The sequence below is a fragment of the Tiliqua scincoides genome, chromosome 10 (assembly GCF_035046505.1).
Source record: "Tiliqua scincoides isolate rTilSci1 chromosome 10, rTilSci1.hap2, whole genome shotgun sequence".
NCBI lineage: Eukaryota > Metazoa > Chordata > Lepidosauria > Squamata > Scincidae > Tiliqua > Tiliqua scincoides.
This window is the reverse complement of record NC_089830.1, coordinates 13022578-13094666: the sequence shown is the minus strand read 5'-3', so window position 1 is coordinate 13094666 and position 72089 is coordinate 13022578. Positions and strand designations below refer to the sequence as shown.

The 72089-nt window shown below is 46.3% G+C and overlaps 1 protein-coding gene and 1 pseudogene across 1 annotated transcript; both read left to right on the top strand.

Annotated features, from left to right (window-relative positions):
- Positions 1-30863: 30863 nt before the first annotated feature.
- On the top strand, positions 30864-54390 carry LOC136661492 (kin of IRRE-like protein 1; the record flags this gene model as incomplete). Its single annotated transcript, XM_066638773.1, has 7 exons — positions 30864-30961; positions 31094-31230; positions 31997-32133; positions 32544-32664; positions 32769-32869; positions 34282-34480; positions 54203-54390. Coding segments are annotated over 7 exons (981 nt in total), but the record flags the coding sequence as incomplete, so codon positions are not given.
- LOC136661960 (5S ribosomal RNA) lies at positions 32986-33102 on the top strand (annotated as a pseudogene).
- Positions 54391-72089: the final 17699 nt, after the last annotated feature.

The window sequence follows — 72089 nt, the reverse complement described above, 5'->3', positions numbered from 1 at the left end:
TTGTAATATTGCACTGTTCTGATTGTTTTATTGAATCTTTGGGAATTTCAGCCAGAAGCCATCATAGGTGTTTGATAAATAGTCAGTGTGCCTGGGTTGTGAGATGTAAAGATGCAAAATATCTCTGCAATAGGACGTCTCCTTCCTGCCATCAGGGTGAGCTGCTTATCCCAGCATTGGCTAATCCTCATTTCTCTCCAGCCTTCCGTAGAGTTGCCTTTGCTTCCCCGCCTGGTCACGATCCTCGGTCTCTGCTCGTTGGATACAGATGCCAGGTGCGATGAGAATGCGGTAGAGGTTCTCTGGGAGCTGCTGCCCATCCTGCGCCATCGGGCGGGTAAGTCTGGAAGGAGCTTGAGCTGTTGCCTGCAAAGGTCGCTGAACCTTTTGCCAAGTCGAACAGAATACATCCAGGGACAGATAGAGTGTTTGTGTTTGTTGGGCTGGTCACAAGCACTACCTTAACTCCAGAGCCCAGGTCAGCCAGGGGGATAGACTTGGGCTGCTGTTGTGCTTTGGCCTCTGTGGCTGAGGTTTGCTGAGTAGGTAGACCTGGGCTCTCCACCCAGACTTGGAGCCCAGGTTTACCGGCCTCCCTGGATGAGGTTAGCTGAGTGGATAGACCTGAGCTTCTGCCTGGCCTTGGAACCCAAATCTACTGGCTTACATGGATGAGGTTTGCTGAGCAGGTAGACCTGGGCTCCCACCCAGACTTGGAGCCCAGATCTACCTGCTGGGTAGACCTGTGTTCTTGGCTGTGCTTGGGCTGCTTCCCGTGGACAATTTGAGGCTTGCCATGGATCCTTGTTCCCCCCTTGAATCTGCCCCGGAATGCATCACATTTGAAGACTGCCAGTTGAAAGCCTTTTCGTTGTCTGGCCCCTTGGCAAGGCTAATGAAGGCCGGCAGCTTTCTTTTTCAGGCAGCATCTCTCTCTCTTTTCTAGGTGTAGAATCAGTTGCAAGGGGAGCTGGAAGAAACCCAGGGGCCTCCCTCTTGCCCTCCATGCAGTAGCCCTTGCTGCAGCGTTGGAGCATCCAGTGCTCAGTGTGGGTTGCTCCTACTCTGTTGGCTGCCTTGAGCTGAGGGCACTTGGAGTCTAGACAGCATGAGGGTGTTCAAATGGCGCACGGAGGAATTTTCCCAGAGATGACTAAGTTTCTTTTGGGCCCCTTCCCAAAGAGGATGGGGCGAAACAGAGTGAGGGGAGGGTGGCGACGGGAGCAGGCAGAATGGGGGCAGGGAGGGGGTGAAACAGGGTGGGAGGAGAGTGGTAGCAGCCAGAATAGTCTTTGGAGCCTGGGTCTACCAGGCTTCCCCATGTGGGGAAAATGTAGAAAATCATTGCAGAAAGTTAGCAACATTGTCTTTGGGCTCCCAGGAGCATGGGAAATGTCCTGCCTGCAGAAAATGTACTTCTGCAGTAGCTGTAATCCCACCGCTGTGTCCCTGAGCTCTTATACACTCCTTCCTGGAAAGTGGATCCACAAACTAAAGAGCTACTGCAGCAGGCCAGTTGCCTCCTGGATTTGACACCAGGAGTTAAGTGTTAAGGAGTGTCATGTATGCATTCCCTGGCCCGGTGCATATGGCTTGCAGCAGCCAATGCCGCAGCAACCTCAGCATCCCAAGTCCAGGTGAGAAATTTCTGCGGCCCCTCCTTTGGCTGCTGGGCCCCCTTTTTCACTCTGTGCCTGGGTACAAATTACCCCCTCTCATGGGCACTGTTGCCTTGACAGGCACCCGCTAGTCATTGCCACAGGACTGCCTCCTCCTCCCTGCCACCCTCTTGCAGTGGCTGCAGTGACTGTCCTAACTCTGTCGCTGTTTCACCATGTTCCTCTGAGCTTCACCAAGATCTTTCCAGACTAGAGGACCACATATTTTGGCAGTCAATAGTAAGCAACCTTCAGCTGATCTAATGGAGGGTCAAGCAACTGTTCAATACGGGATTCTCTGATCTCATTCCGATGGAGGCCAGGGAGGAGCTGCAATGAAGGGGCATCCGTTGTATGGTGGAATGAGTCGAAGCTGTTTCTTTCCCTTGCAGACATGCTGATAAATTCCTCCTTGAACCAAGACTCTATCAAGAATGCACTCCGCATCCTGAATGCAACTGATGTAGCACTACCAACCATCTTCAGGAACAACAGCTTCATCCTGGTCAGAGTAAGTTAGCATCACAAGGGACAGAGTACTCCTGACCCCATATGAGAGTGAGTGACAGCACAATCCTATCCTTGGGCTGCTCTGCTGGAACTTGTGTTCCAGCAGCACAACCTGACTTATCACACTGCGAAATATAACACTTGAGCACACTGCTGGGTGGCTGCCAGAAACAGTTAGTGGTGCTGACCAGGCAGCAGTGGGTTTCCTATATCCCCCAACAACAGGTCAGCGGGGAAGGCAGGTGTGTGCACGGAAGGGGAGGACTGGGGCATTCCGTGGGAGAGACAGAGGCAGGAGGGGATGGATCCAGCAGCAATGGTGCATGCTGAATCTAATCCCCCCTTTCAGAAACCTCCCTGCCCCTTTTCCCACCTTGGACATACACCACCAACACAGGTGGTGTATGTCCAAAGAGTCCCATCGCTAGCCCCAGGGCTTATGTGGGGTTAGTTAAAAAAATGCTTTTTACTTGCCTCCCATAAGAAGATAAGAACAGCCCCACTGAATCAGGCCATAGGCCCATCTAGCGCAGCTTCCTGCAGTGGTGTAGCTAATGAATGTGTAGCCCAGTGCGGAGCTCAAAATGATGCCCTGGAAGTGATTTCACAGCAGGAAGTGATATCAAGCCCAGGCTTTTTTAAAAGTGCAAATTGGGGGGAAACTTGCCTCCTCCCCCAAGGAGCTCATCACCCACTTGATCTGCCATCTCCCCCCAGCCAGTGGCATAGCTAAGGCATCTGTCTGCTACCTGGAATCAAAGATTTTGTGGCCACCCCCATGACAAAATCAAACTTAATTAAGTAAATACATAAAAAGTTTGCCCCTTATTGGTTTGAGACACTGTGCTGGGGTGATGAGGGACGGTTGTTCTCCCCCTGCTAAATAGAAGAGGAGCACCACGTGAAAAAGTGCCTCTTTACCAGTTAGCAGGAGTAGCTGTATTATGATACATGGAAATGAGAGCTGACTCATATTCACATCTTACTGGTTCCCTGCTGTATCATAAGAACATCTCTTTGGCTCTCAGAAAAATCAGTCTCATAAGTCAGCTTTGAGTTAAAGTCGGTTTTTGTTCTTTAAGGCAGTTGTATTTTCGTTTTCTGGTTAATTGGCCATAACTTTTGATAAAATACAGTTATTCTAATGTGGTTTGTTTCATTGAATTCTGCATTAAATAACCTTTCTAATGATATATAACGTGATGGTATTATTTGTATATACCAAGATTTGCTCAATTTTGGCCACTAGTGTCAAGCTCAGCTTGTTGCCCCCCTAAAGCTTGTTGCCCGGTGTGACTGCTACCCCCTGCACTGCTACCCCACTGGCTTCCTGTATGTCACAGTGGCCCACCAAATGTCTCAGGGAGTACACAAGACAACAAGAGATCTGCATCCCGGTGCCATCCCTTGCATATGGTGTTCTAAGGTAACCCACTTCTAAAATCAGGAGGTTGCACATACACTTCATGGCTTGTAACCCGTGATGGACTTTTCCTCCAGAAATTTGTCCAATCTCCTTTTAAAGGCACCTAGGCCAGATGCCATCACCACATCCCATTTGTCTTCAGGTAGTTCCCACCTACCATAGGATGCAGTGTGAGGAGCACCTGCATTGCTGCTGTTGGTGGGTGAAAGGATTGGGGCCTGAGTGTGTGTGTATATGGGGGACATCTAATTCATTCCTAATTCATTCCTCCCTTTGACTCACCATTCATTTTTTTGGCTTTCTGCCCCTTTGTTTCTTGTGTCTGGCTCTATAGTTTCTGTCTATTAACCTTTCCACCCCTCCCTGGCTATGCAACATTTTACTAGTAATAATTTAGACCCATCTCTTGGTCCAAAGGAAAACATATGAGAAAAGCAAGGAGGAAAGGGTGTGAAGCCTTCCATGGTCTGAGGCCTCACTGCGTCCTAAACTTCAAGGTTCTTCCAACCTGGAAAGGAAGAGGAATGGGGCTGAAAGACTGGGGGAAAATGTAGGTGCTTGGAGGTTAAGCCAGTAGTTCTCAACCATTTTAGCCCCATGACCCACCTTCAGCATGGAGCTCAGCAACCCAGATGTTTTGGCGTTGGCGTAATGATGCCATCACATCGCTGCCCAAACATCTGGGTTGCTGAGCTTTTGCATTTTTTTAAACACAAAAAGCTCACCTGTGGAACATGTCTTTGTCAGCAACAACACAATGCATCTCAGCCCAGAGGGGGCCAAGCATTCTGCTTTCCGGTCTACAGCCCACTCTGGTCCTTGTCGCGTTGTGTTCTTGTTCATGAAAACATGTTCAATGAGAAAAACACACTCCAGAAGGTGTGCTTTACAAGTAATAAAAAAAAAAACCCGCAACAGCTCAGCAAGCTCATGCCATGTTATGCAACCTGCCAAAAATCAGTTTGTGACCCACTTGTAGTTGTGACCCACAGTTTGAGAGCCACTGGTTAAGCCTGGCGCAAACACAAGATGTTCAGTTGTGTTCAATACAAGATGTTCAATACAATAATGTGTATTATTGCTAACATGGCAATAATGAAGTGAAGGCAAATAACCTTAACTAACCATTTCGGTGCTTTTTTTGGTGCACATAAGCACCTTCATTGTTGGCTTAAACCAGTAGTGCGCAATCTTTAGGAGCCTGCAGACCACTGAGGCAAAAATTAGAATTGTCGTGGACAATGTGGAACCCCCCCTCGTTCCCACCTCACCCCTACACACAAAAAATGCACAGCCTATCAGAGAGAATGGACCACCCACAACCACAGCCAACACTTCAGTGCTGGCTGTGGGCGGTCTGATCTCCACCCTCTATGGTGGTCCATGTGGAAATGCTCACTTGGCAACATGGAAGTGATTAAAGGCATGTTGTTGTTTTTTTCCTGAGACTGTGTGGACCACTTCTCAGGGTCTCACGGACCACCTGTGGACCACAGGTTGGGAACCAGAGGTTTAAACTAAAGGTGGTGGTGTTTTATTTTCATCTTAATCATTGTTAAATATTTACAGTCACATGAAAGCGTAAGACCCAGTAGTTGAGAGACAGGTTGGAAATAAGAATAAGGGCCCAATCCTCTCCAACTTTCCAGTGCTGATGGAGGCACAATGCAGCCCTGAGGTATGGGAACAAATGTTCCCTTACCTTGAGGTGGCTTCCTTGACTGCTTCCCCACTGCAGGATGTGGCACACACCCCTTTGGTATGCTGCATCAGCACTGGAAAGTTGGATAGGATTGGGCCCTAAGGCAAATTCATGGCTCCTGACAAATGTGACTCAAATGGAACCTTCTCAGATGATGAAAAGGCTTTTGAACTGATTAACACAGTGGTCCCCAAAATGTGGTTTGGGACCCACTGGTGGGTCATGCCCTGATTTTTGGTGGGTAGCATAAGGATGATGGAAAGATCAGATAACTAATTGCCTCAAGCCCTGAAGCTATTCAAAAATGAATGAGTGAATGAATAAACCTTGATTGGGCATAGATAGAGAAATCATAAAAGCAAACATAATTAGTCCTAATCCCGTTGATCAAAAACGGAGTTAAGATACTAAATTACTAATAAAACATTTACAGTTCAACATAAAATATCAACATTTTTGACAAATTACATTAAGAAAGCTTAGAAATCACCATAAGTAAAAATTTAGAAACTCCCTCTAGCACATCTGGTGAGCAGTCATTAGGAGACACTTCAGTTTTGCCTCATCCGAAAGCCCATTCATTTTGCCAAGAAGTGATATAAGTGTGGCGGGATCTAGTGTGCCGAGGACAATAAAAAAGAATGTGTATGATTGAGTCAACATTTCCCAAATTTCAAGGGCAGAGGCGTTCTTTATAGGGTATTTGCGTATATCTGCCTTCTGTGACCTTGGATGAAAACACATTGAATCTTGCCAAGGAGATTGCACGACGTTCAGAAGGGTTGATCAGAATACTCAGATAAGGAGCCATTTGCCCATACTTTAGCGGGATAGAGAAATTAAGAGGGGAGCAAATTCTAGAAGCAAGTTCAAAGAGGTTTTGTGCCTCAATGTCTAGCATTCTTTGCTTCACGCTTTGATAAACTGCAGGGAATGGATAGAAACTTAAAAAATCCAAAGAAAAACCAATGGATTCGATTTTTGATTTAATTGGGCTCTACTCAGATAGCATTCTGGATAGGAGACTGCCTGGTTTCATGTTATAATGGAATTGGAACCAATAGCGTATGGTTAAAAGCCATGCTCTTGATACTAAGAGCGATTGTCTGGTCTCCAAACATAATGCAGAGTATGGTACAGATTTAGGTAAACCCAGGATAGCCCTCAAAAATTTAGCTTGGATACTCTCAAGGGTGTGATTTATAGCACTAATCCAGATAGGGCACCTGTACAGGAGCTGTGCCGCTACTTTGGCATTAAATACCTTGAGAGCAGCTGGTATATAACGATTGCCCTGACTAAAAAAGAATCGATTGGTGCTCTGCAAAGTGACACGGGCCAAGTTGGTAAGCAATTTTCGATGAGTACCCCAGCAAAGATTGTAGTGGAAGTGAATTCCAAGATATTGAAAGCTTTTGACCTGTTCCAGTTTCTCCCCTCCAATAGACCAAGTGCCTGGGCTCCATGATTTTGAAAAAACCATAACTTTGGTTTTCTGAGAGTTCAATTCGAGTTTGTTGCACTTCAGATAGTCAGAAGTTCTATTTAAAAGTCGCTTAAGTCCACTAGGTGTACAGGAAACTAGCACTGCATCATCTGCCTAAAGCAATGCTGGAATATGCATTGAACCTAGTTTGGAAAAATGTCCATCTATCTGAAGCAAAAAGGGGGTAAAATTGTGTAGAAAAAGATGAAAAAGAGTGGGTGCTAAAATGCACCCCTGTTTCACTCCCCTTTTGACCTGAATTTGGGGGGTCAATTTCCCCAGATGTCAATTTAATTTGGCAGGTGGTGCCTGTATAAAGTTTCTGAATAAGAGATAGAAGTCCAGGGTCTATATTGAGTTGAACTAGTTTGTCCCATAGCAGCGATCTATTAACAGAGTCAACATATAAGTTTTGATTTTTTAAGCCTTGTGTACTTGTCAATCAAATGAGCTAAAACAGCACAGTGATCAATTGGTGAAGATCCTTTTCCAAATCCTATCTGATCCCACCCTGGAAGGCCCAGATCTTCCATCCAGGATAGCAGCTTGTTTAAAAGATGTTTTGCATCAAGTTTTGTCCCCACTGCTAAAAGGCTTATAGGTCTAAAATGGGAGGGATCAGGATGGTCGCCTTTTTTGTAAATAGGCACTATAATAGCATTTGTCCATTCAGCTGGTATTATACCTGTTTGGTCCACCACTGTGAATAATGAGGATAGAATAGGGGCCCACCATTCGGGGTCCACTTTCAGGATCTCTGACAATACCAAATCTGGCCCAGGAGCTTTCCCTTGTTTACTTTGAGAGACTAGCTCTCTCATTTCTTCAGGGGATACAGGAGGCCATGGGGTGGTTGCTGAAGGATTTAAAGTCAAAGATGCTAAGCCACTTTCACCCTCTTGGCAATAGAAGGTGGGGAACAAGCGGCACCACTCGTGTGGGGAGATGACCATCTGAGAGCGAGGTGCAGTTTTCTGAGCAGAATTGGTGATTATACCCCAAAATGGCTTAGAATTTTTATGTTCTATGGCGGCTAGTAGTTTATACCACAAGCGGGAAGCATCATTATGTGGCTTTTCTTGGATCAGTTGTTGCAGCTGCTTCTTTAGAATAAAAGATGTATCGGGAATTTGAATATCCCCTGAATAGCGGTACTGCTGGTAAACGGATCTAATCTGATTTTGGAGATCCATACAATCCCTATCAAACCAAGGGGATATTGTTTGGGATCCCTCCCCTGTAGCACCTTTAGCAGAGGGTATAGTGTACACCTTTAGTGTAGGAGACTAAAGTGGATGAAACCCTAGAGATTAATAACTCATCTATCTGAATTAGTTCTATCGGATCTGACTCGTTTAAAAGTGGGATTCTATAGCTCTTGTATGGCTCCGTGTAGAGCAGTTTGCTCATTTTCTGATTAATTGTAGTATTCCACATGATTTTAGGCCTAATTTCATATTCATTTTCAAGCTCTACATCAGGGGTAGAGTACTGGAAAGAACCTCAATCTAGCTTGAGTATGAAAGGAAAATGGTCACTCATTGCTAGATCATCAAGCAAAAAATCAATAACATTGACCTTGAGGTGAAGTGGAACCAAGAAATAATCTATAACACTGGAACCAATGGCTGAAGCAGAAGTGAATTCACTTGAATTGGGGAAATCTACAAGGCCATTTAACCATATTGTATTAAAATTGAGACAGAATCTGGCCAAATAGAGGCCAGCTGCATTCGTTTTATTATCTTTGGAAAATCTCTCTAAAGAAAATAAATCAAGGAGAGATGAATCAGGATCGAAGTTTGCGGCAGTACTGAGCAACGGCTCTGAATTTCCAAGCCTGGCGTTGAAATCCGCACCAATAAGCCAATGGCATGAAGGAAATTCCATGTCTAACTCCTTGACAATTTTAGAGAAGGTGCTCCAATTCTGGGATAATAATTGGCTGTTCAAGCCAGGAGGAAGATAAACCTTTCCAATTATTAATTGGAGATGGTTAAGAATAAGCTTGACTGCATGACATAATTTGCTAGTTGTCTTGGTGACCACCAGTTCTGAATTGAGCTGGGAAGAGACAAAAATTGTCATCCCCGCTTGCAAACGTCCCTTGGAGCTTATTCTATAAACTGGAATGTTGTAGGAATTAAAACCTTGAAGGTGTAAAGGAATTTGAGACCAGGTTTCCTGCAAAAGGATTATGTGAAAATCACATAAATATCTCTGGAAAGTCTCATCGTTAACCTTGCTACGCCATCCCGCAATATTCCAAGAAAGAAGTTTTAAATATGTCCTTGATGTGAGATCATGTATTGCAGATGTAAGTCAATCTCCCATCAGATTGACTTACATCTGCAATACCTATTCAAAAATCAAATAGCTGCTAATTGACCTGCAAAGAGCTCAGCTTCTGCAGTCTGCAAGGTAGCTGCTAGCTCTTTTTTTCTGGGCATTATTGCTTGTAAATAAATCAATATTTTTTTCTAGATGGCCTTTCATTTAAAGTCTGTTAAAGCTAGGTGGGTCCCAATAGAGTGTTGTATTAAGAAGTGGGTCATGGTGCTGAAATGTTTGGGAATCTTCTGGATTTGATTTTGTTTATCATTGTTGTACATTGGACTGTTTATGTTTTACGTTCGGTTGTATGTTCTGAACTTGTAAGCTGCTTTGGACATTTTCTTTCACTAAAAGCCCAAGACCATTTTCCATGGAAAAGTGGAGTATAAATAGTTGAATAAACCAAGCAAGATTTGACGCTCAGAGATGTTGCATTGTTTCAGGTCTTTGGTGCATTCCTGACTCCTGAAGAACTCTTGGAAGCCGTGGCCTTCCTATCTGGAGCTGCCCAGAACTCCTTTGAGGTGTTTGATATATATTGCTTGCTCCGTCAACTCCTCAAGCAGTTTGGCGGCAAGGTAGTGAAGGTAAGGAACTGCAAAGATATTATTATTATAGAAATTTATACCCCACCTTTCCCATGCTGAAGCAATTACCCAAGAGGACTTACAAAGCTCCATAATAAAATACAAAGTATCATAACAGGTCAGAAGGAAAAACATCCAACAAAGCATTAAAAACATGTTAACAGTAAGCAGTGAAACACAAAACGAAGAAACAAAGTAAGACCTGACACATATTATTGAGCCGTTGGGAGAACAAATAAATCCAGAGAGACAGTCTGGATAGCAAAGAAGGATCTTGGTTTTGAACTGGATCTCTTGGAGTTGTAAATCAATCCCATGCCATTGGGATCCTTGCGCCAGATCCTTAGCATGTTTTGAAGGATATATTTTTGAGCATATCATGCCAGTACTAACCAAAGGACTTTGAAAGACCATATGTCAGGTGAGTGGCCTTAGAGGTGAAAATATAAACCCCCCTCCCCCCCTCAAGTTTAGCTCGGTGTTCCTGAATTCTAAGTTCTGCAATAACCCCAAGTTTCAGCATGGAACAGATGTCAGGTACCAATCCTAATATATCTGTCATCTCCCAAAAGATACGTATGCAAGAGAGGCAAACCATAAGATGCTAAGGGTTTGTGTGAAATCCATGGCTGAAATCAGTGGTTCTCAGACTTTTTTAGAACTGGGATCTGCTTTTTAGAATGGCAATCTGTCAGGGCTCATCAGAATTGATGTCATTGACCAGGAAGTAATGTCATGGCTGGAAGTGAGATCATCAGACAGGACAATTTAACACCCCTCACATGACAAAGTCAAATCAAATTAATTAAGGGTGCAATCCTAAGCCACTTTCCAGCAGTGACATAAGGGCAATGCAGCTGTGAGGTAAGGGAACAAACATTGCCTTACTTTGAGGAGGCCTCAGTGATTGCCACCCAACTGCAGGATGCAGCACTTGACCTGTTGGCAAAGCTATGCCAGTGCTGGACAGTTGGTTAGGATTTGAGCCTAAGTATATTAAAATGTTACAATAAGTATAAGTTTAAAAAGTTATTTAAACTAAAGAAGAACCCTCCTAACTTTCCCCAGCAATTGATGATCTGTTTCAAGAAAATTCCCCAAATATCCCAAAGGCTGCAATTCTGTCTGCGCTTACCCAGGAGTAAGCCCTATTGACTATCAGTGTGAAAAGCATTTACATAGTATCCTGTTGAAAGTACAGATCCATAACATTTCCCTAAATGTTTCCCTAAATGCAGTCACACACTCTTCTCTCATAGGGAAGAGCGAGATGGAGAGGGAGTTTGGCATGAAGGAGAGAGGACTGCTCTTCTTGTTCCTCTTCTCACTCCATCTCCTTCTTTGTTTTCAAATCCAGGCATTGGGAGGAGAAAAAAGGTTTAGTAAAGGTTTTTTTAGCAATTGCCTTGGGCAGCAAATCGGTGGGCAGAAACCAACAAATGGAGTTGGGTTCCCCCCCCCCCCCCACAGGGTGACCAGGTATCTTCTTTTTCCAGGACATATCCTCTTTTTAACCTCGTGTCCTGGAAAAGAACTTTAATGTCCTCCTTTTCCCTGTGAGTGGGCCCCTACAGGCAGCACAGAACTGTCTTGTAATTAATGTTATATATAATAAATTATAAGTAATATAGTTTTGAATTTAAGAAGTAATATTGTTTTATGATTGTGCCCTAAGTGTTTAAATTAACCACATGAAATCAATATATGAATGTTCATAGCTTTTATTGTGTCATGTCCTACATTTTTCTTGGAATTCCTACATTTGGGGGTGCCTGATCCTCTTTTTGCCGTTATGACATCTGGTCACCCTCCCCCGTCCACCAGTCTGCTACCTGAGGAATTCATCTCACCTGGCCTCATGGATGTTGCCCTGCCTAGGACGGCAACAGCCTCTGAGACATTTTGCTTCTGGGTACCTTAGCAGTGGCCCTTTGCTTTCCTGACAGGTTGAGACATTGCTGGAACACTTCTTTGAAAAGTGTAAAACGGAAAGGAGGGGTGAAAGCAACATGCCCTTCTTAGGTTTTGGCGTGCTTGCAAGTGAGAACCTGGTCCAAGTGGTGAACTTTCTCCTCCAGCATCCTTTCAGGTATCTATTTATTTAAAGCATTTCTCCCTCTCTGTTAGCATTTATAAAAAAACCACCCATAGCAGCTATAGGGGATTTCAGCTTGTACTGCCTTGGATGGCCCATTGGGGATCTATGGGGCTTACAGTAGTGCCTAAGGGCCCAATCCTATTCAACTTTCCAGCACTGGTGTAGCCACAATGCAGCCCCAAGGTAAGGGAACAAATGTTCCCATACCTTGAGGAGGCCTTTGTGACTGCGTCCTCACCACAGCATGCAGCGCATGCCCTGTTTGCACGGCTGCACCAGTACTGGAAAGTTGGATAGGATTGGGCCCTAAGTATCATGTCTCTGCACCCAGGACAAACTTAAAGCAGGGTTCCCCACCACCCTCTCTGCCTGCCTACCAGAATGAAGAATACTCTGTTCTGGAGCATCTCTACGGGTGTCCGGTCACATCTAGTTCATGGTTTAGTTTCCTAATATTTCAAACTTGATTTGTATTAGGAGCCAGGAATTGTAGCCTTGTATGCACATAGACCAGCGTTTCTCAATGTTCATCCCACACTGTACCACTTTGCATGATCCACCTATTGGAAGTACCAGCAGAAGTGATTGCCAGTTACTTCTGGGTTGAGAGGCCAGATGCCACATGACAAACACCAATCAGGAAGAGGCTCAGGGTGAACAGGAGGGCTTTTTAGAGTAGGTGAAAAGCCTGCTGCTCACGGAGCCAAGCCTCCTACTGAAGTTGGTCACATTAGTTCATTTGTCTTGCTGCCAGAAGCAGATGCCTGGGGGTCCCACAAGTACCATCAGACACAACCTCAAGTATAGCTGGTGGTACACATAGCATTGGTTGAGAAACACGGACATAGGGCGCAATCCTCACCTCTTATGTCAGTACTTTCCAGCACTGGCATAGCGGTGCCAATGGAACATGTGCTGCAACCTGCAGTTGGGTGTCACTCATGGAGGCCTCCTCAAAGTAAGGGAATGTTTGTTCCCTTACCTTGGAGCTGCATGGCCCTTAGTGCTGGAAAGCACTGACATAAGGGGTTAGGATTGCACCCATAGGCTCATTATGTATGCGCATGCTTCTGTGCCTGGCTGAGATTTAGTGGCAGTTCTGTGGGCACTGGAGACCTGTACAGCCATTTTATTTTATTTTATTTTTATTGCTTAAACAGAAACCCCCCAAAAATAGCATTACATGGATACATGCTTATGAGTTACATACTGGCCTCCAGATCCTCAAATATATACAGTGGCGTAGCTAGGTCACTTGACAACTGGGGCCCATAAATTTTTGTCTCCTCATGCAACATAATTATTTAATTATTAATTAATTATATTAATTCTTTCACATTTTTATACCACCCTTCCTCTAAGCAGCTCAGGATGGTGTGTGTGGTTCCTCCCTTTATTTTGTCCTCACAACAACCCTGTGAGGTAGGTGAGACTGAGAGATAGTAATAGTCATGACATGAAGTGAGTAGTAATAATGGCCAGAAAATTAATGCAGTCAATAGTTCCCCACAAGCAATAGATGAAATTCTGCATCAAATGGTCTCATGATGGTATTATTCCTAACATGATGGCATTATTCCTAAAAGCCACGCTTTCCAGAATTTTGGTCACTAGGGTGTCAACCCCCCCCCCCAGATGTCTCATTGGCCTGTTTTGAATTAAGGCAGTGGTTCTCTCATGTTTACACTGGGACCCACTTTTTAGAATGACAATGTCTGGGACCCACCGGAAGTGATGTCAGGAAAAATTCCTGGTCCTGATCAGTAAGTTGATGTAAAAATTGCCCTATCAATCCAGCTACTCCATCAAAAAGATTCCCTATTGTCCCCAAAATGCCCAGCTCACAATATTGAAATACCCACAAGGCCCAAATGCTCTGACTAAAAGCCCCTCTCTGACCCTTGTCCAAGAATGATACCAGCCAGCATCTAATATCCTTCTCAGAAAACAAGCTGGCTGCAGTATGGGCCCCAAGGATGAACAGAAAGCCATAAACAATGGCAAGAAACAAATAAGGATGAAAGGGTTAGGGTAAAAGGGATGTTGATAGAGCACCAGATCCTCTGCAATGGATAGGTCTGTAAACAAAGTGTCTATGCGCGTCAAACTGCCCTTCTCAAATCAACATCCTGAACTGATAACAAATGCCAAATGTTGTTCTTTTGCCTGTTGGTCTGTTAATTTTCCCATGGATGTTCTCCTCTCTTTGTGTGCTCTTGTACCCCTCCCCTATCTAGAATACCCTATAAAACCTGCATCATTGTAGTTTTTTGGGATCCTCCACCTGTGTGTGTGGGGGTCCCGTTTGCAAACGAGTAAAGGTTTACTTTTGTCAGAAGTCCTCTGAATTCTCCTGTCTGTTGTTTGCCGCTCCAAAAATCCGAACTAACAGTGTGCCCATTTGGCATCACTATTAATCTGTAAAGTTGGATTCACTGTGCAGGCATAACTCATTGACTGCCATATGTTCTGCATCATGTATGGGAAAGCCCCTAGCTCAGTGATAGGGCACGCGCTTTGTACATAGAATGACTTGGGTTCAATCCCTGGCATCTGCTGGTAGGGCTGGAAAGTGGATTTGACCCCTCTCGGAAATGCTGAAGAACCATCGCCAGTCAGAATAGGCAATGCTAAGTGAGATGGTATCAGGCAGTTTTGCACTCTCTCTGGGATTCCAGTGTTCATGATTATTACAGTTCTTCTTGCTCAGTTACTGCTCCCTGTGGGTACATCTGACATGTAGGAATGCCAGAAGAAAGTAAGGAATCCTGGGGCTTGTAGTTTGCCAAAGAGCATGCTACATAGGGCGGCACCAAGGCTGACTCCAGGTTGGAGGGGGCCATCAGTAAGGTAGGCAGATGTTGCCACGCCTGGTCCAAGGGACCTAACTGTCTGTTTTTCAATTCACAGCGCTTGTCAGGAGCACTGGCCGGTGGTGTTTGCCTGTGCCGATACAACCCTGCTCCTTGAAGCCCTGCTGTATGAGATGCGGGGAAAGCCAGAAGAGCAGACAAGTGTGGTAAGAGCTGTGCTGTGGAACTGTGTCACGATTCCCTTCTCCTGGTAGCGTATGAGTATATCCTGCAGCTCCATGCAAGGAGAGAGAAGCCACGGGAGTTGGTACTGAGGGCAAAATCTACACACCAAAATTCACCCTGGAGAATATCAACTTCTTCAATATCAATGAATGTTAATATCCACAACAATCCAGAATATGATTTCAGGGTTTGAACCACAAGTGTGAATGACTGTCCCTCGTGCATGATGTGCTCTCCTTTTGTCAGGAAGGAAAGAGAGAACTGATTTCTGTTGGAGGGACTGCTCTTGATGTGGTATACTCTAGCACAGGGATTTTCAACCAGTGTGCCATGGCACATTGGTGTGCTGCCAGTGGTTCACAGGGGTGCTGCAGGAGTTTGGGAGAGGGTCATTTATCAGTAGGGCCGTTGGGGTGTGCAAGCCCCGCACCTGTAGTGCAATGTGCCTTGTTAATTGTCCAAAAACTGATGGTACGCCTTGACAATTTGAGCACCTTGTCAGTGTACCGTGAAAAGAAAAGGGTTGAAAATCTCTGCTGTTGCTGACATCTTTGCAATGTAGCTCTCCATCCAATGCTGGGTTGTTGGCAGAGACCAAACCCCAAAAGATGCATTTTGCAGGAAAGCCGAGATCGGCAGCTTTGTATGAGACTTGAGTTCAAGACTCAGACATCAGTTAATTTAAGAAAGATGCATGTGAGTTTGAGAGAATCCCATAGCTAGTCTGTCTAGCTCCATGGCCTTTTGAGGGGAAGGGGGAGAGAGAGCAGGAAGGAAGTAAAGCCTGAGGATTGTCCTCTAGGTATGCTTTACCAGAAGATAGAAAAGATAGAGAGAACACCTTATCCCACTACCATTATCTGCCTAGCCTTATGACCTCCCCGCTGGTACAGCTACAAGAGTACCACTTTGTTGCAAACTCCAATATGGGAGACCTGCCAAGAGACAATATGAAGTGCTCACTGCAGGTGAGAGATTTTTGAACTGTGGCTGAGTGAGAGACAAACCCATCTGACCCCATGGGGATGCCCTTTTCTTCAAGTCCTAGTGAAATGAGTGGAGGCTGTGAAAGAAAAAGAGGCAGGAACCATTCCTATCACTGGGGATTGTGCAGGAAACCTTCTGCCCAGCTGAGTTCATGAACAGGAAGGTGTATTTTTCTCCCTCGGTCAGGTTTGGGCCAACCCTGCCTCAGCTGGAGTTTGGGTTGGTGAGGAAGTGAGGGGAAGGGGGTGGAGGACGAGCCCAGTCCCCGGCAGGTACCAGGCAGATTGCAGTGGAGGACTCCCCCTGCAGCTGAGAGAGATGAGCATGTGCATACACACAGGATCTCACCCTCTGCTGCATGACATTCTGGTCCAGGACAAAGAAGAAGCTGTAAGAGCACCGGGCATCTCTTTTTCCTTGTCTCCTAGCAACATGCCACCCAAGCCATGAGGAGCTTTCTCTGTGCTGCTGCCAACAAAAGAAGGGTGAGAGAGCAGTTTCCAAAGTTGCTTCTGACATTGCTGGGGCAAATCTCGGTCTCCTTGAAGGACGGCAGCAATGTGAGGTAAGTTGTCTCTGCAAGAGATCTTTTGGGTTTTGGTGCTAGCTTTTGGATTGACCATGCCAGGTATTGAATCTGGAACACGGTGCTTGCAAGGCATGGAGGCTACAACTCAGCCATGGCCACTTGCCCAGCATGTGGCCCTTTTTTCCTCTTGGACCACAGTGGCCAAACTCACTACCACCACACACAGGAAAAGCAGTTCCTGTTTGGACTACATCTTTCCGTTCCACCCAGGCGCCATGTGTAATCCTCCATGATTGGGGGATGCTCTGGGCAGTCACATCTGCTGCCTGGCGTCCCAGAAGGCCACGTGACAGGACATTCAGGCACATGCAACTGCCCAGAGCATCTCTGTCTCTTGATCGTGGAGGACCACATGCAGCGCCCAGGCTGAACGGTAAGGTCTGCTCACCGGGCGCACAGATTTGTTGGAATCCCGGATTTGGCACCCAGGCCGGGGTTCCCTTGGACATGCGCTCATCTGGGAAATTGACCTTACAATCTCACACTCTCAAAATAAGAAGAAGATTACTCCTGAGCCAGCAACTTGTTCCATTTCTGACTTAAATGAAACTCTTGGATTCTATAGAAGTGGGACCCTTAGTCACACTCCTGGTGTATCTGTGGCAGTGACCCTCCTGGTCTTACTTCTTTTATCTTGCTTGCAGAGAGCCGCTGAAAACACTCCAGCTTCTCTGTAACATTGTGAGAATCGTGACAGAGGAAACCGAGTGCTGGGATCAGCTGAGCAGTCCTCAATCTTTTAGTGAGGGATTGTCCAGCTTAGTAAGGTAGGAGGAAGACTGCTGGGTTTCTCAAAGAGTGTCAGATAGCTGAAGTTGTGGGATGTGAATGTGCATCATTTGTCTTCCACTGACATCTTTCGTGCCTCTTTTCCTTTTTCTTTCTTTTTTTTGCATGGTCCTGTTACCTATTCCAGGATTCTCCTCTCCAGCTCACACTCCTTGGTCCCTGGCATCATTCAGTTCCTTCTGCTTATCTTTGGGGCTGAAGAGCATGCATGGCTCTATGAAACAGCAGTGATGCTCTACCACAAGGTGAGGGGTACTGCAGTAGTTGAGAGGCTTCATTAGTGGCGATGCACTCTACAGCCTTTCCCTGGATAGGATTACGCCAGTGGTTCCCAAACTGTGAGTTGTGGCTTCCCAGGGAGCCATGAAAACCAGCTAGGGAAGCCACAGAATCTTTGTGAAAAACCTGCCTCTATAGAATTGTAGCCTTAATGGAGAGCCATGGCCAATGGCCCAGTAGATCAAGAGAGCCATCAGTCAAAAAAGTTTGGGAACCACTGGATTAGGCCATGTAACTGCTATGGAAACCAATGGTCCTAAAGATTGGTTGGCATGTGGATGACAAATTATGGGCACCATTACAGGGCATCAAATGATCAGTTAGAGTCTACTTGTGTTTACAGAGGGGTGTGTGAATTTTATACCCTCTGGGCTGGCTTTGCCCTGAATCTCTGACCTCAAGGTTAGGGAGACAAGGCATGTGAATGACTTGGAATTCACTCTTTGAGTCTTTGCTTCAGCTTGCAGAAGAGACTGTGATAGATGTTTCTGGGTGTGTCCAGGCAACTCTATGCTCTAAACTTCTATCCATTTCCTGTTCAGTTCAACTGATGCAGTTCCTTCCAGCAAATCTTGAGAATTGTGATGGCACTGCCAATGCAAGAGTTTTCTGGCTCCGCTCACAGAAATAAAGTTCCCAGGATGCTCTGAGGAAAGGAAATGGCTTTTCACCAAATTTAAACCAGTGATATAGCTGTGCCCTCTGCATCTGTATGTGGTGGATAAAGCCATGAACACTCATCTGCAAAGAGCTCAACAAGGTGAACCAAAGTGTTCACCCCAATTAATTTGCTTCTGTTGTCCTTCTTGGGCTTTCAGTTGCTCCTGAACCGTGTGAAGGAGCTTGGAAACATCATGTCAAAAGACTCTCTCCTTCAGTGGCTGGATCATGGGAAACTCGGGGTTCGGAAGCTGAGCCTCAGAGGACTTTCTTCCCTGATCTTTGAATCTGATTTGGTAAGTCATCCTCGAAAGACAGGGATAATAAAAATGTAACTCCTCAGATAGTTGGCCGGCACATGCACAGATTCCATTCTTGCATATCCACAGGGACTTTGACAGAAGATTGCTGGGATGGGTATACTCCTCTCTGCACCTATCAGGTGGTGGGAACTCTGTAATAAAAGAAGCTGCACCCATGATAGTTCAGTTCAGTTCCTCTTTATATGTGCATTTGCTGATGTTCGAGGGGCAGAATTGCTACCTACTTCTAGTTATCTGACTCTGTTCTCATTACCTGTGAATATAGTGCTGGTGCACTGGGATGGGGAGCAGTGCAGCTAAGAGCAGGCAGGCAGGTGGGGGCAAGAGAGGTTGCATGAGGAGGAGGAGAAGAGACAGTGGCCTCCTCGTGAGCAGAAGGCAGTGTTGGTGCTCTGCAGGGCTGAGAGGAAGAGACAGTATACAGTATATGGCCAACAGTATATGGAAGGAATGGGCGTAATTGCATCCAGTCAGTTTTTTAGAAAGTTGTCTACTTTAGGTCAGTTTTGGATACCAAAGGGACTTTGGGATTGGCCCATGGAGAATGGTTGGGCACACTTGTGTCCACTTCCTGACTTGCCCTGCCATCTTGGGCACCATCTTGGGGACTTGCCGCTGAACCTTCAGAATGGCGATGATGAGAGGCCAATGGAAGGGTGCCTGAGGGCTGCTCTGGGGCAAGCCTATGTAAGGAGCCAAGAGTCAGGTTGAGGACGAGGACAGGTGAAGCTACCCCCTTCCCACTGCTGAACTATGAGGCTTGTTGTTGGGTCAGCAACCTTGAACTAGTCAAGGGACAGCCAGCACAGAGGCGGAAGCATCAGATGTTGATGAGCCTTCGCTATCACCTAACCCTATAGACATCAGGTTCATAAAGTGCATAGAGTATATGTTGAAGAGGTTTCCCTGGAACCGAACCCCATGTTTCCCATAGGCTCAATGATTCAGTATCTGCTAACACGGTATCCACTCGATTTTCCAGGAACCTACCCTAGAGGATAACAAGAACTGACTGTATATATTTAAATGAGCCACCTCTTTTGTTTTAGATGAAGAGCCCCTGGTGCATACAGCTGGCTCTCTTCAATCAGCTGGGTGTGAGCGAGCCAGAAGCCCTCCCCAAAATTTTGGATGTGTTAGAGAGCACCTTGTCCTCTATCACAGGGGAGGAAGAAACCAGCTACATCAGAATGTTGTCTGCAACCTACTCTGCTCTTGTTGACCATGTGAGTGTTTTAGATTGTCATGTCAGACACTGTACAGGTGACCCATGGAGTTCCTTGGTACTGGGCACGCTATCAAGAGTGTGTGTGCTAAATTCAGGAGAAGAGACATGGGCTCCTCATCCTTGTAGCCACAGACAATGAAGGGCTAAAACCAGAAACAACATCTCTGTTGCACATTGTCACCAGTAATTTAGTGTTGGGAGAATTAGAACAGATATAAGAAAGTATTTATTTCTTTATCTACCCACCCACTCAGTAACTGTAATTATTCTTTGTAACTCCTTACCACAGGATGTGGTGATGGCATCTGGCTTAGATACCTTGAAAAAGGGATTGGACAAATGTAAGGAGGAAGAGTCCATCACAGGTTACAAACCATGATTGGTGTGTGCAACCTCCTGCTTTTAGAAGCAGGCTACCTCAGAATGCCAAGTGCAAGGGAGTGGCACCAACATGCAGTCTTGTGTGCTTCCTGAGTTATCTGGTGGGCCTGTGAAATACAGGAAATTGGACTAGATGGGCCTTTGGCCTGATCCAGCAGGGCTCTTCTTATGCTCTTATGAGAATAGAAACCTGGCAAGTATCAATCTCTGGTGACTCTTCCTATTTGTTTCCTATTTGCAGGAGGAAGCAAGCGTCCGTGCCCTAGTGATAAAGCACTTGTGGTTGCTTCGGAGCCGGAAGGGGAAACAGTGGCTCCCACATACAACAGAAGCAGCCATTTCTGAAATGGTGAACATTCTTGTTCATCTCCAGGATAAGAGTGAGGTGGTGGAGGTGAGTGGCCACCTGCGTGACTTACATTAGCAGGAGAGAGGAATCACCTCCAAGAGCAGGGACCAAGACTCTTGTTGCCGGGGGTGACCTGCCATTGACTGTTCTGGGAAATTCTCCCATGTTGTAGCTCAACTCTTGCTTGCTGTGCCCGTGGGGGAAGGATGATGCTAAGGATAGGCAGGGCAGGCCCAAGACCTCCTAAGGCAGCATGCCAAATATTGTCCCCCTTTAACTGATGATGTGCCAGTCTCTGTTCCTCCCCTTCCCCATGTTCTTGTTCAACTCTCTCCTGCCCTCCAGCTTTCTCTTCCTCTGCTCTTCTCTATCCCTTCTTCCCTTTCCAATGCAGGGAGTGGAAGGAGGAGGAGGAGGAGCAGTGGAGGTAGGCAGGCAGGCAGAGATGGGCAGCCCCACCAATCTGCGTTAGCTGGCCTCATGAATGGGCTGGCCCTGCTCAAGGGTTTCTTGTACATGTTGGCTTCGCAAGACTGACCACCGTCTTCGGCTTCATTCCCCCTGCAGGTCCTGTCTTGACTAATTTGCTTCCCTCTCTGCAGTGGCGTCACCAGGGTTTGTGTCACCCGGTGCGGGACGCCAGCGCATCACCCCTGTGATGGATCTCCTCCCATGCGACGGGGGGGGGCAATGCTTTGAGTGGCATTGTACTATCACCCCACCCCCGCTGTTTTTTTTATAACTTCTGATGGAAAAGAGCTAGTTTAAGGTTTGTTTCATTGAAGTTACATGAACTTCATACATGAAATTATGCTTTGATTGATATATAACATGATTGTATTATTTGGAAATACAAGGATTTTAAAAATTTGGGTGAGTAGTGGTATCACTCCCCGTGCACGTCACCCAGTGTGGCCCGCACCCATCTAGCAATGCCATTGCCATTGTTATATCTTGGCTTTCTGACATCAGAAAATATACAGGTCCAGTCTTGTTATACACGGATTTGACTCAGCATGAATGGCCACTGCAAATGAGAAGGAATGTGCTGATCCCTGGAGAAGGGGGAAAATGCATGCCTTTAAAATCAGTTTAAAAATTGGAACAGTTCTTTAACAATAGCCTCCTTAATGAGAGGGGGGGCAGCTGGCTGACAATCCATCAATCCTTCTCTCTCCAGGTGACCCCTTTCTTCCCCCTGAGCACATGAAAGAAAGGTGATCACTTTGCATTGGTGAAGGGAGGGGCGGAGTGAATTGGAGGACTGATTGATGGATTGTCTTCTTAATGATCTTACATCACAAAGATCAGCAAGGCTGTTTTTAAATCACCTGAGCCAAAAAACTTTTTTTAATTTTTTTTAAAAATTGATTTGCTATAGTATGTTTTTTTGCCATCCACTTAAGTGCTTGGAATGGAACTCACGCGAATAATGAGGCTTCACCTGTAGATCTAGCGCATGTTTTCCAGCTCAAAGCTGACATGAAACAAACCTGTTTCCAGTCCACTCAAAGTATCTGAGAAATAACCAGTTTCCACTGTATTACTCTTTTCTTGCAAGCTAGCTAGCTGAATGCTTGAATAGTTTAGTTTTCCTATGTACGTACATTTGTACTCCGACCTTTCTCTAAGGATCACACAATGGTAGACGGAGATCTAGACATTTGCCCAGCATGCTTCAGTCCTAAATAGCTCTTTGATTAACCTCTCCAGGCCTTGTGTCTTGCTGGCACATCAGGGAGAAGGCGCCCCAACTCGGGGTGATAGGGTCCTGCTGCAAACGTAGACATAGGGTACCTTACAGCCTGATGCTATGCGGCCGCTGTGCTGATTGCTCAGGGCTGAGTGTGCTTTGTCTGCTGATTCCAATGTGCCATCATGTTGGAGAGGTTAACTGTGTGTGTGTGGGGGGGGTGAGATGGTTGGCCACCTTCAGTCTCGAAAGACTATGGTATAAGCTTACAGCAGCCGGAATTCCCAGGCGGTCTCCCATCCAAGTACTAACCAGGCCTGAGCCTGCTTAGCTTCCGAGATCAGACAAGATCGGGCATGTGCAGGGTAACAGACCTCTGAAAGACTTACCCGCATGGCATGACTCCTGTGCAGGGCTATACCAGCTACTTCATGGGACTCCTATGAGCTACACAAGCTACGTTGCCAGCTTTGGAGCCACTGGGGGCATGTACAGCTCAGAAGGGGATTTTGGGATCTAACTTTATCTATCCCACCTTGCTTCCCTCCCCCCTTTTTCAACCTCTCTGCTGGTGAGGTTGTGGCCAGGGACTTTCTTCAACCTGTTCGTGGTGGGGCATGGCTTTCTGGTGTACTGCTGTGCTTGTGTCAGTGCAGCACCTGTCAGGCTTCTGCACTGGTGGGGCTGCCTGTGTGCTGGTGTGTGTGGCAGTATGCTGGTGTTTCCCCTGGCTAGGATTGTTTCCTGAGGTTTCCATAAGAAGCCTTCCATAGGAGAAAAATTCTTCTCCAGTGCAAAGGACGCCTTAGGACAGAGTTCTCCAAACTTTTTGGCCAGAGGGCCACATCAAATATCTGGCACGGTATTGAGGGCCGGGAAAAAAAATTAAATATAACATTTATATAAATAAATCAGAGATGGAACTTAGATGAGTGAATAAATAATGAATGGGCTCATTCATTCAACCTCTCCGGCCCTTCAGACCAGAAGCCACCCTCCAGACGCAACCAGAGCACTGTTCTAGTCATGTTCCGCCAAGTGGGCCAGAGGCTTTCAGGGAACAAGAGGCTGGTCGTGTGCCAGATAGAGGCTCTCCATGGGCCACATATGGCCCCCGGGCCAGGGTTTGGAGGCCCCTGCCTTAGGATATGATCTTTTTTGACTCCATGTGCTGCAGGAAGCAATGGCCTATCTCAGAGTGCTGGTCCCAAGAGTGAGGAGGTACGTGAAGCCCCAAAGCCACGACCTTCACTTCGTGCTCTACCATGTTGCCAAGCATTTGGTAAGTCTCTGTTGCTGTCTTCCCAGGGTACCACTTTAAATCCCACCTGTTCGTCAAGAATAGAGTAGAACTACTTACAAAGCTTTATCTTACTGAGCTTTATCTCAACAAAACTCATACAGGTATAATATCATTAGCTGAGGATTTTTCACCTTCAATTTTATTTCAGTGTGATGAGAATGGTCCTTTAAATTAAAGGAAAAACATCTTTTAACAATAGCCTCACTTACCATTGTAATCTCTCTCCAAGGGCTTAGAGAGGCTTCACTCCCAGGCAAGCAACCCCTCCCTTCCCACTGGAGCACTCAAAAGAATACAAAGGGAAGTGATTATTGCCTCCCTCTTTGCATTCTTTCCCTGTGCTTCAGGTGAAGGGAAGTGTCACTGCCTAGGAGTGAAGCCTTTCTAAGCACCTGGACAGAGAGAGAGAGAGATTGTCTGCTTTCTGCTTCTGCTCTCCCTCACAATGTTAAGTGAAGCTGTTTTTAAACCACTGAGAAAAGGGACATTGTTTTTTAAATGGATTTCATTTAGCATGATTTTTGGCATCCGCAGGGGTTCTCAGAACGGAACCCTCATGGATGCCAAGACTCAACCTGTATAAATTTTCTCATATACCATGGGGAATTTCCACATCACACTATAAGGTAGTATGATGTTCGTTGTCCCATAGTCCTCTAGTGAAATTCATAGATGAGCATGGATTTGAACTCAGATCTGCTTAGTCTACATCCAACTTCCTGGGTTTCACTAGTTTATTTGTGATAGAAGGGTGGTAGGATCAGTACAGAGTGTTCCCTTTGCACAAACATGCCTGATGCCAGTTCTCATTGTTATTTTCTGCAAGACCAAGACCTACAGCCCAGATCTCATTAGGGGTGCTGCCCTGAGCTGTGTGTTCCATCCTTGTGTGAAGGAGGCAGCAATATTCAAGGTGGCAGCTTGCTTTGTGGGTAAGTCAAGGAGCATCCCTCACTTCAGTGATGAACATCAGCCCCCACCCATTTCTCTAATCCAATAAGCAGTGTGACTGTTTCAAAGACGCCCCCTCTTTTTCACCTGGCAGATCCTCCCAAACTGCAGAGCACCCCTGAAAACCATCCTAATTGTTGGAGACGATTTTTGCTTGTTTGTATTTTGGCAAAAGTGTATTTTGGCTTAAAAAACATTAGGTCAGCATTTGGCTGTGCGAGAACTTGTGATATCTGGGTGACTGAACAGAGAAGTCCCTTTGATTCAACAGGTCTCTTGGTGCAGAAACTAGAACCCAGTGCCAGGAACAGGGGACCACTGGCTTCTCTACAAGAATAGTTTATACAAGTGGTTCCCAAACTGTGGGTCAGGACCCACTGCTTGGTTGTGACCTGAATTTTGGTGGGTTTTATGTAGGAACATAAAACGGGTCATTTCCCCTTAAGAGGAGTGACCTAGTAATGGATGCCCCGGCAGTGCCACAGTAAACCAAAAGTCACTGAAATGAAGCTTGGGGGAGACCCGCAGAGGGAGCTGCAGGCCTCTCAGACCCTCTCCAAGGCTGGCAGACCCCCTCAGGTACGCAAGCCTCTGGGTGCCTGCGGCACCACTACCACTGCGGCGCCACTGGGGCACATCCCCTCTCTCAGTCCCTGCCACTTACAAGCAGTTCTTGGACTCCCAGCGAGTTTGAGAACCGCTGAGCTATTTCCTCAAGCCCTGAGGCTATTCAAAAATCAGATACTGTAGTTACATATTACCCTACAAAGAGCCCAACTGCTGCAGTTTGCAAGCACGTGTAAATATAGGGAGATAAATGTTTCAGGGTCTTTTTCTGGTTATTATCCCTTATAAATAAATAGATTTTTCTTTCTAGACCTCTTTTTTTAAAGTCTGGTAAACCTAAGTGGGTCCTGATAGAGTATCGTTTAAAAAAGTGGGTCCTGACGCTTAAAAGATGCCCCTTGTTTATTGCCTCTCGGTACAGTACATGTGCCCCACAGGGAGAACACTGGTCTCAGCTCACAACCTCCTAAGGCAATGACTCTCAAACTACTAGCACCAGGACCTCCTTTTTAGAATGAGAATCTATCAGGACCCACCGGAAATGATGTTCTGAAGTGACATCATCAAGCAGGAAAATCTTTCTTTCTTTCTTTCTTTTAATAAATGCAAATACAAACAAATTAAAAAGAATAAAGATATTACAAGTTGTGTGGCAAGTGTGGAGATCTCAAACTACATTTCTTTGTTCTACTACTACAAATCATACAAAAAAGTTAGTCATCACATCTTAAACAATCTACACTTATTTAAAATGTACATTTTCAAAAGAAAAAGAAAAATGAGAAAAACATAAAAGTTAAATCCCCTATCTACTCATCAAATCCATAGATTATTTGACCCATTCTCCCTTCAATGCGCAGGAAGTCCATGAATGGTTTCCAATTGTCCATAAAAGTTTTTACTGGCTTATCTTTAAGAAGTATTATAAGTTTATCCATTTCTGTCAAATTCAATACCTTTAGCCAGCGTTCTTCCACTACAGGTATCTCTGGAACTTTCCAGTATTTGGCATACGATATTCTTGCAGCAGTTGTCATCTATAAAAACATAGTTTCATAGTCTTTCTGAATTGAATCATCCAATATTCCCAACAAAATAGTGTCTTGTTTCATCTGTAAATTGACCTTAAATGTCAACTGCATTTGCTGGTGTATCAAAGTCCAATATATTTTTGCTTTTGTACAAGTCCACCACATATGGTAGAACATTCTTTCTTGTCTTGTACACTTCCAACATCTATTTGGTATATTAATACATTTTTGCCAGTTTACCTGGAGTCAGACACCATCTATACATCATTTTATAAAAGTTCTCTAAGATTTGCGTTCAATAAGCAGGAAACGTTTTCACAGTCATAGGCTGCAATCCTACCTGTGCTTATCCAGGAGTAAGTCCCATTTACTGTGTTACATTCTAGCCTGTAAAAAGTACAAGTTTGTCACATTTCCCCAAATGGTAGCATCAAGTCTAATATAGTAAAAACAAAATATTGAAATGATATGGGGAGCCACCTGAAATTGGCTCTCGGTTCACCTAGTGGGTCCTGACCCACAGTTTGAGAAACACTGACCTAGGGAGATCTCTGGCAGTCCTAGGTGCTGTCTTGACAGTCCAAGAATCAACATTCCGTCCATTGTCGATGGCAACACCATGAAGGAAGTCCCAAAAGGCATCCCCTGAGCACTGAAGCTGTCCTTCAAGATGGGTCTCTCCAGAGGTCTCATGGCACTTTACAACCACTTCAGAGCACTCCCTCATAAGCTAATACTGATTCAGGTTGGTTTTCCAAGAGTAACTTCCTATTTATTCCACTGTCTCTCTAGGACACCTGGCTCATATTAATGGGAGCTTCCTAAGAGCAGAAGATTTTCCTGCCTACTTCATGTGTAAGTGAGGAGTGCAGCTTTGCCCTTTCATAAACTCCCTATATTTTTTAAGGATTTTGTGGTCCAAGTTCATCCAGGAGGGAGCAGGTTCATCACTGGTCTCTGATAATCTCATTACATGACTGTTTTAACTTCCAGAAGAAAAGGAACCCACTAGATTTTGGGCTCTCTGTTCACCAAGGAGGGAGGGTCCCCAAGGTAGCCTCCTTCTGACTCAGCTCCCTAGGTGGCAGAGAAAGCTATCATTTTTTCCCAGTTAATCCCAAACGGACCAATAGGAAGAATAGAGTGGACAGCAAGAGATCAAGGGCCGTCACTAACTGCTAGGCTTTGAGTCCTTTTAACCCTTCTCTTTCATCACAATTTACATTCAAATCCACATTTTTTAGGGGGAGGGGAACAAAAACAGTGCACAATTATTGTGTACCTTGGTACCTGTTGATTTTGTTTTGCTTTTCTATTGACCTTATTTGGGGGGGGGGGGGGTTTGTTTAAACTTCATGATTTATTTATTGTATTTTGATATATTTTTAAGTTCATTGTAATTTGTTTTTTTCTGGAATTTTAATTTGTGATTGTGACCCACCCTGGACTTCCTGTTGTTCTGGAGAAGGGCAGGATATAAATCTATTGAAAAAATAAATAAAAATTACGTGAAGCTGTCTTTTTCTGCCCACTCATAAGGCACAGTTAGATAGAGAGGTCAAAAAGCAGAGAGGGCAGTGGTGGCTTGGGATGGACTGAGGAAGTTGGAAAGAAAAGAGGATTTCCCGTGCATGGAGATAGGCACAAACAAATAAGAGAACAAAACAGACTTTGTAGTTAAAAGAAGAAAAAGGTCCAGCAGGCATCTCTGATTGATTGGCCTTCTCTCTCACCCATTAAGGTCTTGAAAGCAGGGATGTCAATGAGGAAGGCAAAGTGGTTGGTGCTGCCACCAAGGCCATTTTACAGCGGGTCTTCATCAAGCACAGCAAAAAAGGCATCCAGGGCTTTATGTGCCACTGTGCCAGGCTGTGTTTGCCAACAGGAAAGCACCCACCAGAATACTACAAGGAAGATCTGGTGAGTACAATATGTGCTTTGAATTCGCAATCAGTCAAATACCTGCAGAATCATGACCATGGCTGATGTGGAAGTAGAAACCAGATTTAGGCCCTGGAATTCAGCAGTGTCGGAATGAGTGTTCTGGTGTCACTAGGTGCTTTCTGTCTGTCACAGAAGGGAGCATATCACATATTAGCATAATACTTCATTAGCTCCTAAAGTCTTGACTGGAATTCAGACTCCTGAGACTCTAAATAAAAAATGCCCATCTAAACACCTGGCAGAGTGTGAAAATTGACATATTAATTAATTAAAAAATACAATTTTCAGATGAGCCCTGAAGCTAAATACTCTCTTAACAAAAGACAGAAGAAAAGAGGGAAGACCCTTTGATTCAGCAGCACAAGGAAGATTTTGACACAAATGATTTCGTGCAAGGAATTGTTGGCCTTGGTCTCCTCTGCTCACCCTTTTCCTTCTTCTCTTTATTTCTTTGCCTCTCTTTTGCACTGTCTCTCTGTCTGCCTCTGCCAAATTCCCTCCTGTTTCCCTTATTCTTTGCAAGATCATCCGCTCCCTAGTCTGATCATGGAAGAGGGTCACCTTGGGCAGTCATTCTCTGAACACCTTGGGTGCCATCTGTGCTGAGGTGGGGTGGGCTACTTCTGCTGAGAGGATCTCTTTGGCTGTGGTGCCCTACCTGTCAAATGCTCTCCCAATGGAAGCTCATCTGGTTTCTACCTTGTCTGATTGGGTACCAGGCAATAACCATTTTTATTTTGCAAGGTGCTTAACTGGGTTAGAATAGATGGTTTTAGTGCTGCCACTTTATCTGCTGTTTTTATCTTTGTGTTGCCTCACTGTTAGGAGGTAATTTGTTTTCTTATTAAATTTACTTTTAAACATTTCTATCCTGCCTTCCTTGCCTCTAAAAAGCAAACCAACAAAGAAAAAAATGAATTAAAAAGCAAAACAATATAGACAGTGTCGGTTGCCATTACTGAGTTAGGTGATCAGTGGCCGTGCACTGAGCAGGGGTTTGAAATAAGAGCCCAATCCTAAACCCTCCGAGCAATGGCACTGTGTGTCATCAATGTACTATAAGGCACATCTACATCACCCAGTGAAGAATGTCCATGAGCCCTGGGCCTCAGCGCCAAGTAGAGATGCCAGGGGTGTTGGCAACCTACAGTCTCGAAAGGCTATGGTATCGCGCACTGAATGGTGGTTCTGGAACAGCGTCTAGTGTGGCTGAAAAGGACGATTCGGGAGTGACAATCCCTTCCACACCGGGAGCAAGTGCAGTCTGTCCCTGGTCTGTCTCCCTGGCTGTGGGCCTTCCTTCTTTGCCTCTTTGCCTCAGTCTGTTGGCCAAGTGTCTCTTCAAACTGGGAAAGGCCATGCTGCACAGCCTGCCTCCAAGCGGGCCGCTCAGAGGCCAGGGTTTCCCACCTGTTGAGGTCCACTCCTAAGGCCTTCAGATCCCTCTTGCAGATGTCCTTGTATCGCAGCTGTGGTCTACCTGTAGGGCGCTTTCCCTGCAGGAGTTCTCCATAGAGGAGATCCTTTGGGATCCGGCCATCATCCATTCTCACGACATGACCGAGCCAATGCAGGCATCTCTCAGGACTGTGTTGTTTGGAACTTTGTCCTGCCAGGTGATGCCGAGGGTGCGCCGGAGTCAGCGCATGTGGAAAGCGTTCAGCTGCCTCTCCTGTTGTGAGCCAAGAGTGCACCCAAAGGTAAGTCACGACCCCAGGTGGTGGTGCAGGTTTTTGGGGAGGGGGAAGGCATTCCGGGGCGGGGTGCAGGAGTGACAGGCCCAGGGAGGGGTGGGACTGGTGAAGATTCTTTCCTCCATGTCAGGCTGCAAAGTGGCGGTTCAGCCAGCGCAGACTTGAGTAGCCCCATTGCGGGGCCTGTGCCCTGGCTTGCCCCTGCTCTTCAAGTTCCCTTCCAACTCTAACAGCATATGCTTCTTCCATTCTTCAAATGAATAAAATCATTCCTCATCTTTCCAGGAGCTCCCTGCTGGATCTCAATTGGATCCCTGCAAATGACACACGGAAGCTGACACCTGTGCCCAGCGGCAGTCTTCCGTCCCTTCTCTCCCTCCTGTAGTTCACCAGGTGAGCCGGCAGATTTTTCAAAGCACGCTTGGAGCTTGATTGGCTCTTCTTGTTTCACAGACTGCTAAGCAGCACTGCTGCCACCTTTTTCTCTGGCTGTGCTCCTGGGCTTGTCTTAGGAGCACAAAGATCTCCCATTTCCTTTCTGATGGTCAGAGCAGAGCCCTTGACGAAGGCTGGGAAGGTCCGTGGATGTTCAGAAGCAAGAGTTGGCTAAACCCCTAAAAGAGACAAAGGGCACAATCCTAACTGTGCCTTGGGCCACAAGTTTATTGCGCCGGCCCGGGAGGGTCGCTAACGTGCCAGAAGCCACAAGGAGATGCGCCAACACATGGAGGCTGAATCCAGCCTCTGTGGCGGCTTCCCTGCTGAGTCTTGCGATGGCCTGGGTGGGCCGATGCAAGAGTGAAAGGTAGGCGTGGGGGAGGCAGTGGGCGTCAGGGAGGAGGCAGGACAGAGGCATTCCTGGGTGGGGTGTGGGTGAGCAGTGGACAGCCCCGGGGGTGGGTGGGGGTGGGCGGGCAGAGAGAGATAGTTGGGCTGGGATCCGGCAGTTATGCCAGATCCCAACCCCTGTTCCCAGGGAGAACGGAGCAGTTTGAAGCCACTGCGCTCTCCTTGGATTTGTGCCACCTCCAGAGGTGGTACAAATTCAAGGAGACCCATACTGGCCAGCAGCTGTTACCCAGGGGTAAAGCGAGAGACAAGGGCAAGGATGGGAGAGTGGAGGCAAATGTAGGGGTAGGAGCTAATAAATAGGCCAGGCCTGAGTAGATCTGGGATGGGATGGGCACATTGGTGTGGGTTCCGTCCCCCTTCTTGAGTTTTCAGCCTCTCTGCTCCTCTTTCTTGCAGATCCCCCTGTCGTCATGCTGTCGGTGCGGCCGCAAACGGTCGCCGAGGGTGGCAAAGTGAGCTTTCTCTGCACGGCCACCTCCAACCCGGAGCTGACAGGCGACAGGTAAAAAGGCCAACAGACTCCAACCTCCCAGAGATCACACAGCAATAGTGATGTTGCTGCGATGCCCTCTACTGGCAGCTTTGGGGATTGCAATGAGCCGGGCTCGTCTGATGCCAGTGCATGCCTTCGCAGGTGGGCCAAAGGAGATGTGCCCATTCTGGAGGCCAACGGGGACAGCGATGAGGCGATAGTCAATCAATCGTTTTTCATGGAGCCCGTGTTGTGCGAGGGCTCGAATGCCGTCGGCAGCACACTGGTGGATGTGCATTGTAAGTGAAGGAGGCAGGTTGGGTCTGTGTATCCTGGGATAGGTGGGAACACTTTGGAAGAGGAGGATGGACAAGGAGATGACGAGGGTGACCTTGGTGCCAGATTGGTGCCAGATACTGAGTGTGGGCAGGTCAGATGTGGGGCTCCCCCCACCAGGATCTTCTCTCCTGTAACCCCACTTGCCGTTCCAGCAGGTAGACCTCAAAGGCCTCCCACCTGCGACCATCATCGTGGTAAAAATTAGGCATTTGTGCCATATTTTTGACACATTCACAGCTGAGTTTGCACCCAATTAGAGCGAGGTGACTAATATATCCATTACCTTTGCATCAATTTGCATATGAGTAAAAATAACCACTTCTGAAGCAAGAAAGCATGCTTAATTTGTTTTTTTATATTATGCACACAGATCAAGACCCTTAATTGACTATAAAGCTACCCCCAATTAATTTTATAAGTACTTGTATGAAGCAGCACAGGCAGATGTGTATCTACATACAAATTTTTTGAAAACAAACTATTTAATACATGCATAAACACACGTTCATTCACACTATTGAAGACAACAGTGTATAAAACTGCAGATTTTAAGATGAATGTTTAATGAACTGCTTGTCAACCAAAAAGCCATTCACAAAGAAGGCAAGCGCTGTCTTTAAAAGAAAAAAAAGAAAATCCACTCCTGGGACCTTCTGCATGGAAAGCAGGTCTCTACTACTGAGCGATGGGCCCCCCTAACCCCTGTTTTCCTCTTTTTTCCTGCAGTTGGAGCCTGCCTTATCTCCCAGCCCAAGCCCCTGACTGTAGATGTTGGTTCTGATGCCTCTTTCACCTGTACCTGGGCAGGGAGTCCACCTCTCACCCTAGCCTGGACCAAGAAGGAGTTCAGGTTCCCAAGTTGTGTGTAATTTACCAAACACAAATCTGGGAACACCAACCTCTACCCCCTCCTGTTGTCTCGTAGCACAGTGGGCCAGGTGGAAGACCATGGTGGTAGTAAGAGAGAGATAGAACCTTTGCTTTATTCTGACTGTCTGCCAAGATCAACGGGGGGCACCCCTTTCTGCCTTCCTCCCCACCTGAACTGAGCCTGGTGAACACACAGGACACAGTTTTGGTTGTGGCACCAGGAGACCCACCCACTTGGAATCCTCAGAAAAATTGTGAAGCCCTTCTGTCCAAACAGGCCTTCAGTTTAGGATGTTCTGTTCCCTGGTTAGATAACTGAGGCCGTGTATCCTTTTTTTGGCTGGAAAAAGAGCACTGATCCCTTCATTTCAGTAAATAAATCTGAATTCACTTGTACCCACAGGTGTTGAGCAATGGAAACGCGCTACACCTCCAGGCTGTGACGCAGGAAGATGCCGGCATGTACGTCTGCAAAGCCATCGTGCCACGCATTGGATTGGCTGAGAAGGCAGTAGCTGTGAATGGTGAGGGGTCTTGGAACCAGGTCATGCACAGCAACCTATTGCAGTGAGCCTGGCGGAAATCTGACCAGACCTGATTGCATCCGTCATTTTTGTCTTTTCCTCAGGGCCGCCCATTATCGGCGCGGAACCAAGCCTGCAGACTGCAGTGGGGGCCAAGGCACGGCTGGAGTGTTTGGTGGGGAGCGTCCCACCCCCCGACAGGATTGTAAGTGCTTGACTCGCCTTTGCCCTCCACCCTCATGCCTTAACCAGGCCTGAATGTACCAGATGGTCCTCCTTATCCATGGAGTTGTCTCAACATGGATTGCAAGCCCACACTGGAGCAGCAACTGTTGCCCTGCACATGCCTGATCTCATCTGATCTCGGAAGCTAAGCAGGGTCAGGCCTGGTTAGTACTTGGACGGGAGACCGCTTGGGAATACCGGGTGCTGTAGGCTTCTACCATAGTCTTTCAAGACTGAAGGTTGCCAACCACTGGAGGACCTCAGAGGACCTCCCAGGCATGACTGGAAGTCGTGTCTAGGAGGTCTTCTGAGTTCAGCCGGAGCCTTTGGAGAGGCACTTCCAGGTTTTCACAAAATGTCTTTCTGAAGACTCTGGCTGACCTTCTGAGGTGCGAGGAGGTAGCCTGCAGTGTCCCTGCACCTCATAAAGCCTCCTGGAGACCTTCTGGAGTCCTGAAGGCACCCCTGGTTTTCAACCAAAGCTGGAAGTGCTTTTCAAAGACCTTCTGAGGCCTGGGCAGGCTGTGTACAACCTCCCCTCACCTCAGAAGGCCAGCCCCAGTCTTTGGAAAGGCAGTAGGATATGTCATATGCAAAAGAAACCAGATATTATTTGTGAAGTTGGATGAAAAGGTGGAATGCATGTGTGCCAAAGTAGTTAGAATGTACAGATAATGAACCCATGATTTTAAACGCACACTGCTTAGTTCAGGGTTCTTAACCCTTTTACTATTACAGACCCCCCACCCCCCATAGATTGCCCAGTGTGTCCCCATACCTTCTTCACTAGTCTGTAGGAATCAGCATCATCACCAGTCCTATTAGGTACCACTATTTTGTCAGCAGCGGGGTTCTACTTTACATATGGATAGCAAGGATCAGAATGCCTCAATCTGCATTGACAGTGGTGATACTTAATAATCTTATCCATATAAATAATGGTAATAGTTAATCACCTAATCTAACAACAATTTTTTTAAATTGTTCAGAGATTGAGAGCACAATCCTAACCAGGTCTACTCAGAAGTAAGTCCTATTTTGTTCAATGGGGCTTACTCTCAGGAAAGTGTGGTTAGGATTGCAGCCTGAGTCCCATACCTCCCTCATTGTGTGCTGGTACCTCCAAAGGGTATGGATAACCCTGGTTAAGAATCCCTAGTTTAGATTTTCCCACAAAACCTTGGAAGGTTCTGAATGGCCAATCGTCCCCGTAGCGTCTAGAGTCGATCCTTGGGCTTGGTACCCATCGGGCACGAGGCTAACCAGGTGTACTCAGAAGTAAGTCCTATTTTGTTCACTGGGGCTTACTCTCAGGAAAGTGTGGTTAGCATTGCAGCCATCATCTACTACCTGTCCAGGCTTCTGATTTGCCCTCCTGTCTCTTTGCAACAGGCCTGGTCGTGGGGTGAATGGGTGCTGGATGCTGGCTCGCTAGATCAGTTCACGGTGGACACCATGGTGACCGACCAAGGGGTGCTCTCTGCTTTGCTGATCGACCCAACGCATGACAGTGACTTCACCTTGCCCTACAACTGTACCGCATGGAATCGCTTTGGCGCACGTTCCGCTACCGTCAGCTTGTGCCGCCAAGGTAAGATTCCCCATCCCCCTCTACTAATTTCACCAGGAACAAGCTTCATGGTGAACTCACTGGGGCCCCGCCAGATCTCCTGTTTTCAAAGCAGAGAGATCCAAGTGCAGAGCCCAGCAGAGCAGTGAAACTCACCTTAGCAAGCCACTGTCTCTCTGTACAGCATACTTTGGCAGGGATTGTTGGGAGAAGAAAAGGGGATAATCTCCAGCTTGAGACTGAGGTCCTGGAGGAGGAGGGCAGAATACTGATGTGACACAACATGACCTTGACTTTCATCCCCCCTTGGGCAGTGGTTCCCAAACCTTTCCAACTAGCAGTTCCCTTGACCTACTGGGCCATTGGCCACAGCTCCCCATTAGGGCTACAATCCTATAGTGTATAGGGTGGCAGATTTTCACCAGGATTCTGCATCTCCCCTGGCTGGATTCCATGGCTTCCCAGGGAGCCTCAGTTTGGGAATCACTGCACTTGACGTTCATGACTTTGCTCTTTCAGCTGTGTTCAGCCTGGGCTGATGCAAGCCTCTGGGGTGGGCGGGAAGGAAGGTGGGGAGGGAGGCATTCCTGGGTGGGGGGAGGGCGGGCGGTGGGCAGGTGGGGAGCGGGAGGCGGGGCTGGGATCCAGCGCTTATGCTGGATCCCAACCCCCGTTCCCGGGGAGCTTGGAGCAGCTCCAAGCCACTCCGCTGTCCTTGGACTTGTGCCACCTCAGGAGGTGGCACAAGTCCAAGGAGACCCATAGGGGAAAAGTCACCTTACCCGGAGGTAAGGGGAAAAGTTTCCTCTTGCCTCTGGCTGGGCCGCCTTGGGCCCCTGTCCTGTGCTGGATACAACGCAAGCCTGTTGGCTTGCCTGTTCCAGCGCAGGGTAGGATTGCAACCAAAAAAGTTATGTTTTTTTGCTGGCCAAAATAAATTTTCAAGCTAAGTCTGTGCTTTGACACCCGTCCATTTTTGACTTGCATTCCTGCTCTGGTCCCCAACCAGAAGAAAGCACAAGGTATCATTTAAGATGGCATGAAATCAAATGCCAGTAATTAAAGGCATGAATTCTCCCCGCAGAGGTCTTGTCCGTCCTGATCATGGGGGGCTTAGCTGCCTCCGGGGTTGCTGTTCTCCTGCTCCTGGTGGTTGTCATCTCTTTCTGCTACCGACGGAAGCGCTGTGGGAAAGGTGAGGTGTCATTCTCAGAAGCTAAGCAGGGTCAGGCCTGGTTAATCCTTGGATGGGAGACCGCTTGGGAATACTGGGTGCTGCAGGCTTCTACCATAGTCTTTCGAGACTGAAGGTTGCCAACCAACCATTCTCAGCCCTCCCAGGAATTACGTGGGGCCTTGTGCCCCTGAGCTGCAGCCCCCGTCACCAATCCTTGAGTGACCTTTGGGGAGAAAGTTGGGGTACAAAATCAAATGATCTGTTTGCTGCCAGCCTATAGTTAAGGCTGCATTGTCAGAATGCTGGATAGAGGCAGGGTTGTTCCCTCTTCCTCTGAGCTCCTCTGGTCTGTGGACTTGGTTAGGCCCACTGAATATCCCCACCTGGTCTTCAAAGACTCTCCCCCTCCTTTTCCATTGGCCTGACATCTCCCTGCAACTGACGGTGGCTCCAGACGCAACCATTTGAGCAGTTTTCCTGGGGTCCCGCAGACACTTGCCCCTGCACAGTTTCTTGGGAAAACCAGTGGGTGGAAAGGTGCCACCAGTGGACCTCCCGAACAGCAGATATATGGGCCTGCTCTTCTCCCAGCTAGCTGCCCAAGGGGATATGGATCCACCCATGCCTCCGTTGAATAATGCTACCCAATCTACATAGGGATAGATCAGAGAAGGGCTTCAGTGCATCTTGCCACTTCCTGATGTTTTCACATGCCCATCCCAGAGCTCTCCAAGATCTGGAATGTGCGCAGATGTCATTGTTTAAATCCCCTGGAGTGAAATCCTGTAGAAGACCAAGTTTTCAGCTCACACCTCTGTCTGTCCATAAATCCTGCAGCCAAGCGGGGGGCGCAGCTCTCCAAAGCAGATATCCTTGTGCAGATCACCACGAGCGAGAGCAGCCCAAGCCGGCCTAGTGAGACAGAGGGTGATGGCAAGGAGCCCATGGTGACGGGGAGCCAAGAACTGAAGGTGAGCTCAACTGGGAGTGTGGGAGACTCACAGCAGATCCACCCAAACTGAGTCTCTAAGTCAGTGTGGTCCAGCAAAGATGTGTACAGTAATGTACACTTTGAACCCCCAGAGATGTGTGACCTTACTGGGTGATGCCAAAAGGTCCTTCTCTTTCCACAAGTGCCAACCAGATGAATCGACATGCTCAAAAGCAGGGTGTGATGGTGACATTTATTCATTGATTTAAGACATATATACCCTGCCTTCCCAGTGTTTTTAGAACACGAACATCATCCCTGGCATCTTTTCCTCAGCAGGTGGTACCTGCTGGCATCCTGCCATTGAAACAGAAAAGTTCTGTTCTCCACTAATAGTTAGGATAGCAGATTTGTGGGCAGTGGGTCTAATGCTCTCTTAATGCTGTCTAACCTAGTGCCCACCACACCTGACGGCAAAGAGGCCTACCTGTGAACTTCTCCATAATTGGTCCATTCTTTTCATTCTTTCCTAAAGCAGCTATGGAAGGTGAACCTGGGATTCCCTTGTTGTAGTCCAATGCTCTAACCATTGCACCACACTGTGAATCGGCCCTCCAAATAATTTGGTGGTACCTTAACCTTGCTTCATTGGCATTTCTGTCTTTGTCCTCCCCAGGATCCCACCAATGGCTACTACAAGGTCCGCGCCCATGAGGAGCAATGTTTAGGAAGCAGCTTCTCTGAGTACACGCTAACCACCCGACCTTTGTTTGGGGCATCTTCTCTCTACCCTTCCGCTGGGCCGGTCCAGCCCAAGTTGTATGAGTATGCCCGCCGGTACACCCTGGGTACACCAGGCTCTTGTGCAGCCTATGACCCACACGAGCGACTTTTCCCTCAGGAAAGCATGTACAGCGGGACGGCCTACCTCACAGCCCCCTACAGCCGGGCTTTCACCAGCTACGTCAAGCCCAGCAGCTACGAGAAGGCCGAGAGCGGGTATGAGCAGTCGGACCAGGCCAGTAAGACCTCGGGCTGCTCCCGCTTCTCTTATACCTCCCTGTCCCAGCAGTCCGACTATGGGCGCCCTGCCCACCAACGCATGCAGACCCACGTATGACTCGTGCCTGACCCCTGCCAACCTCCGGTCGTCTTCAGAAGGGAGAGAACAGGGAGCGGACACTTCATGTGGCTAATGGACTCCAAAACAGCCAGATAGACTCGGTGCTGAAGACCTGGGCTGAGACATGCCATTCTCATCCTCCGGGGAAGATGGCTGCCAGGCTAGCTTAGCAACGCAGAGTTGCTGTCAAGATGGCCAATAGCCTGCTTGTAAGTCATCTTCATCTGTAGCCAGGTCCATCTCTCTTGGGGAGCGTGAGAGGAAACTGTTTTTAGCCACCTCCACGTCAGGACGTGAAAGTGGATTTTGGACAGCCAAAGGCACATCTCTGCTGAAACTGGAAACAAGTTTTCATGGCTTATTAAGAAGTCTTGGTCTAGGTCTGACTTCAAAATGGTGGACGTGGCTGCCAGGCCAAGAGCGCTAGTGGAAGCAGCCAGCAGCTCAGCACTTTCAAAATGGTGCTAGGACACGGAGTCGGCAATGGGACTACAGGACTCTCTCGCTCTTTGCTCACTGATAGACTTGCCCAGAAAGGAAAGACTCCAGACTCTGCTCCAGACGCATGATCTTGGGAAATCTCTAAGCATGGGTGCTAGGCTTTCCTGATACCCACAAAACCCTCTCTTCCCCCTCCCCCCTCCATCCCATTTGTCTCACCACTGCTCCCTCTCCAATTTCCTGATACCCACAAACCCCTCTCTTGCCCCTTCCCCCTGCATCCCGTTTGTCTCTCCACTGCTCCCTCTCCAATTTCCTGATACCCACAAACCCCTCTCTTGCCCCTCCCCCCTGCATCCCATTTGTCAAAATCAATCAATCAATCAATCAAATCCTTTATTGCTTAACCATAGGTCATTACATTTGGAAAGAAAAATAAAATATATAAAATGTATATATACTTTAGTATAATAGTGCCATACAGTAAAACTCAGTTATTAACAAATTGAATAAAACACGATCTTATCTTTTTAGCCGCAAGGGCAAAATGTGCCACAGCAAAAGTAACATTTGATTGTAAATCCTCAAGTAGATAATAAACTAATTGTTCAGGGGAATAACCACACAGGGATTTTACTATTGGTTCCAAAAAACGGCTTCTCGGATTCCCATATAAGGGGCAAATCAGTAAATAATGTAACACATCTTCAACTTGCCCACATCCATAAACACAAAGGCGCTTTGCTATAGGAATTTTTTTATATCTACCCTCTAAATATGCTGAAGGCATTTGTTGAAATCTCAGTTCAGTAAAAGCTCTTCTTAACTGTGGGTAAGTCAGAGTCTCAAAATAAATGGACATCATATGCTGGATGTTAATATGGGGATACCAGCTCGAATATCGAGATTCCCATAAAGAAACTTTGTCTTGGTAAGTTTCCCAGTCATAAATCCATTCCCTGAGCTCTTTAGGACTCAGGCACAGAAACTTGTCATACTCCAGGTTAAAATACTTTAACTTAAAAAAAACCTGATTGACCCATCCTCCAATAAGCATCTGTTCGTTCCAGCATTCTTTTGCTAGAGCTGACTCTTCCATAGCATTGATCCTTCTCCAAAATCAGAAGTAAGCAAGGTCCATTCTAATGACTAAAGATGGCAGTCCTAGCTCTGCTCTAATATGAACCGCTGGAGTGCCTGGAGACAGTCCTAATATTTGTCTCAAAAATTTATTTTGTAAGACTTCTAAGTTTCCCTTAAATGAGTCTCCCCACAACTCTGCCCCATATAACATATGAGGTAAGATCTTTGCTTCATGAACTTTAATCAGTGGGGGAATTAACTGTCCGCCTCTAGCATAAAATTTTTTTTTTAACAAACCCATCTGTCTGGCACTGGAGATTAAAATCATCTCACTATGTTGTTTCCAGGTCAGACTCTTTGAAAATTGTATGCCAAGATATTTAAATGAATTTACCTGCTCTATAACATGCCCATCAAGCTTCCATTTATGATTGACACAGCCCTTCCCAAAAATCATGATCTTAGTTTTAGAGTAATTTATTTTTAAATGCTCTTCCTTGCAAAGTTGACCAAATCTATACAACATCCTCTTAAGTCCAATTTGATTCTGAGACATCATAACTAAATCATCTGCATACAGCAGAATAGAAATCTTCCTATCTCCTATAGAAGGAGGAAAAAAAGATAGAGGACATTTGTGGGATCAAATTATTTACATAAAAGTTAAATAAAAAAGGAGCTAATATACAGCCCTGTTTAACCCCCCTATTGACCTGGATCTTTTTGGTCAAATAACCTAAATTGCCTAATCGCACTTGAAGTGTATTTTGGCTGTGTAATATCTCAATAAGCCACAATAGGCGTTTATCTATATTGGTCATGGATAATTTGGTCCACAGCCTCTCTCTATCAATTAAATCAAAAGCTGATGTAAAATCCACAAAGGCCAAATAAAGAGATCTTTTAGCATGCTTGGTGTATTTACATATAATATGATGTAATATAAATGCTTGATCAATAGTACTCCTGCCTTTTCTAAATCCAGCCTGTTCATGATGAATAATAGCCTGGGTGTTATCCCACTCTATAAGTTTATTCAATAAAAATCTGGCATATAATTTCGCTGCCACATTGATTAAACTGATAGGCCTATAGTTTGAGGGTTCCTTAGGATCACCCTTTTTATATCTAGGTATCACTATGCTATTTAACCATTCGGAAGGCACTCTACCGGAGTGATTAATCCACGTGAAAAGATTGGCAAAAATAGGGGACCACCAATGCAGGTCCATCTTAAAGATCTCCGCTGGTATCATAGCATCACCTGGCGCCTTACCCGTCCTCATAATCTCAATCAATTGTACAGTTTCATTACATGAAACCGGAGGCCATTCAGAGCAGTTAGGTATATCTACTGATGGTAAGGGAAAGTCTATCTCTCTCCCAAAGATATAACTAAAGTGAGAAATCCAGGTTACAGGTGAGATAGAATTTACAATTCCTCTGGTTTGATGTAAGAAACCTCTATTAATTAAACTCCAGAATTGAATTTGATTTTTTTCTTTCTTTGCAGCTTCCAGGGCCTTCCAATTTGCTACATAAAAGCCTTTCTTTTTTATTTTGGAGAAGTCGTTTATACGCCTTGCGAGTAGTCAAATAACATTCCATAGCTTCTTTATTGGCAGCGACTTTTGCATATCTCAATGTTCTAGTTAACTGCTTTTTATGCATAATACATTCTTTATCATACCATGAATCATTGCCCTTCTTCGACTTCTTTTGAAAGGGAGCCGATACTACGGGTCTAAGAGCCATAATAATTTGCTGGTAAGTCCCACCTATATCAGAGTGGGACTGTATCACCTGCCTTCTTTTCTCTAGTAATTGTTCAGAGTACAACAAGGCTCTAGCACTTGTATCAATCTCCAATGACCATTTTAATCTTCTAACTCCTTGTTCCAAACCTTGCAATGTAGTATTCGTCAACACCCTTGTATGAATTGAATTACAGTTAAAGGACATCATAAGTGGAAGATGATCACTGTCCGCTCTATCTCCTATTGCCATACAGTTTATCCATCCAAACAGAACATTTGAACAAAAAATATAGTCTATTACACTTGCCCCTTTATCCCTAAGGAATGTATAGTATCCTTTGGAGCTATCCAGATTGGAAGCATTTAAACAAATGAGCTGGAATTGGAATATTAACTTCATTAGAGAGCGACCATAATTATTGATCATTTTATCACAAGACACTCTAAATGGACAATGACTCACTTCTGACTCAATACCAAAAGCCAACTCCATTTTGAGACTGTCACCGATTCTGGCGTTGAAATCCCCACAGATCATAAAGGGGATATTAGGATATTCAACAGTTAATGTGTCAAGTAAACCCCCAAAAGGATCCCAAATGACAATTGCTGAGTTCACAATTCTCATTGTGGGGAATATATACATTTATACAAATCCAAGAACTCCTTCTGCATCCCTTAATCAGTATAACTTGCCAATAATTAGAAGACAAACAGGTGAGTTCTGTGCCTTCCAGGCCTGTGGTAGCTGCAATAAAAAGGGCCAAACCTCCACTCCCTCTTCTTTGAAAAGAAACTTTGACTGCAGGCATATGCCATACATTACAACCCTGCAAAAAAGGGCTTTCAGAATCTGTAAGCCATGTTTCTTGGAGACATATAATTTCAAAGGATAACAGATACTGAGTAATATCTGGGTCAATTAACTTATTTTGCCAAGCAGCAATGTTCCAGGATAAAAAATTTATAGACTGAGTATGAGGCCTTCACCATTCTGGTCAATCCCTATCATAAAATGGGGCGCGCTGAACCGTTTGATAGTTATAATAACCCAAGGGTTTAAAATTCTCAGGCAATGGTTCCTCAATTCTGCATGATTTACTTTTGCAGAATAACTTATCCGAGACCTGTTTAAGGGCTATATTATTCGGAAAGGTCACAAAGGAGGGACAAGGCTCTGGTCCCCTAATTCGTCTGATTAAGTCCTTAGCTGTCCTGCTATGTTTTCCAAAGTCATTTCTGGACTTAAACTGGGAAGTTGATTTATTTTTCCCTTGCCATGAGGCATATTTAGCTACAAACCTTCCCTTTTTTTCCCTTCTAGGGGGCTGAAAATTTTTATCAAATTTATCATTCAGACCCCATTTAAAAGATATTTGCATAAACTCAAATTTATAGTCCCCAGAAATGGTGTGCATGTTCCAGATTGCTAAAAATTAACAGAATTCTTCCCCATTTTATATCAGGATTATTTGGATATCGACAAATACAAAAAAAAAAAAAGACTCTTTTGCATTCCAATCCTCACCCAGGATCTTCTTTATGGTCTGTTCAACTTCTCTGGCAGACCTCCATGTATTAGTTGGACGACTCAGGGGCCAATTATTTATAGTAATGTAATAACCATTAGAATTTGGATCAGCCTCCAAGGTAGAGGAATATTCCATTGCTCTACAAGGAAGGATCAAACCTTTAGAATAAAGCTGAGAAGACGGTGCAGGAATCCTATCTGTAGCAGAAGCAATGGGACTAATATTACTTTCTTCATCATGCCAATCATCGATAACTATGAGGTCATTATTAGAAAAGGTCAAATTTGATCTTAATTCTTCTATACTTGAGTCCTGATTATACTTGAGTCCAACCTGACAAGGTTGGAAATCAAAGGAAGGTTGCAAATTATCTTGTGCATCATTCAGCTGACAATCGTGACTTCTTGGGATCATAACTTGTTTCTCCATTCGGCTAGATCTTTCATTGACATCTCTAACTCCAATTGTTGTTACATCCACTGTCTGCTGATCTCCAATGGGTTTAAGAGGATCAATAGTTGGAGCTGCTCTTAAAATTCCATCACTTATTAAATTTACATTGAGTTGTAATAAAGCTTTCATTCCCATCATTTCTTGATGCATCATACTTAACTTCTCAAATATTGCCTTAGTCGTTATAGCCCTATGGAAACATCGATCACGCATCTGAGAGCAGAAAAAACTAGAGTGTCCATCATTAGCACCAGTAAGATTATGGGAAAAAACTTCGTCCGAAGTATCTTGTATAGTCATTTTGGGGTCTTCTGAAATATTATAAGATCCCACAACAGGCCACGTAAGCTTCTGAAATAAATTAGGATCCAAAGACCAATTTCCAATATCAAGTGAAATATCAAGTGAAGTATCAAGCCCCTCATTTACTAAGTCCATGTCATAGTTTTCCCTACCACATAGGGTTTGTACAAACAGGCTATTATCTGCAGGGTCACTATGCACATTCCTAATTGGAGAAGCGGCTGTATCGACATTTAGAGTTTCATTTAAAAAAGACTTTTCATGAGTAGAACCTACTTTAGAAGAAACACAAAAATCATCCATTAGCCTTTGAATACACTTGGACTTATTCCCTTGTGTGGGAGAACGAGCACTCTGTGCCCTAGTAACCACCATCTTGAAAGTTGGAATTAAAGCACTTGTGTAAATAAAACGGAAACTGTAAAAACAGAACCGGCTACTCTTGTTTGGAGAGCTGTTTTCCTTTCACTTCAAGTTAATTTTAAACATACAATTCTGCATTCCAGCAAAATCAGTTTTTATACGTAGCAATGTTGTTAAAAGCTACTAGCGACGGCTTTCCCTTCAAGATGGCTGCTGTAGCAAATCTTTATCTTGTTTGACAAATTAGGGCTGATAGTGTCTAATTAAATGCAATTGATGTGCATTCCAAAGAGCCGACTCTCCGCCAAAATATAAAATATCTTTTCTTATCAAATCCTAGGACAGAAGGCACTACAAACTTGAAAAATAACCTTGTGGAGACGGAGCTCTCCCAAAGGCAGCTACTTCCTCCAGCCACCTGGTCCCCCTACCAACCCGTTTGTCTCACCACTGCTCCCTCTTCAATTTCCTGATACCCACAAACCCCTCTCTTTCTTCTCCACTCTCTTCCCCCTCCACTTCCCCCTCTCTTCCCCCTCCACTGGAGAGGATACTCCAACTTCGCCATATGGTGTCGGCACAACACGGGAAGCAGCAGTTACCAGTTATAAGTCTTCCCTTGATTGCCATAGAGCGTGACGCCGGGGGCTGTTTCCGACGGTGGGAGAGATAATTACATCTCGCTGGGCAGTCCCCAGCCAGTAAGGTGTTGCCTCGCCATGGTCCGTTAACCTCACGGGGTGTGTGGGGTGAAAACCGACAAGCGGATCGACAACTCTGCACCATGCAACAGAAAACAGAAAACTCCTGCCCTAAAGCTGGGCACCTGGAACGTAAGGACAATGACACCTGGCTTCTCTGATGACCTGCAAGTAATAGATGATGCACGCAAAACAGCTGTCATCGACATGGAGCTGAGCAGACTGCAGATGGACATCGTCGCCCTTCAAGAGACTAGGCTGCCAGATTCCGGATCTGTCAAGGAGAGAAGTTTCTCATTTTTCTGGCAGGGAAAACCACCAAACGAAACCAGGGAACACGGTGTTGGCTTTGTGGTCAGAAATACCCTGCTGAAATCCATCATCCCACCTACTGTGGGAAGTGAAAGAATTTTGTCCCTGCAGCTCCAGTCATCAGCAGGACCTGTCACTCTCATCAGTGCTTATGCACCGACTCTGTCGTCTCCAGCAGAAGCCAAAGACAAATTCTATGATGATCTGGCCACCATTATCAAGAAGATCCCCGTAAAAGATCCATTGTTCATCCTCGGCAATTTCAATGCTAGCGTTGGTGCTGATAACAGTTCATGGCCCAATTGCTTAGGTCAGTTCGGCATTGGGAAGATGAACGAAAATGACCAACGCCTGCTAGAGTTTTGCTGTCATCACGGTCTCTGCGTCAGCAACACGTTCTTCAACACGAAGCCCCAACATAGAGTCTCTTGGAGACACCCAAGATCAAAGCACTGGCACCAGCTCGACCTGATTCTCACCAGACGCTCCAGCCTTCCCAGCATCAAGATCACACGCAGCTATCAGGGTGCTGCCTGCGACACCGACCACTCCCTGGTGTGCAGCAGAGTGAAACTGCAAACAAAGCGACTGTACTACATGAAAAAGGAAGGAAGACCTCGCATTGATTCCAGCAAGACCCGGGATCAGGGAAAAGTGGAGGAATTTGCACGAGTGCTTGAGGAATCTCTTCCAGGCCCGGTCGATGCAAACGCATCCAACAGATGGGAACATTTCAAGAATGCCGTTTACAACAACGCCTTGTCCATATTTGGCAAGAAGACCAACAAGACGGCAGACTGGTTTGAAGCCCACTCTGAGGAGTGGACACCAGTCATTGAGGAAAAGAGGAGAGCTCAAGCAGCATACAAGGCCTGTCCCAGTGAGCACAACCTGCAGGTCCTCCGAGCTGCTCGCAGCAAAGTCCAGCAGATTGCCAGGAGATGTGCTAACGACTACTGGCTCCAGCTCTGCTCCCAGATACAGATAGCAGCTGACACGGGCAACATCAAGGGGATGTATGACAGTATCAAGCAGGCCCTGGGTCCAACACAGAAGAAAATTGCCCCTCTGAAGTCTGCCACAGGCAAGGTCATCCAGGATCGGACACAGCAGATGGAACGCTGGGTGCAGCACTACTCTGAGCTATATTCCAGAGAAAATGTAGTCACCGAAGAAGCGCTGAACAACATTGAGTGCCTGCCTGTGCAGGAGGAGCTTGACAGTGAACCAACCCTAGAAGAACTTCACGTGACCCTGGACTCCCTTGCCTTTGGCAAGGCACCTGCAAAAGACAGCATCCCTGCTGCAGTCCTCAAGTGCTGCAAAGAGATCATCGTCACTGAGCTGCATGAAATCCTCTGTCTCTGCTGGAGAGAAGGTGGAGTACCTCAAGACATGAGGGATGCAAACATCATCACGCTGTACAAGAACAAAGGCGACAGGGGTGACTGCAACAACTACCGTGGCATCTCTCTCCTTAGCATTGTAGGAAAGCTGTTTGCCCGAGTTGCACTAAAGAGGCTCCAGGTACTTGCAGAGAGCGTCTATCCAGAATCACAGTGCGGATTCCGAGCCAACAGGTCCACCACTGATATGGTATTCTCCCTTAGACAACTGCTGGAGAAATGCAGGGAACAATGACAGCCACTCTTTATAGCCTTCAGAGATCTCACGAAGGCCTTCGACCTGGTCAGCAGGGATGGCCTCTTCAAGATTCTCCCCAAGATTGGATGTCCACCCAGGCTCCTCAGCATCATCAGATCCTTCCACAAGGACGTGAAGGGCACTGTTGTCTTCGATGGCTCCTCATCAGACCCCTTTGACATCCGAAGCGAAGCAGGGCTGTGTTCTTGCACCAACCTTGTTTGGGATTTTCTTTGCTGTTTTGCTGAAGCATGCCTTTGGAACTGCAACAGAAGGCATCTATCTCCGGACCAGATCAGACGGAAAACTCTTCATCCTCTCCAGACTGAGAGCAAAGTCCAAAGTCCAGTTGAAATGTCTGCGTGACTTCCTCTTTGCCGACGATGCAGCTGTCACTACCCACTCTGCCAAAGATCTCCAGCAGCTCATGGATCATTTTAGCAAGGCCTGCCAAGATTTTGGACTGACAATCAGCCTGAAGAGAACACAGGCCATTGTTCAGGATGTGGACTCACCTCCCTGCATTACAATCTCTGTGCATGAAATGGAGGTTGTCCATGACTTTGTGTACCTTGGCTCAACTATCTCCAACACTCTTTCTCTTGATACCGAGCTAAACAAAGGCATCGGTAAAGCAGCTACCACGTTTTCCAGACTCACAAAGAGAGTCTGGTCCAACAAGGAGCTGACGGAACATACCAAGATACAGGTCTACAGAGCTTGCGTCCTGAGTACACTTCTGTACTGCAGCGAGTCATGGACTCTTCACTCACAACAGGAGAGGAGACTGAACGCTTTCCACATGCGCTGCTTCCGACGTATTCTCGGCATCACCTGGCAGGACAAAGTTCCAAACAACACAGTCCTGGAACGTGCTGGAATCCCTAGCATGTATGCACTGCTGAAACAGAGATGCCTGCGTTGGCTCGGTCATGTCGTGAGATTGGATAATGGCTGGATCCCAAAGGATCTCCTCTGTGGAGAACTCGTGGAAGGAAAGCACCCTACAGGTAGACCACAGCTGCGATACAAGGACAGCTGCAAGAGGGATCCGAAGGCCTTAGGAGTGGACCTCAACAAGTGGGAAACCCTGGCCTCTGAGCGGCCCGCTTGGAGGCAGGCTGTGCAGCACGGCCTTTCCCAGTTTGAAGAGACACTTGGCCAACAGTCTGAGGCAAAGAAGGAAGGCCCATAGCCAGGGAGACAGACCAGGGACAGACTGCACTTGCTCCCAGTGTGGAAGGGATTGTCACTCCCGAATCGGCCTTTTCAGCCACACTAGACGCTGTGCCAGAACCACCATTCAGAGCGCGATACCAGAGTCTTTCGAGACTGAAGGTTGCCAACATGAGGGTGCTTGGCTTGCATTTTTATTTTCCTGGATTGATGCAATGGTTAAAAAAATATTCCGTCCCCCCTCCTCCTTAGCAGGGGTGCCTCTGAACAGACACAAATGCAGCTTGATTCCTCCCCACCGCCACCCTGCCCCTTTCGTAAAACTTCCAGTGGAGAGGCACTTGCACTGAGCCAAGTGGACCAGGAGGTGGCGATAGTGTTCAACATTTTTCTGACATTGAAGCTCGAAAGGACTCCTTGGGGGACCAGATATTGAAAAAATAGGATGAAGTTAAGAATGAAAAATCCAATATAGCAAGCAAGGGACTGATCATGGGAGAAAGCAGGAAGCAAAAAGCCAATGGGATCTGTTGATTTGGGGGATTTAATTTTTGTATACGAAAAATAAGTTATTCCTTGTTGTTACTTTTGCCTTAAGTGTATTTACCAGCCGTGGATGTTTTATTTTTTGTTTGTTTGTTTCAGTTTTCCAGAGTGACTGGGGAAAGGGGGTTGTTTGTTTGTATTTTTCATTTTTTTTTTAAAGAATGGGATTCCACATTGGCATTCTATGATCATGCCTGTTTTCAGTCTGCATTTTTATATACAGAGGGGAGATTGCAAATGTATTGTCTACTGCAGAACTCAAAAATATTTATATTTAATTTAAAAAGTGGGAATGGAGTGACGATCCTTTATTATTTCTGGGATGTGTACTGGAAAACCCAGAGTCTGGAATAGAAGGAGAGAGAAAGGGAAGCACACACTAAGTTTGCTGGGTGACCTTGGGCCAGTCGGTCACTCACTCTCAGCCTCACCTACCTCACAGGGTTGGTGTGAGGACCAAAGCTGGGGAGGAAACATGTTCATCACCCTGAGTTCCTTGGAGGAAGGGCAGTAGAAAAATGTGAAATTTGAAAGTGCACAGGTATGCCCAGAAAAGCTCGATCCCCTGTACCATCTGAATTTTTTTATTTCTCACCTATGCAAACTAGTTTGACTCCAGTTATTAAAAATGCAGGGTTCCTATCTGCAGATATATCTACCCACTACTCCGGCATAGCTTCTCTATAGCTTATTGAAGGCAGCTACCCAAGACGTTCATATGTTGGGTAGTATGAATGCCATATTGTAACATAAGCGTCTGCACTCCTAGCAATTGACATTTTGAACATAAGAACATAAGAGCAGCCCCACTGGATCAGGCCATAGGCCCATCTAGTCCAGCTTCCTGTATCTCAAAGCCACTCACCAAATGCCCCAGGGAGCACACCAGATAACAAGAGACCTCATCCTGGTGCCCTCCCTTGCATCTGGCATTCTGACATAACCCATTTCTAAAATCAGGAGGTTGCGCATACACATCATGGCTTGTACCCCGTAATGGATTTTTCCTCCAGAAACTTATCCAATCCCCTTTTAAAGGTGTCTAGGCTAGACACCAGCACCACATCCTGTGGCCAGGAGTTCCACAGACCGACCACACGCTGAGTAAAGAAATATTTTCTTTTGTCTGTCCTAACCCTCCCAACACTCAATTTTAGTGGATGTCCCCTGGTTCTGGTGTTATGTGAGAGTGTTAAGAGCATCTCCCTATCCACTCTGTCCATCCCTTGCATAATTTTGTATGTCTCAATCATGTCCCCCCTCAGGCATCTCTTTGCTAGGCTGAAGAGGCCCAAACGCCGTAGCCTTTCCTCATAAGGAAGGTGCCCCAGCCCCGTAATCATCTTAGTCGCTCTCTTTTGCACCTTTTCCATTTCCACTATGTCTTTTTTGAGATGCGGCGACCAGAACTGGACACAATACTCCAGGTGTGGCCTTATCATAGATTTGTACAACGGCATTATAATATAAGCCATTTTGTTCTCAATACTCTTCCTAATGATCCCAAGCATAGAATTGGCCTTCTTCACTGCCGCCGCACATTGGATCGACACTTTCATCGACCTGTCCACCACCACCCCAAATTATGCAAGTTCTCATTTTTCTCCCAAATTTATTCTGAAATTTCTATGGCAGTAACCAAATTTACCATTGAGAAACGAGCTCAAGCTGAAGCTCCACCCCACGTACCGGCAATCTTCAGCCACACCTCTGACTTTGACAAGCCACATCCCTAGCTTTGGCAGGGATTTCCCATATGCTTTTGACTATGGAACTGTAAGGGCTAGCACATCACATCACCTTTGAAAACTGACCACTTTACAGACTAAGGCCTTGCTAGACTAGGAAGTTGCCTTTTTGCTATTCCCGTTACTGAAAGCCTTTCATTGCAGCCATAAGGACTAGAACCCTGTTTATTTTTTTTTTTGAACTGAAAGCTGAGATGCGCAGGAATTTGAATGTGGCTCCATGCCTTATTTTGCCTGCCTGTGGCATATAGGCATGAACACGGCCCTGGTGGTATAGATCAGAAGACAGAGCTCCCAGTGAAATTCTGGGTTCGCCTCTAATGATAGAAGCACATGACCCCTTTCCTCCTTTTGGACCCTCTCTGGCCACAGGATATAGCTGTGTGCAAACCACCATCCCACCCACATATCCCTGTTGTAGCCTAGGCTCCAGATTCCCCATGAGAAGCATTCCACAGCTTTTTCCCAAAGTGTCTTCTGAAAACAGATGGGTTGGTGTCACGCCACCTTTGCAAAAAGAGACTTGGAAATCTCAGGATACGCCTGCTTCTCTTTAGTGTGGGCAGCCCCTCCCCCTTGATAACATTGAAATGATTTCGCTCCCACCCATTCTTTTTTTCCCCACATGCCCAAAATATTCAGTGTCATCACTGTGACAAGTAACATTTCAGGCCTAGTGCCTGAAATGTCTGCATTGGAAGTCAAAAACTGATGCCTGCCACGCTATGACTTTCCTGCAACACAAAATCAAAAGGAGAACGTATATGTGGGTTCGGCTGTGCCCGTCAACCTGGAACATTTATACATAAGAAATGTGTTTTTCCAGCTGTAGGAGTCACTTGAGGTGCCCTGAGTGTGACACCTGGGGCGGCCTGTACTCCCCTTCCCCCCCACACACAAACACTTGTACTGTGACACTACTGGTGGTTGCTCTGGAATGTGCGCCTGGGAACGAGTCCTGAGTTCACACAGCCCCTTACTGCAGCGGTGATTGTGCAGGTTGACCAACGGATCAGAAAACGGGCTTGGGCTTCTCTTGTGCCTTTTATCATCAGGTTAAAGCAGGGGTGTCCAAAGTTTTTGGCAGAAGGGCCACATCGTCTCTCTGACACTGTATCGGGGGCCAGGGAAAAAAAGAATTCATTTACATTTAAAATTTGAATAAATTTACATAAGTTTACATAAATGAATATATTAAAGATGAATTTATATGAATGAATGAAGGTCTTGTAATAGCTCAAGACCCATAAAAGGCCTTGCACAAAGCAAGGCTGGCCTTCCCTTTGCTGCTGCTACTGCATCACAGACATGAAACAGCAAGCAGTGGAGAAAGCCCTCATTCCACAGCTCACGCAAGAGGTCAAACAGTTGCTCTCATGCTGAGAGCAGTTGCGTCGGGCCAGTGTGGGCTCCAACAAATCTCCGAGGGCCAGAGGCTCATTGGAGACTGGGGGCTCCCTGAGGGCCGCACTGGGAGGCCTCGAGGGCCACAAGTGGCCCCAGGGCCAGGGTTTGGGCACCCCTGGGTTAAGGCACAGAAAACAGCAGACAAAAATGTTCACCGTACCGGTAAGCATTGTCACTTGCAGATTGAACACAGAAAGCTGTCTAATACACACAGGGCCCAATCCAATCTAACATTGCAGCACCACTGCAGCCATGCCAAGGAGATGTGCGCTGCATCCTGGGGTGGGGGGGCAGTCATTGAGGTCTCCTCAAGGGAAGGGAACATTTGTGCAGTGCTTCATTGTGGCTGCATCAGCACCGGAAAGTTGGAGAGCATCAGTGGCGTCACTAGGGTTTGTGTCACCCCGTATGGGAGGCCAGCACGTCACCCCATGATGGACCTCCTCCCATTCAGTGGCCCAGGCAATGCCTTGGGCAGGGGGTGTGGTGATGCACCCAGGGCCTCTGAGAGGAATTTTATCAGGGGGTACAAAGTTTATTTTGGGCCCCTTTGCAAAGTGGGGCGAGTGAAACAGCGCGGTGGAGGGTGGTGATAGGCAAGCAGAATAGGGATAGGGAGGGGAGAAACAGGGTACAAGGAAGGTAGAGACAGCTGGAAAAGTCTTTGACGCCCAGGTCTACCATCCCATGTGGCATCAGTAGTGTCCCCAGCAGACAGCAAGTCTGAGTAGATAGGAAAATGTAAGTTCCCAGGAAATTTCACCCCCCTCCCTCCATGCGTGTCACCCTAGCGTGCGGACTGCACCCAGTGACGCACACAGGGGGATGACACATTCCTGGCCAAAATTTGGGGCCCTAAGGCTGCAATCCTATAACACTTTCCTAGGAGTAAGCCTCATTGAACTTACAATGGGACTTACTAGTAGACATACATCAGATGGTACAGAAAGGGCCCAATCCTAACCAGCTTTCCAGCACCGATGAGGCCACAATACAGCCCCAAAGAAAGGGAAGACATGTTCCTTTACCTCGAGGAGGCCTCCATGACTGCCCCCCCACCGCAGGATGCAGTGCATGCCCCATTGGCATGACTGCATCAGTGCTGGAATGTTGGATTGGATGGGACTCTAAGTCTGCAAGTTACATGCTGGCTGTGTTCTGGAGGTTCCCTGCTTTTCTACAGAGGTCCCAGGTTCAATCTGTGGTATGTCCATGTATGGTGGGGGAAAAATGCCACCCTGAAACCCTGGGGCAGCTTTCAAAAGACACGGAATTTCTTCTGGGGGAGGAACCAACTGGCACTCTTCAATTTCCTCTCTCTCCATTCCTCTCTGCTCCATTAATGAGGCCTAGATTGTGCGACACCCTTTGGCACAAACGTAACACGGAGAGTGACATGCAGCATTTATTATCTGGAAAAACCCTCCCCCTCCCCCGAGGGCTTCTTCCACAGCAGCTGGCAGACGGTGACTTCATTCGGCCTACCGAAGCGCATCATGCTACACCAGGGGTCGGCAACCTTAAACACTCAAAGAGCCATTTGGACCCATTTTCTGTAGGAAAAAAAACCTCGGGAGCCACAAAACCCTTTTGACATCTAAAATGAAAATATGTAGTTCTTTTTTAACCTTTATGCTCTTATAGGTCCCATTTTTATAATGTAGCCCCCGCTTGTAGCTTTTAGTTAGTTTTTTCACACATTCCTGTCCTGTGTTTTCAGACACCTGGTCCTCTATGGTGTTTTGCCTGATTCCAAGGCCATTCTCTGCCTGGAGAATTAGGCCCACTTTAAGCAAATTAGCTCCCCTTCTTTCCCCCAACAAATGACCCTGGTTCTGCCCTGCAGCCCTGCTGGACCCCACCTCCAGGGTAGCTCGCCTCTTCAACCTGCAGAGGTCCTCTCTCCTGCCAGCAGCCTCCCACCACTACAGCAGACCCTGTGTCCTCTGCAGGTCTTGGGCACAGCAGCCACACTTCAAACTCCAGTGTCTCCAGCAGTCCATTAGTCACAAAGTCAGTCAGAGCATCCAGGGCCGAGTCCAAAGTCAATAAGCCAAGTCACAGTCCAAGGTCAGATTCCAAAGTGAGTCAGTCAAATCAGTCAGAGTAGCCAAGTCAGTCAGTCAGTCAGTCAGTCAGTCAGTCAGTCAGTCAGTCAGTCAGTCAGTCAGTCAGTCAGTCTCCACCTCAACCTGCACTCCTTCTCCAACCCACACCCCCTTCCTGCCGCAGGTGCTCCTTATATCCCTGAGGGCCCTATTGCCTTCAAGTGGCTGCAGCTGTGCAGCACACGCTGCTGGATGCCCAGGGCTTACCCTTAAAGGGGCCACTGCTGACACCACATCTACCTCCTCACCAGATCTTCCAGGATTCCAATACATATGGCGGTTATGACATCTGCTTATCTTACATGGATAATAAAGAACTCCCCCCACCTTCCAGAGGCACGCTGCTGGAAGGAAAAAAGGACACAGACTCCAGAGGTGGGGAAGAGAAGAAGCCAGAGCTGGGGGGGGAGGTGGGGGGGCAGCTACAGGCCAGCTTCTGCCCTGCCTGCCTGTCCTCCCTCACTCAGGCTGCAACTCTCTCCACACCTTCCTGGGAGTAGCCCAGGGACTACAGCGGGGCTTGCTCGAGAACAGACCTGGCGGGCGCAGGCTCCCACTCACCCGTCCTTGTGCTTGGCCTTGAACAGGCTCCAAGGCTGCCATCCCAGGCACCCTTTCCTGGGAGTAAGCTTCATCCACTGTAATGGGGCTTACTACTGAGTGAGATATCAATCAATGTGTAATTTCATGCAGAAGGCAATGAAACAAACCACATTGAAATATCTGTGTTCTAACAAAAGGTACAGCCCAAAAAACAGTGGGGGCGGGGCAATGGTGCATCACCACGCCCACCACCTGGGGCGTTGCCCCGCCCACTGCATGGGGTGATGCACAGGCCTCCCGCACTGGGTGACGCGAATCCTAGTGATGCCACTGAATAGAAATGACCAGTGGAGAAGCACAGTCGATTGACTCTCCCCCTTTTCTTCTTCTTCTAGGAAACAAGACTGCAGAGTTAGACCATGCAGTCCTAGCAGTGGGATATGGGATCCTCCAAGGGGAAAGCTATTGGCTCATCAAGAACTCTTGGTCCACCTATTGGGGCAATGATGGCTACATCCTCATGTCCATGAAAGACAACAACTGTGGCGTGGCAACCGCTGCCACTTCCCCCATCCTGGCCTAATGGTGAAGATGGTCCAGGCTAGTTGACCTTCTGGGAGGCCTCTGCCATGTGGCATTTAGAATTGGGTTGACCTGAATGAGGCTGGAATTCAGGACCATCTGCATAGCAATGTCTCATTGCATCTCTGTAGAAGAAATTCCTAAAGCAACAAAACTCATGTCATGCAATGAAAGGACTTCAGTCTTGTTACTGCATTTTTTCAGCTCAGTATCTCTGTTTAACACGGACACAGACTGCTCTGTCCAGTACCATGCCATGTGGCTGCACTGCGCAAGGACCTGATCCCCTACTTCACTTTCTGCCCAAGAGGTAGGGAAATGTTCCAGACCACATAACATTCACATTTGGGTGACCAGAATAAATTATGTGTGGCAAACAAACATGCCTAGACAGCTCAAGTCATTTAAACTGTTGCAACTTCCTGTGTAAGATGACAGATTTATCCTCCATGTCTATGCCAGTGATTTCTTCACCCTAACAGCACCTTCAGGAAGGTGACCCCATCTAGAGCTTTGCATGTCCTTAAGGTGCTACAAGACTGTTTTTGTTCTAATTCATGCCTGAAATCATCTGTAGCTTGGGACATTTTCAACTACAGCCAAGGGCAGCAGGGATACAAGGAAAGGGGAGAACGACCCTGCAAATGACCAGACCCACCAAATAAAACTTCTCTACACCAGAAATGCTGTTCTTCTGATCAAAGATGCCCCAAAGTGATTGTAAATAGCCTTGGGCATCTTAGGGTGCAATCCTGACCCCTTTTGTCAGTACGTTCCAGCACTGGCCTAGCAGTGCCAATGGGACATGTGCTGCATCCTGCAGTTGGGTGTCACTCATGGAGGCCTCCTCAAAGTCAGGAGCTGTTTGTTCCTTTACCTCAGAGCTGCATTGCCCTTAAGTCAGTGCTGGAAAGCACTGGCATAAGGGGTTGGGATTGCGCCCTTAGTTTTTAAGAGGAAAGGCAGGAAATCTTTTAAGTGAAAAGCCACACAACATCCAAAGCCAGTAGCACAGAGTTTCAAAACTCTTTATTTGAAGCTCTACAGCAATGAGAACCATCCTGCAGATCATGAGAGCCACATTTTTGAACAGCCACCATCTGTAACGGCCTCCTCTGGAGCCTGGTTAGATTGAATTTCTGGTTTAAAAAAACCCTGGAAGAAAAAAGAAACAGTTAAGTTTGTAAAAGAAATGGAAAAAATGAGGGTTCTGATGGATTCCCAGTAGACTAGTATAAATTGTAGTTGGACCGAGCAATCTGTAAACGACATTCTCGAACACTATACAGTCCAATTCTCTCCCCCCCCCCCCTTTGTTCTACTGTGCACAGATGTCTTGAATGGCCTGAAACTAGGAACAGACCACACCCAGTTTGAGATTTAGGGCCCAGTCCTATCCAACCTTCCAGGCTGACACATGGCTGCCCCCACACCACCAGATGCAGCACATGCTCTGTTGGCATGTCTGCATCTGCACTGAGAGGTTGGATAGGATTGGGCCCTTAATCCCATCACTGGGCAAAAGTTCTCTTCTTTGCAAGTCTATATAGCAGGGATGGGAACTCAAATCAGGTGGCCTGAGTCCAAACCATGAAAACACGTTTTTTGCTGACTCATGTACACTCGAGTCATCTATGTTGATGATTCCGGCACTGACTCGAGTCTAAGACCCCTAACTGAGAGTCATGAATGTAAACAACTTAAGTGCATAAGTCTGGGTGTGCTTGCTTACTTTTTTCATGGCGTGAAAGACCTTGTGGGGCCATCATTCAGACCGGGTGAGCAGCAGGGAAATTCCAGCCAGGAGGCAGGGAAGGGTTAATGTTTTGGCTTTGCATTGAACAAGAGGTGGGGGATGGGAGGCAGCAGCAGGCTCTTTTGTCCATCTTTGAAGGAACCAATGATAACACAGGCCAACACACACTTTGCTTCCTTAAACGTTACACCAATTCCTGGGTATATTTGGGGTGCTGATTCCAAAAACGGCATCTGTTTTGTCCTATCACGTCTAGTTTGGGAGATATGCTTCATTAGTGAATAGTTCAAGCAGCTTCCTCATGAGGAAGCCATGGTGTAGTCTCCAAAACTAGACATGATAGGGCAAAACGGATGCCATTTTTGGAATAGGCACCCCAAATTCATATCAAATCACCATAAAGTTTGGGAAAAACTTTTCTGACCCTCAATTTTGTAGGCCTGTGTAATTGGACAAAGGATGAGTAGAAGGAGGAGCCCAAGGGATGGGGGTGGGGTTCTTGCCTGGGGAGTGACTTGGGAAGCCGGGGCGGGGGGGAGGTGTGTGGGAGGTGGTTTTAGCAATGGAAGAGAAACTCATGGCTTCAGCAGGCTCACTAAATTCCTGGCCACAATGGGACTACTGAGTAGAGCCGCAAAGGATTGGATCCTACTGGTAAGCCGCCCAGCTGGTGCACCTGACCCCGCTCCCACTTGCCCCTTCTGTCTCCACTCTCACGCAGTCCGTCCCACCCCCCTCCAGCCTTGCTGACACGTGTATGGGAAAGACATGACTCAAGTCAAACTCAGTTCCAAAAATGCTTTGGACTAGTCCCCACGGTCTCCCCTGGGGGCTGGCGATAAGAATAGGCCCTCAGTTTGGCTGCACTTGTCATAAGAGGCCACTAAACAGCCACCGGGTAGATGGGACTCGTTAGCCTGGGAAGGCAGCTCATCTGAGAGAAGGAAAGCTCTGATCCCAAACCTCCACTGCCTTGTGGCTACATCCAGTTAAGGAAAAGGCTTCAGGAGTCAACCTCGAGGCAAAATCCAGACCTGGAGTCCCTGAGGCAGTTCATGGCTGAACACAGTCACGTTCTGGCAACTCCTGCGACACCGCTGGAACCAACCGAATTGGCTTCTGCCTTTCCATTGGACCATTTCAGCGACATGGAGAGGGGGGATTTGCTGCTTGGGTAACAGTCTATCCTCCATACCTCCTTTACCCAGACCTTGCGCACTGGAGAGGGCACTCTGTTCCAGAACCACTATTCAGAGCGCGATACCATAGTCTTCTGAGACTGAAGGATGCCAACACTGCAGTCCCCACGGCCACGCATTATGCACGAGTGGAATCAAAGAGGACGGGGACTTGGGACCCAAGTCGAGTCTAGCCGCTGGGGATTTTGACATCCCTGCTATATAGTTCATATATACAATCAGTTCAGGAGGAAGGGACATGTAATGATTGAGCTTCCTTTCTTGTTTTATTCTGGAATTATCCATAGCCTTGCCTCAGACCTCTTTGAGGCTTGCCTATTTGCTATTGGTTAGGTTTTGTGGTTCTTCTTTTTGTAAACTGGAGGCTTCCAAAGATGACCCCTCTCTGCCTGGATTTGTCTTCATGGTGATTGTGGAGTCCACCAATTTGGACTTGGACAGAAAGGCAGAATTGGGGAAAGGAGGAAGCACCTGCTTCACGACTGCCCTGCCAGTCATCCCAAGGGTGTTTATACTGGTGAATGAGAAGGACTCTCAAAGGTGAATGTCTGGGCCAAGAATTTCCTCCCTTTGTGAATGGCCTGAGGCAGGGGGAGGTCCTCTCATCCAAGTTTTGGGGTGCAATCCTATCCTGCACTGGTACAGGCAAGCCAGGAGGTTTGTGCTGCATGCAGCACAGGATTATGGCCAGAAGCAGCTTAGCCAGAGGCAAGGGAAAACTTTTCCCCTTACCCCTGGGTAACAGCTGCTGGCCACTATGGGTCTCCCTGAATTTGTACCACCTCTGGAGGTGGCACAAATCCAAGGAGAGCGGAGTGGCTTCAAACTGCTCCGTTCTCCCTGGGAACAGGGGTTGGGATCTGGCATAACTGCCGGATCCCAGCCCAACTCCCTCTCTCTGCCCACCCACCCCCTGGGCTGCCCACTGCTCACCCACACCCCACCCAGGAATGCCTCCCTCCTGCCTACCTTTTACTCTTGCATCAGCCCACCGAGGCCAACACAAGACTCAGCAGGGAAGCCGCCACAGAGGCTGGATTCAGCCTCCATGTGTTGGTGCATCTCCTTGCGCTGATGCAGCTTCCTCATTAGGAGGCGCAAACGTGCCTTCTGGCATGTTAGTGACCCTTCCGGGCCGGCGCAATAAACTTGTGGCCCAAGGCACGGTTAGGATTGTGCCCTTTGTCTCTTTAGCCAGCTCTTGCTTCTGAACATCCACTGACCTTCCCAGCCTTTGTCAAGGGCTCTGTTCTGACCATCAGAAATGAAAACCATCTATTCTAACCCAGTTAAGCACCTTGGAAAATAAAAATGGTTATTGCCTGGTACCCAAAAAGACAACAAGGTAGAAACCAGATGAGCTTCCATTGGGAGAGCATTTGACAGGTAGGGCACCACAACCAAGGAAATCCTCTCAGCAGAAGTAGCCCACCCCACCTGAGCACAGATGGCACCCAAGGTGACCCATGATCAGACTAGGGAGTGGATGATCTTGCAAAGAGTAAGGGAAACAGGAGGGAATTTGGCAGAGGCAGACAGAGAGACAGTGCAAAAGAGAGGCAAAGAAATAAAGAGAAGAAGGAAAATGGTGAGCAGAGGAGACCAAGGTCAACAATTCCTTGCACGAAATCATTAGTGTCAAAATCTTCCTTGTGCTGCTGAATCAAAGGGTTTTCACTCCTTTCTTTTCTTTTCTTAAGGGACAGAAGACATCCCTTGCCCAGAGGTACCTGCCTCAGCGCTTCCATCAGACACAGCTTCAGGGCTCATCTGAAAAGTGCATTTTTTAATTAATATATCAATTTTCACACTCTGCCAGGTGTTTAGATGGGTATTTTTTATTTAGACTCTCAGGAGTTTGAATTTCAGTCAAGACTTTAGGAGCTAATGAAGTATTATGCTAATATGTGATATGCTCCCTTCTGTGACAGACAGAAAGCACCTAGTGACACCAGAACACTCATTCCGACACTGCTGAATTCCAGGGCCTAAATCTGGTTTCTACTTCCACATCAGCCATGGTCATGATTCTGCAGCTATTTGACTGATTGCGAATTCAAAGCACATACTGTACTCACCAGATCTTCCCTGTAGTATTCTGGTGGGTGCTTTCCTGTTGGCAAACACAGCCTGGCACAGTGGGACATAAAGCCCTGGATGCCTTTTTTGCTGTGCTCCCTGAAGACCCGATGTAACATGGTCTTGGTGGCAGCACCAACCACTTTGCCTTCCTCATTGACATCCCTGCTTTCAAGACCTGAATGGGTGAGAGAGAAGGCCAATCAATCAGAGATGCCTGCTGGAACTTTTTCTTCTTTTAACTATAAAGTCTGTTTTGTTCTCTTATTTGTTTGTGCCTATCTCCATGCACGGGAAATCCCCTTTTCTTTCCAACTTCCTCAGTCCATCCCAAGCCACCACTGCCCTCTCTGCTTTTTGACCTCTCTATCTAACTGTGCCTTATGAGTGGGCAGAAAAAGACAGCTTCACGTAATTTTTATTTATTTTTTCAATAGATTTATATCCTGCCCTTCTCCAGAACAACAGGAAGTCCAGGGTGGGTCACAATCACAAATTAAAATTCCAGAAAAAAACAAATTACAATGAACTTAAAAATATATCAAAATACAATAAATAAATCATGAAGTTTAAACAACCCCCCCCCCCAAAATAAGGTCAATAGAAAAGCAAAACAAAATCAACAGGTACCAAGGTACACAATAATTGTGCACTGTTTTTGTTCCCCTCCCCCTAAAAAATGTGTATTTGAATGTAAATTGTGATGAAAGAGAAGGGTTAAAAGGACTCAAAGCCTAGCAGTTAGTGACGGCCCTTGATCTCTTGCTGTCCACTCTATTCTTCCTATTGGTCCGTTTGGGATTAACTGGGAAAAAATGATAGCTTTCTCTGCCACCTAGGGAGCTGAGTCAGAAGGAGGCTATCTTAGGGACCTTCCCTCCCTGGTGAACAGAGAGCCCCAAAATCTAGTGGGTTCCTTTTCTTCTGGAAGTTAAAACAGTCATGTAATGAGATTATCAGAAACCAGTGATGAACCTGCTCCCTCCTGAATGAACTTGGACCACAAAATCCTTAAAAAATATAGGGAGTTTATGAAAGGGCAAAGCTGCACTCCTCACTTACACATGAAGTAGGCAGGCAAATCTTCTCTTCTTATGAAGCTCCCATTAATATGAGCCAGGAGTCCTAGAGAGACAGTGGAATAAATAGGAAGTTACTCTTGGAAAACCAACCTGAATCAGTGTTAGCTTATGAGGGAGTGCTCTGAAGTGGTTGTAAAGTGCCATGAGACCTCTGGAGAGACCCATCTTGAAGGACAGCTTCAGTGCTCAGGGGATGCCTTTTGGGACTTCCTTCATGGTGTCGCCATCGACAATGGATGGAATGTTGATTCTTGGACTGTCAAGTCAGCACCTAGGACTGCCAGATATCTCCCTAGGTCAGTGTTTCTCAAACTGTGAGTCAGGACCCACTAGGTGAACCGCGAGCCAATTTCAGGTGGCTCCCTACATCATTTCAATATTTTCTTTTTACTATATTAAACTTGATGCTACCATTTGGGGAAATGTGACAAACGTACTTTTAACAGGCTAAAACGTAATACAGTAAAAGGGACTTACTCCTGGATAAGCACGGGTAGGATTGCAGCCTATGATTGTGAAAAAGTTTCCTGCTTATTGAATGCAAATCTTAGAGAACTTTTATAAAATGATGTATAGATGGTGTCTGACTCCAGGTAAACTGGCAAAAATGTATTAATATACCAAATAGATGTTGGGAGTGTAAAAGACAAGAAGGAACGTTCTACCATATGTGGTGGACTTGTACAAAAGCAAAAATATATTGGACTTTACACCAGCAAATGCAGTTGACATTTAAGGTAAATTTACAAATGAAACAAGACACTTTTTTGTTGGGAATATTGGATGATTCAATTCAGAAAGACTATGAAACTATGTTTTTATAGATGACAACTGCTGCAAGAATATCGTATGCCAAATACTGAAAAGTTCCAGAGATACCTGTAGTGGAAGAACGCTGGCTAAAGGTATTGGATTTGACAGAAATGGATAAACTTACAATACTTCTTAAAGATAAGTCAGTAGAAACTTTTATGGACAATTGGAAACCATTCATGGACTTCCTGCGCATTGAAGGGAGAGTGAGTCAAATAATCTATGGATTTGATGAGTAGATAGGGGATTTAACTTTTATGTTTTTCTCATTTTTCTTTTTGTGTTGAAAATGTACATTTTAAATAAGTGTAGATTGTTTAAGATGTGATGTCTAACTTTTTTGTATGATTTTGTAGTAGTAGAACAAAGAAATGTAGTTTGAGATCTCCACACTTGCCACACAACTTGTAATATCTTTATACTTTTTAATTTTTTTGTATTTGCATTTATTAAAACAAAGAAAGAAAGAAAGATTTTCCTGCTTGATGATGTCACTTCATAACATCATTTCCGGTGGGTCCTGACAGATTCTCATTCTAAAAAGGAGGTCCTGGTGCTAATAGTTTGAGAGCCACTCCCTTAGGAGGTTGTGACCAGAGTTCTCCCTGTGTGGCACATGTATTGCCGAGAGGCAATAAACAAGGGGCATCTTTTAAGCATCAGGACCCACTTTTTTAAACGATACTCTATCAGGACCCACTTAGGTTTACCTGACTTTAAAAAAAGAGGTCTAGAAAGAAAAATCTATTTATTTATAAGGGATAATAACCAGAAAAAGACCCTGAAATATTTATCTCCCTATATTTACACGTGCTTGCAAACTGCAGCAGTTGGGCTCTTTGTAGGGTAATATGTAACTACAGTATCTGATTTTTGAATAGCCTCAGGGCTTGAGGAAATAGCTCAGCGGTTCTCAAACTCGCTGGGAGTCCAAGAACTGCTTGTAAGTGGCAGGGACTGAGAGAGGGGATGTGCCCCAGTGGCGCCGCAGTGATAGTGGTGCCACAGGCACCCAGAGGCTTGCCTACCTGAGGGGATCTGCCAGCCTTGGAGAGGGTCCGAGAGGCCTGCAGCTTCCTCTGCGGGTCTCCCCCAAGCTTCATTTCACTCCGATCTGAAGATTGGAGTGACTTTTGGTTTACTGTGGCACTGCCGGGGCATCCATTACTAGGTCACTCCCCTTAAGGGGAAATGACCCGTTTTATGTTCCTACATAAAACCCACCAAACATCAGGTCACAACCAACCAGTGGGTCCTGACCCACAGTTTGGGAACCACTTGTATAAACTATTCTTGTAGAGAAGCCAGTGGTCCCCTGTTCCTGGCACTGGGTTCTAGTTTCTGCACCAAGAGACCTGTTGAATCAAAGGGACTTCTCTGTTCAGTCACCCAGATATCACAAGTTCTCGCACAGCCAAATGCTGACCTAATGTTTTTTAAGCCAAAATACACTTTTGCCAAAATACAAACAAGCAAAAATCGTCTCCAACAATTAGGATGGTTTTCAGGGGTGCTCTGCAGTTTGGGAGGATCTGCCAGGTGAAAAAGAGGGGGTGTCTTTGAAACAGTCACACTGCTTATTGGATTAGAGAAACGGGTGGGGGCTGATGTTCAGCACTGAAGTGAGGGATGCTCCTTGACTTACCCACAAAGCAAGCTGCCACCTTGAATATTGCTGCCTCCTTCACACAAGGATGGAACACACAGCTCAGGGCAGCACACCTAATGAGATCTGGGCTGTAGGTCTTGGTCTTGCAGAAAATAACAATGAGAACTGGCATCAGGCATGTTTGTGCAAAGGGAACACTCTGTACTGATCCTACCACCCTTCTATCACAAATAAACTAGTGAAACCCACGAAGTTGGATGTAGACTAAGCAGACCTGGGTTCAAATCCATGCTCATCTATGAATTTCACTAGAGGACTATGGGACAACGAACATCATACTACCTTATAGTGTGATGTGGAAATTCCCCACGGTATATGAGAAAATTTATACAGGTTTAGCCCACTCTTGCTTCTGAACATCCACGGACCTTCCCAGCCTTCGGCAAGGGCTCTGCTCTGACCATCAGAAATGAAAAAGGGAGATCTTTTGCTCCTAATCCAACCACCTGCTTCTCTTGCCCCTTGTGCCGAGATCGTACAGGTCCACTGGGGTGCAAACCAGACTCTGCCTCCTTGACTTCCTGTGGGAGACACTTGTGCAGAATCTCCAGGAAGTTCTGCCCTCCTCCTTGCCTGTCTTGCCAAAGTGCTTCTGGAACACATGAATGCTGCATTCCAGATGAAGAGGGAAACTGAACAAGTCATAAAACCTAAATCAGAGATTATGGGGATAAAAATCACAAAGTGGCTCCACCTTCTCAGGTAGGAAAAAAGACAAAAGCAAAATGGAGGGATAGCTATATTAATACATTTGGAGGGGGGGGGGTGTTAGAGATTTTAGGGGTTAACCTAACTTCTATCAGAGAAGGAACATTAGGAAAAACATGACTAGTGTTTTTCTGTTAAGAACAAGGTAGAAAATGTCAAGATGACCTGCAGAGAGAAAAAACATGTGTGTCATAGCTTTCCCAAAAGGAACATTCCAAGGTCTTGTGAAATCAAAGTGCAAGCCAGAACTTCTCCATACATGGATAACGGACTTCCCAGTGAGGGCTAGAACCATGCACCAGTATGCCAAATAAGGAGAGGGAAGTGATATGAATATCACATGGGTCACTTGTTTTTCATAGAGTACAAGTACAGGAGTTTTGGGTGTGGTTCGAGGAAGAAATCAAAGATCCACCATGGGGTAACTTAGAACCTGTATCCATCCTAATCTATTCTTAATCTGTAAATAGCATGTAAATAAATTTTTCTATATGCTTATAAAGAAGTCTATGTCTGCTTAGCAATTTGACCCAGAGACCAAGTCCCAGAAATCTCTCTATCAGGGGGAAATTACTTCCATTTTGCCTTAGCCACCCAGAATGGTGGGAGGAGGAGGAGTTGCTTGCACAGAGCATTCAGGTGCCTGCAAACATAGTGCTGTGTCGTCCCCCCCAGTTATGCTACTGATCAGGGTGGATTTGCTCACCTTCCTGCAGCTTGGGCTTTGTGGCGCCAGCCCTGCACGTGCTGATGGCCCTGTCTTATTGCCCGCTGGAGGCTTATCTGTAAGGATGTCACACAAAACTAATTTTTATATGATCTTAAAGGTAAACCACAGAATTGCTTCTCCAAACCTATTGGAAAAGAAGTGCATGCACAAGTTCACATAGCTGTGAGCAGGAAGTACAGCATGATGCAGCCATCCAAACAGCCCCATTAGAGTTGATGAGACTTACTCCCAGGAAAGAGTGGCCCGGATTGCAGCCTTGGAGCCTGCTCCTGTGCATGCCTACTCAGAAGTAAGCCTCATTAGAGTTAATGAGGCTTACTCCTAGGAAAGGGTGGCTGGGATTGCAGCCTTAGAGCCCACTTCTGTGGGTGGGGCTTTAAAAAAATTTTTTTTTCTTGTTTGAGAAAATGAGCAGCGGTAAGGTCTTGCAGCCAACCCTTCCCTGCCAATATTTCCTTACCCAGCATGTAATTAGTCTGTGGAACTCTTTGCCACAGGAAGCACTGATAACAACTTGCCTAGATGCCTTTAAGAAGGGATTGGACAAATTTCTAGAGGAAAAGTTCATTACGGGTTACAAGTAATAGTAGGTAAAAGATGTTAATGTATGAGTTGTTTTTTCTAAACGAAAACCTCAGTATTCAGGTTAAATTGCTGTGTTGGCACTTTGCGATAAATAAGTGGGTTTTGGGTTGCAGTTTGGGCACTCGGTCTCTAAAAGGTTCACCATCATTGCCCTAAGTGACTCACGGATCTCTGTCAGCAGATCTGAACACTTTTCCAGAGCCTGTGCCCGGATCGGATGGTTTAGGCTTATTATCAGATGGAGGATAGTGGCCAGATCACACGTCAGCCTCTCTGGACCCTCGTCAGAATATTCCAGGTTTCTGGGAGAAGGAGACAGATGGAGAAGAAAAAACACACACAACAAACTGATGTGGGCTGACAATATCCGCGTAACCTCCATGGATTCCCTCAAGGAATCCTGCTCAGTGTAGCATGTTGAGAATGCTGAGACTGACAGCAGGTCTACACTTCAAGTGACACAGATTCAAAATATGCACCCCAGGATCCCTTCCCTTGTCACCAGAGATGGTAAAGCAAAAATGGACTGCCGGATAGTGAGAGTTGTTGGACCTGCAAAAAGGCTCTGAAGTGAGGGATGCTGTTCCTCTCATTGGCCTGGATTCCATGCGGTTAGATCAGTAGCTCTCAAACTTTTTCGTATCAGGACCCACTTTTAGAATGACAATCTGTCAGTACCCACTGGGTGAAGATATTAACCTTGAAGTGACGACATGGTTGGAAGTGACATCATCAAGCAGGAAAATTTTTAACACCCCCATATGAAAAAATCAAATCAAATTAGAGCGCAATCCAAATAGTGCGCTTGGCCGGCACAAGTCCCTTGCACCAGCCTAGGAGGGTTGCAAATGTGCCATAAAGCATATGTGGAGTCAGCTGGGCTGGCGCAAGAATGTGCGCCAGCCTGCAGGGGCTGCATCCAGCTTCTGTTACCCCAACGATGGGTAAGTTCATGCCAGCCAAACTCAGCTGGCGTGTGGGTCTGGGGGTGTGGGTCTGGGGGTGTGGGAGTCCAGAAACCAGGACTCCTGCAACCCTGCCCAGATGGTAAAGATGTAGGAATAAGACTGGGCTCACTCACAAAAGACCAGGTGCGGTTGTGGGACACTTGGGAATCTCTGCAACACCCACAAATCATCACTACCCTAAAGTGCTCTCCCTTTCTGGGTTTTGGAGCAGACAGTTTCTGGATCTGAATGGTCTTAACTAGACACCTTAGATTTTGCCCATGGAATGTGAAATGCATCATCTTTTAATGGCTTTCAGTACAGAAAATCTACCATACAGAAACCCTTCCTCCAGCCCAAACCTGCAATGTGGAACAAACAGTGTTTATTATTATTATTTTGCTCTTCCTCCAAGGAGTCAGGCTGGCATACATTTGCTCCTCTGCCATTTTATCCTAATGACCTTACACAGTAGGTAAGGCTGAGATATTGTGAGTGGCTCAAAGTCACCAAGCAAGCTTCAGGACCAAATGCGGATTTAATCCCAAGCCTCCCTGAGTCTCATCCTACACGCTTATCACTATACCTCTCTCTCTTCTCATTGTGGAGCCACACAAATATTGTTGTGGTACTGTTGTGCCCCTCCTTAGGTTGGACAGAGTTGCAGCCCAGCAACCCCACATCTGGAAGGCACCTTGGGAGAATCAAAAATCCACTTACCTCATCCGGTTCTGGAGACACCATGTTTCAAGCACACGAAGGAGGCTCACCCCAACAAACCCTATGAAGAAACTGATGCAACAAACTAGGGTTACAAAGAAAGAAAGAAAGAAAGAAAGAAAGAAAGAAAGAAAGAAAGAAAGAAAGAAAGAAAGAAAGAAAGAAAGAAAGAAAGAAAGAAAGAAAGAAAGAAAGAAAGAAAATGCCCTTTAATGCTAGAGCCTAATAGAAAGAAAGAAAGAATGCTACAGCCTAATATATGAGCTTCCAGAGCAATAAACAAACCCAACAAAGATGGATGTATCCAGTGTATGATGAATAAAGATTGCAGCAAAACTAAAGCTATTCAGAAATGAGGCTCACCCCAACAAACCCTATGAAGAAACTGTCAACTGTCAACCAACTGTCAACTGTCTCTGCCTTGAGAGAAAGTGTTTGGACTGTGCTCCTGCCTTCTGTTGGGGAAAAAACGTCCAGAATCCAGTTCTCCAGTGACAATGCCCAGGATCCCAATATAGGACCAGCTGGGGGAATGTCTACGGATCAAAATAAGACCAGGATGGAGGGGGTACCTTGTATAGAACCCCAGAAAACTGCAGAACACGAAGAGGTCTCTATGACTGGAAAAGACAGAGACGAAGAACAAGACAAAATGGCTAAGAGAACAGCAAAGTGAACCTTTATCTTGTACCCTATTAATGGGGAGGAAACCACAAGACCTTTTGGTTGCTTTAGAGCAGTCAGGCCAGCACGCCTTGCAATCACATGCTGATAAAGACTTAGAGCCTTTTCTGGGAAAGTATATAGGCGAGGCCTCTGTCTTAGTTCCACTAAGTCAAAGCACAGCCGATTCTCTGGAATCAAAATCGGGCAAGCAGTTAAGTGAGTCCCCTGCTTTAGGAACAAGCCTGATAGGCCCAAATGTAAATAATGATTACAGTCAACCGAAAACCATGTTTATTGGAATGGAAACCACATCCAAAACGACAGGAGGGGTCCCTAAAAATCCTCAGGAATCAGCCCAGCCTAGTCATATGCCACAAACTTTGACTTTGGGAGCTAAAGGAGGGGAAGTTCATGCATCACTGCAGACTATTGAAAAAATAACTTTTCCAGTGCAAGAGGTCTTAAAACCTTTAGGACACTTTGCCTTAACAAACTTCCAAACAAACTTCCAAACAAGCACCAGACAAACAATAAAATAACTATCTTTATCAAAGAAAAGTTTGTCTAAAGATTTCATCGGTGAAGGAAAAATTTTTTTAGAAGAACGTGATCGCTCACCTCACAAATCGATAGTAGATTTGTCTTGGGATAAGAACATAAGAACATAAGATCAGCCCCACTGGATCAGGCCATAGGCCCATCTAGTCCAGCTTCCTGTACCTCACAGCGGCCCACCAAATGCCCCAGGGAGCACACCAGATAACAAGAGACCTCATCCTGGTGCCCTCCCATGCATCTGGCATTCTGACATAACCCATTTCTAAAATCAGGAGGTTGCGCATACACATCATGGCTTGTACCCCGTAATGGATTTTTCCTCCAGAAACTTGTCCAATCCCCTTTTAAAGGCATCTAGGCTAGATGCCAGCACCACATCCTGTGGCAAGCAGTTCCACAGACCGCCCACACGCTGAGTAAAGAAATATTTTCTTTTGTCTGTCCTAACCCGCCCAACACTCAATTTTAGTGGATGTCCCCTGGTTCTGGTATTATGTGAGAGTGTAAAGAGCATCTCCCTATCCACTCTGTCCATCCCCTGCATAATTTTGTATGTCTCAATCATGTTCCCCCCAGGCGTCTCTTTTCTAGGCTGAAGAGGCCCAAACGCCGTAGCCTTTCCTCATAAGGAAACTGCCCCAGCCCCGAAATCATCTTAGTCGCCCTCTTTTGCACCTTTTCCATTTCCATTATGTCTTTTTTGAGATGTGGTGACCAGAACTGGACACAATACTCCAGGTGTTGCCTTAGCATCAATTTGTACAACGGCATTATAATATTAACCATTTTGTTCTCAATACCCTTCCTTATGATCCCAAGCATAGAATTGGTCTTCTTCACTGCCGCCGCACATTGGATTGACACTTTCATCGACCTGTCCACCACCACCCCAAGATCTCTCTCCTGATCTGTCACAGACAGCTCAGAACCCATCAGCCTATATCTAAAGTTTTGATTTTTTGCCCCAATGTGCAAAAATGGACATCAAGGAAAACTGGATGATGGATGGATGGAAAATTAGAAAAATAGATGGATGGATGGATGGAAAATTGGAAAAATGGATGATGGACATCAAGGAAAATTAAGGAAAAAAATTGGTTCATTTGATTTTGATCTATCTTTACTGGGTCAGGATAAACAAATACAATTAAAAGAAAAAAAAATAAGGCATCTACTCTTAAAGAAAAAGAACAGTCTTACTTCTGATATACAAGTCAAAGATGACCCTTTTATTTTACCGAAAGATGAAAGTATTTTAGACGTTGTTGAACAGACTAATAAACAACTAAATGGAAAAATAAATTCTACTAACTCGTTGCAGTCTGATGTTCAAGATTACATTTTGATTCATAATTCAGATAGTGAAGTGCAACTATCTAGTGAAGAAGAGAGTGAAACAAGTAAAACTGATGTTGTAATGAAGGTTAAAACTGGAAAACGAAAACCATCTAAAGAGAGAGAAATTCAAGAAGCCTGGCAAGTGTTATTACATAAAGATTTTTACAAAAGTGTTCAGGAAATCATATATCCTAAAGAAATGCATAAATTTGATATGGTAAAACTATGGGGTTTACTAGTTGCTTACATAGATTTACCAGTAAACAACATGATTTTGGTATTGGCAACCTTCAGTCTCGAAAGACTATGGTATCGCGCTCTGAAAGGTGGTTCTGGCACAGTGTCTAGTGTGGCTGAAAAGGCCAATCCGGGAGTGACAATCCCTTCCACAATGGGAGCAAGTGCAGTCTGTCCCTGGTCTGTCTCCCTGGCTATGGGCCTTCCTTCTTTGCCTCTTTGCCTCAGACTGTTGGCAAAGTGTTTCTTCAAACTGGGAAAGGCCGTGCTGCACAGCCTGCCTCCAAGCGGGCCGCTCAGAGGCCAGGGTTTCCCACTTGTTGAGGTCCATTCCTAAGGCCTTCAGATCCCTCTTGCAGATGTCCTTGTATCGCAGCTGTGGTCTACCTGTAGGGTGCTTTCCTTGCACGAGTTCACCATAGAGGAGATCCTTTGGGATCTGGCCATCATCCATTCTCACGACATGACCGAGCCAACGCAGGCGTTTCTGTTTCAGCAGTGCATACATGCTAGGGATTCCAGTACGTTCCAGGACTGTGTTGTTAGGAGCTTAGTCCTGCCAGGTGATGCCGAGAATGCGTCGGAGGCAGTGCATGTGGAAAGCGTTCAGTCCTCTCCTGTTGTGAGTGGAGAGTCCATGACTCGCTGCAGTACAGAAGTGTACTCAGGACGCAAACTCTGTAGACCTGGATCTTGGTATGTTCCGTCAGCTTCTTGTTGGACCAGATTCTCTTTGTGAGTCTGGAAAACGTGGTAGCTGCTTTACCGATGCGTTTGTTTAGCTCGGTATCGAGAGAAAGAGTGTCGGAGATCGTTGAGCCAAAGTACACAAAGTCATGGACAACCTCCAGTTCATGCGCAGTGATAGTAATGCAGGGAGGTGAGTCCACATCCTGAACCATGACCTGTGTTTTCTTCAGGCTGATCGTCAGTCCAAAATCTTGGCAGGCCTTGCTAAAACGATCCATGAGCTGCTGGAGATCTTAGGCAGAGTGGGTAGTGACAGCTGCATCGTAGGCAAAGAGGAAGTCACACAGACATTTCAGCTGGACTTTGGACTTTGCTCTCAGTCTGGAGAGGTTGAAGAGCTTTCCGTCTGATCTGGTCCAGAGATAGATGCCTTCTGTTGCAGTTCCAAAGGCATGCTTCAGCAGGACAGCGAAGAAAATCCCAAACAAGGTTGGTGCAAGAACACAGCCCTGCTTCACGCCGCTTCCGATGTCAAAGGGGTCTGATGTGGAACCATCGAAGACAACAGTGCCCTTCATGTCCTTGTGGAAGGATCTGATGATGCTGAGGAGCCTGGGTGGACATCCGATCTTGGGGAGACTCTTGAAGAGGCCATCCCTGCTGACCAGGTCGAAGGGCTTCGTGAGATCTCTGAAGGCTATAAAGAGTGGCTGTCGTTGTTCCCTGCATTTCTCCTGCAGTTGTCTAAGGGAGAATACAATATCAGTGGTGGACCTGCTGGCTCGGAATCCGCACTGTGATTCTGGATAAATGCTCTCTGCAAGTACCTGGAGCCTCTTTAGTGCAACTCGGGCAAATAACTTTCCTACAACGCTAAGGAGAGAGATGCTGCGGTAGTTGTTGCAGTCACCCGTCACCTTTGTTCTTGTACAGCGTGATGATGTTTGCATTCCTCATGTCTTGAGGTACTCCACCTTCTCTCCAGCAGAGACAGAGGATTTCATGCAGCTCAGTGACAATGATCTCTTTGCAGCACTTGAGGACTTCAGCAGGGATGCTGTCTTTTCCAGGTGCCTTGCCAAAGGCAAGGGAGTCCAGGGCCACGTGAAGTTCTTCTAGGGTTGGTTCACTGACAGGCTCCTCCAGCACAGGCAGGCACTCAATGTTGTTCAGCGCTTCTTCGGTGACTACATTTTCTCTGGAATATAGCTCAGAGTAGTGCTGCACCCAGCGTTCCATCTGCTGTGTCCGATCCTGGATGACCTCGCCTGTGGCAGACTTCAGAGGGGCAATTTTCTTCTGCGTTGGACCTAGGGCCTGCTTGATACCGTCATACATCCCCTTGATGTTGCCCGTGTCAGCTGCTATCTGTATCTCGGAACAGAGCTGAAGCCAGTAGTCGTTACCACATCTCCTGGCAGTCTGCTGGAGTTTGCTGCAAGCAGCTCAGAGGACCTGCAGGTTGCGCTCACTGGGACAGGCCTTGTATGCTGCTTGAGCTCTCCTCTTTTCCTCAAGGACTGGTGTCAACTCCTCAGAGTGAACTTCAAACCAGTCTGCCATCTTGTTGGTCTTCTTGCCAAATATGGACAAGGCGTTGTTGTAAACGGCATTCTTGAAATGTTCCCATCTGTTGGATGCGTTTGCGTCGGCCGGGCCTGGAAGAGATTCCTCAAGCGCTCGTGCAAATTCCTCCACTTTTCTCTGATCCCGAGTCTTGCTGGTATCAATGTGGGGTCTTCCTTCCTTTTTCGTGTGATACAGTCGCTTTGTTTGCAGTTTCACTCTGCTGCACACCAGCGAGTGGTCGGTGTCGCAGGCAGCACCCTGATAGCTGCGTGTGATCTTGATGCTGGGAAGGCTGGAGCGTCTGGTGAGAATCAGGTCGAGCTGGTGCCAGTCCTTTGATCTTGAGTGTCTCCA